Source organism: Oncorhynchus kisutch, linkage group LG5 (assembly GCF_002021735.2).
Source record: "Oncorhynchus kisutch isolate 150728-3 linkage group LG5, Okis_V2, whole genome shotgun sequence".
NCBI lineage: Eukaryota > Metazoa > Chordata > Actinopteri > Salmoniformes > Salmonidae > Oncorhynchus > Oncorhynchus kisutch.
In genome coordinates, this window is record NC_034178.2 from 12,648,347 (window position 1) to 12,720,435 (window position 72,089).

The following is a 72,089-nucleotide window of genomic DNA, read 5'->3' on the forward strand; positions in this document are numbered from 1 at the left end:
GTGCTGCTGCTCCAGTTTCAACTCTTCTGCCTGCAGCTATGGAACCCTGACCTGTTCACTGGACGTGCTATCTTGTCCCAGACCTGCTGTTTTCAACTCTCTAGAGACAGCATGTGCGATAGGATTACTCTAAATGATTGGCTATGAAAAGCCAACTGACATTTACTCCTGAGGTGCTGCCCTGTTGCACCCTCTACAACCACTGTGATTATTATTATCTGACCCTGCTGGTCAGCTATGAACATTTGAACATCTTGGCCATGTTCCGTTATAATCTCCACATGGCACAGCCAGAAGAGGACTGGCCACCACTCATTGCCTGGTTCCTCTCTAGGTTTCTTCCTAGGTTCCGGGCCTTTCTAGGGAGTTTTTCCTAGCCACCGTACTTCTACACCTGCACTGCTTACTGTTTGGGGTTTTTGGCTGGGTTTCTGTACAGCACTTTGTGACATCAGCTGATGTAAGAAGTAGTTTCGTTGGTGGAGTTTAAACACTTGGTTGATGTTTTTATCATAGAAGAGTGTAATTGTTTTAGGCCAGCTGTTTTTAGTCAAGACGTTTGTGTTTTTAATGTAAAATGTTTTTGTTATACTGTATGTGTGTTTATAGTTCTGTTTAATGTTGTGTTAGTGTATGTAAGTTGTTTTGTCTGAAACATTGTTCCCCCTGCTGCTATTGGACCAGGTCTCTCTTGGAAAAGAGATGTGATCTCAATGAGAAAAACCTGTATAAATAAAGGTAAAATTAAATTAAATAATAATAAAAAATAAGGGCTTTATAAATAAATGTTATTGATTGAATAACAAATCATCAGTCATCTGATTCAGAGCAATACAAGTTGAGTTTCCCTTAAATTTATGTATGCTGAAAGTCAGTATTTATCTTGTTCTCTGAAAAAATGAATTCTATTTGGTCAAACACCATTCTCATCATCAGCTTATTAAGAACAAGCAGCAAACTGATTGGGAGGCTGTTAGCCAGCAATGGGTGTTTCCCACACCAACTTGACCAAAATCAAAGACAGCAATCCTTCTCTTTCATTATTAGATATTTTATACAAAAATAGGATGGTTCACTATTCAATGTCGTCATTTCACTTCTGAGTTATTCCCCTTTCCAAATGAAATAGTCATTGAAATGATTGCCAATATCGGTTTTGAAAATAAATGACACAATGAACGATGAAAATTGATTGTTTTTTTTTGCCCATGATATAATTTACGGCACGCCAAAGTATTTTTCTGTTGTGTTTCATGTAATTTACCTTGGCTTGGAAAGAGGAGACAGAGGGATGTGAGACAGAGGTTTATTAATCCTTGATACATGAAATGTGTGGGTACGGGGCAGCTGAAAACGAACAGCAGAGGGGCTAAGGATCTTGGAAATGGGGAAAGGGCCGATAAAACAGGGGAGAGTTTGCGGGACCATACCCGGAGGGGCAGGTCCCGAGTAGACAGCCATACCCTCTGCCCAAGATGATAGTGGGGAGCCAGGGTCCAGTGGCTCTCTTCCAGGTATGCCGACAGCGGTGGACTAACATCTGGGCAGAGGGTATGTTGACCTCTTTCTCTTGCTCCGGGAAGAGTGGGGGCTGATAACCAATGCAACACTTGAAGGGCGAGAGCCCAGTGGCCAAGCAGGGAAGGGTGTTCCCGTGAGTACTCCACCCACGTGAGTTGCTGGCTTCAGGTGGTGGGGTTGGCCTGAAACGAGGCACCAAAGAGTCGTCTCCAGGTCCTGATTGGCACACTCCGACTGGCAGTTGGATTGGGGATGAAACCCGGAGGATAAGCTGGCCGAATGACCCAATGAGTGTGCAGAACGCCTTCCAGAACCGGGACTGAGGGCCACAGTCGGAAACCATGTCCACGGACCCGGAAGAAGACGTGCTACACCATGAGCTGGGCCATCTCCTTGGCTGAAGGTAGCTTGGGGATGGGTGGCTTTGGGATGTCCACCACCATGAGGATAGTGGTGTTGCCATCAGACGGAGGGAGACCCGTGACGAAGTCCAGAGATATATGTGATCAGGGATGGTGAGGGACAGGAAGAGGTTGAAGGAGGCCAGCCAGAGCTTGCCAAAGAGTCTTGTTCTGAGCACAGACAATGCAGGCGGCGACGAACGCTGAGACGTTCGGGAACCATGGTGGCCAGGGTCCGACGGGAGCCAGGGTGGCAGGCAAGCCTGGAGGAATGAACCCATTCCAGGACCTGGGAGCGGGCAGCGGAGAGGTCCGAGGCTTCTTCCGAGCCCACAGGAAGACATCCCGGGGCAGGCTGTGCCGACTTCAGGCAATGGGCCTGGCAGAACAGGCTCCAGCCCACAATAGTACCAGCAGTGCAGTTGATAAGGGGATTGTGGCGCTGGAGCCAAGAAAACCCCAATACCACGGGAACCTGAGGAGACTTGATGAGCATAAACTGTATAGACTCACTGTGGTTACCGGACACATGCAGGTGGATAGGAGTTGTATTGTGGGTAACCCTGCCTATAGAGAGCCCATCCAGTGCTCTAACTCTCCATATGGCCCACCAGAGTAGTCGTACCTACTGATGAGCCTGGTCTATTTAAAGAACAGGTAGACACATAATGACGGGCAGTTCTGCAATACAGACACCTCTGGGTGTTAACTTTGGGAAAGGCGTGCCGCTAGCGGGACAAGTCGACAACATCCGGTGAAATTGCAGAGCGCGAAATTCAAACTACAGTATTATAAATATTTAACTTTCATAAAATCACAAGTGTAATACATCAAAATAAAGCCTTCTTTTTAATCCAATGTCAGATTTCAAAAAGGCTTTACGGCGAAATCAAACCATGCGATTATCTGAGGACAGCGCCCCGCATACAAAACCATTGAAAACATATTTCAACCAGGCAGGTGCAACACGAAAGTCAGAAATAGAGATATAATAAAAGCCTTACCTTTGATGATCTTCTTCTGTTGGCACTCCAAAAGGTCCCAGTTACATCACAAATGGTCCTTTTGTTCGATAATGTCCTTCTTTATATCCAAAACTCAGGTTAGCTGGCACGCTTCAGTCAATAATCCACCCAGTTTCCCTCCATCAAAATGCATACAAAATGAATCCCAGATGTTACGAATAAACTTTTCCAAACAAGTCAAACAACGTTTATAATCAAACCTTAGGTACCCTAATATGTAAATAAATGATCAAATTTAAGAGGGAGAATCGTTATTATCTTTACCGGAGAAAATTACCAAAGAACGCATTCTCTTCCACGCGCTTGAAAACACTACAGCCAAAATGGGAGCCACCTTGACAAACTACAATTTCTGGGTCATTTTTCCAAAAACCAGCCTGAAACTCTTGCTGAAGACAGTTGACATCTAGTGGAAGCCCTAGGAATTGCAATCTGGGAGGACTTCACCTTATAATAAAATTGATTGCCATTGAAAATAGTGGTAAGCTGAATTTCTTTTTTGGGGGGGATGGTTTGTCCTCTGGGTTTCGCCTGCCATATCAGTTCTGTTATACTCACAGACATGATTTTAACAGTTTTAGAAACGTTAGAGTGTATTCTATCCAAATCTACCAATTATATGCATATCCTAGCTTCTGGCCCTGAGTAACAGGCAGTTTACTTTGGGCCCGCTTTTCATCCGGACGTCAAAATACTGCCCCCTATCCCAAACAAAAATTACTTTATGCCCAACCTTGACACTCTGACTTTCCTTGTTATTGCCACAATGTTATGGTCACTACAGCCAGTGGGACCTGATATTGCTTTGGAGTAAAGCTCTTCAGCATTAGTGAAGACATGATAAATACACTATAGGTATGCACTCTAGTTGGTTGAGGGATAACCTGGGTCATATTACAGTCATTAGTCACAGTTAGAAGCTTCCTCTTGAGAGGACAGCTAGTTGCTAACCAGTCAATGTTTAGGTCACCCAGAAAATAGACCTCTCTGTTAACATCCTCACACATTATCAAGCATTGCACATATACAGTAGTATCCAAATACTGACTGTTAGCACTTGGTGGCCTATAGCAGCACCCCAAAAATAGGCTTTAGATGAGGCAGGTGAACTTGAAACCACAACCCTTCAAAAACATTTGACATGATATCCTCTCTAAGCTTTACAGGAATATGGCTCTGAACATATAAACAGCAACACCTCCCCCCATATCTCTTGTCAGCAAGTTATTGCTTTCATGAACTTTATTACTAAGGCTACATATATTAATATGGGTTATTCTTAGCCCTTTCCTGGGTAGATTATTGGACAACAAATCAATAAAATTAAAATAACGACATTGTTTGGCTAATAGAGTTAGTCAATCAGATACTTGTCAGTTGGTGTGTGTGTGATGTTGGATTGAAGATACTGACCTGGAGGCTTGGCTCTCTCACTCATCCCAGGCTTTTGGGAGGGAGGGTGGACAATGAGCTTGTCATAGCAGATGTAAGCAATGTCGCTGTGTTCTTTGGCATCTTTTATAGCTGTTATTTCTGCCGACGGCACACAGCTTCAGAGAAGTCCTTGTTGAGGAAGATGTTGGTTCCTCTCAAGTTCTTGGCACTCTCCAGAACAGCCATCTCTTCCAATGGGATGACTGAAATATTCTGCTTTTACAAAAATGTTACGCTGTTTTCAAATGAAACACAGTCCCTTGCTCTTGTCAAAGCTTTAGACCGTTTAACCAGTGGTCATATGTCATAGTGCTTGGCTCTCAGAGTCAAGGTGACAGCAAAAAGCAAAGTACAGCCTCAATATCGGAGTATTACATTGGCTCTATCACCTGGAGACAATACGGTTTGGAGTCTACCGTTGCTATGGAGTTCTGCATGGAGATCCATCATACAGTAGATGGCCTTCTGACAGGGAGATGAAACGGTAGGAGAAAGCAGTTACGATGAATTTTAGATTTTATTTTTTTTATCCTCTGGCTCTGTGAAAAGTACACGTTACTTGTACCTTCCATATCTAAGTTATGCTCCCTACAGTCAACTGACTTGACAGATGCTTTCTTTCTTGTTCAGCAATTTTTCAACTCCAGCCTGCGAGGAAGGAAAGCCATCGTTTGTAGCTGCTGCGACTGTAACAGCTAAGGGGATCCAAATAACAAATACATGGTCTTGCTCTCCTCTGCTTTTTATAAAGTTGTTTGGCTTAATTTATCCTGATATCTAAGTTCTGTTGTCTGCTATTGTGTATTTGTTTCCCAGTGAGTAACCTACCCAACGCTGTCTACAACTCTTTCCAGAAGACAACAACCAAAAACTTGACACCCTCTAACAAAGTGCCAGATATGGTAGTGAATGTACAACCAAGTAGAGTCTGAGTCAATGCTGCTCACATTCCACATTCCAGGGAGCTGAAGTTAGGTGACTTGGGCATAACTTCTGTTAGCTGGAGGAAGGCCTAAACCTCAGACATTTACGGTAGGCTGTACTAAAAGACATGCTCTAGGACTTTGGTGAGTAGTACAGTAAGTATTTTTTAAACCTCCCGCTTTGGGCTGGATGTTTCAATGTGTGGTTCATACATCCCTAATCTATGAACACAAGTACTGTTTTTTCTCAATTAGCCACAAAATCCCTAGTTTGAAAGCAATGATTTTCTGGAAGCTGTGCCGCGCCATTTTCAGTACATTTTAACCCCAAGTGGGCCAGCCCGTAGCAATTCGAGATAAACCAATGAGCTTCAGCCCCTCGCCATATGAATGACAGTTAGCAAGATGCACATGATGCACCCACAGCAGAGGGAGAGAGGAAGCAATAACATGGTGGACATATCTGCACATACAGAGCCTTCAGAAAGTTTTCACACCCCTTGACTTTTTCTACATTTTTGTTGTGTTACAGCCTGGATTTAAAATGGATTAAACTGAGATGTTGTGTCACTGGCCTACACAAAATACTCCCTAATGTCAAAGTTTAAAAAAAAAGAATGTATTGAAAATGAAAAGCTGAAATGTCTTGAGTCAATAAGTATTCAACCACTTTGTTATGGCAAGCCTAAATAAGTTCAGGAGTAAAAAATGTGCTTCACAAGTCACATAATAAGTTGCATAGACTCACTTTGTGCAATAATAATAGTGCTTAATATGATTACCTCACTACCTCATCTCTGTACCCCACTCATAAAATTATATGTAAGGTCCCTCAGTCGAGCAGTGAATTTCAAACACAGATTCAACCACAAACACCAGAAAGGTTTTTCCAATGCCTCAAAAAGAAGGGCACCTATTGGTAGATGGGTGAAAAAAAATAAGAAAAAAGACATTGAATATCCCTTTGAGCATGCTGAAGTTATTAATTACACATTGGATGGTGTATAAATATACCCAGTCACCTCAAAGATAGTATTAACTCAGTTACCGGAGAGGAAGGAAACTACTCAGGGATTTCACCATGAGGCCAATGGTGACTTTAAAACTGTTACACAGTTTAATGGCTGTGATAGGAGAAAACTGAGGATGGATCAACAACATTGTAGTTACTCTACAATACTAATCAGAATTACAGAGTGAAAGGAAGGAAGCTTGTACAGAATAAAAAATATTCCAAAACGTGCATCCTGTTTTCAACAAGGGACAGAAGTAATACTGCAAAATATGTGTCAAAGAAATTCACTTTTTTTCCTGAATACAAAGCGTTACGTTTGTGGCAAATACAACACATCACTGAGTACCACTCTTTATATTTTCAAGCGTGGTGGTGGCTGCATCATGTTATGTTTATGCTTGTCATCGGCAAGGACTAGGGATAAAAAATTAATGGAATAGAGCTAAGCACAGGCAAAATACTAGAGGAAAACCTTATTTAGTCTGCTTTCCAACAGTCACTGGGAGACAAGTGTTCCTTTCAGCAGGACAATAACCTAAAACACAAGGCCCAATATACACTGGAATTGCTTACCAAGATGGCATTGAATGTTCCTGAGTGGCCTAGTTACAGTTTTGACTTAAATTGGCTTGAAAATCTATGCCAAGATTTGAAAATGGCTGTCTAGCAGTGATCAACAATCAACTTGACAGAGCTAGAAGAATTTCTGAAATAATAATGGGAAACATATTGTATAATCCAGGTGTGCAAAGCTCTTATAGACTCACAGCTGTAATCGTTGCAAAAGGTGCTTCTTACATGTATCTGAATCATGGGTGTGAGTACTTATGTAAATAAAAACAAGTTTTCTTTTTGACATTATTTGGTATTGTGACTTAATCCATTTTAAATTCAGGCTGCAACACAACAACATGTTGAATAAGCCAAGGGATGTGAGTACTTTCTGAAGGCACTGTATGTGATGTAGCAGGCAATTTAAAGGGGACAGCTTTTTGCTTGTGAGCGCTACTTTCACTACTTACACTAAAAGGTACACAAATCTACCGCCGAATCCCTATAAATGAATTGAAATTAATAGGGATTATCAACCACCAAAACCACACAAGATTCCAAAGAGAAAATTATATTAGCCTCTATCTCTCTCTTCTCTCTTGTAGCCTCATAGGAACAATGAGTTTTTATAAAGTTGATACACAAAAACAATTACACAGCATTAACGATATTAGGATCAATGATGACATTGAACATAACATTGTAACGTATTTATAGCTCTAATCATCGTCATTACAGACTGAGGCTGTACAATTAAATGTTGATTCATTCGTTTAGCCTCCGTTTCCAGTCTCCTCCCCTTCTTGATGACGTCACCAATCTCTTAGAGCAGAGCGCTTTTTACAGAACGAGCACTCATCCCAGGGAGCTGTAAAAGACCAACGTCCGAAGCCCTTTCCCGAAGTTTCCGATACGTTTTGGAACCCGGTCAACATTTTGATTAGGTGTTCAACATTTTGATTTAGTGTTTACAAACCCTGGTAAGGTATGTCAAGCTTCTAAACTATTTTACATTTCGTTAAACGAGAGAGGTGTCAAGATACAGTAGGCCTATTTATGATAACCAACCGATTAAATGATGAAGCACCCAAGTCATCGTATTGGGTTTCCAAGACTTTCTGAAGTCATACAAGCCTTACTTGTCGTATCCGTTACATAATGTATAAATTGTTGTATTAATGAGCAATGAATTTAAAAGTCTTCACTATGCCCCTGAATAGTCTTTTATGAAACTCTCTTTGTTGAATGTGGCAAATAGCGGTAACTGACACTTCATACCACACCGTTGACCATGTGTAGCCTACTACCACAAGAGCTGTTGCTATGAAACAATATGGGGTTCCCTGTAATGTTTGCAGTGTTGCCAAATAATACATTTTCACCAGCAGCATCACGCGGAGTGGCGCAGTGGTCTAAGGAACTGCATCTCAGTGCTAGAGGCGTCGCTACAGAGCCTGGTTCGATTCCAGGCTGTATCGCAACTGGCTAACTCCCATAGGGTAGTTGCACAATTGGCTCAGCTTGGCCGGGGTAGGCCGTCACTGTAAATAAGAATTTGTTATTAACTGACTTGCCTAGTTAAATAAATGAAATAAGAAAATCAACATCACCTTAATGCTATAACATAGTATAAAAATATAGAACTATAGAAACCATCATCATCATACTCTTCTTTCTCTTGTTACCTATTCTCCTCTTCCTCCATTCTTTATTAGCAAATCATATATCATGTCTGTTGTCATAATGAAGGGATATGCTCCTAAATATCACACATTCAATTCAAGGAGAAATAGAAAGTAATGAATGACGCGATTTTCCATGTTGTAACATTCATTAACCTTTTACTGCAGTGGGCTAAATCAGGGTCTTCGTAGTCTTAAACAAATCTACTTTGAAACAAAAGTATACACCTCACACACATGGTTATTGTTTGCATCCCAATATTACACTTTATATACATCACAGAAGACGGAAATATAACAAAACGGTTTGACAGATTTCCGGGTGTTTAAAAAAAGTCTGTTTATTAATTATGGAATTCTGAAAAATATGAGTAACACTAGTCATTTGACTGAGGAAAAGGGTTACGCTATTGGAGTCTTTCAAATTAGATTTTTTTTAAATTCCAAAATGATTTTGAAGCCAGACCATTTATCCTCAGTATTATTTTGGTAATTACATATTCATAGTGTGTGTGTGTGTTATTGTATGTTATTGTGTGTGTGTGTTTGTGTGTGTGTGTGTGTGTGTGTTGTGTGTGTGGCAGCAGAACAGCATTGTTGTTGGTATTGGGAGGCCCTTATTGCCTTTCTCTCAGACTGCATTAGAAGTGGATCAGGGCTTGGGACTGAGACGGGGGCGTGGGTAGCTGCCTGCCTGGGTAGTGAGGGGATTTTAGGCTTATCAAATGACCTTATCCACCAGGGTGCACCCCAAATAGCACCCTATCCCCTATACAGTGCACTACTTTTGACTGTGCACTTTATAGGGAATAGGGTGTCGTTTGGGACACAAACCAAAGGCTCAGGACGTGTTGGAGAACATGCAGCTCTCACTCACATCTGACATGCCCCTCACGCCTACCCTTTACTGTTGTCACTCAACATTGTGGGCCTTTGACTTGAATGAATTTATCAGACTCTGTCATAGGCCGGTCCTTCCCAAGCACAGTTATGATTCATTAAAGGAAATATCTTGCACCCCATGATTTCAAAGCGATCCAGAATCTATGTTGTTAAACCTGTGACGGGTGAAAAAAGAAATGATCACAATAACATAGTAACTGCACCTTTCATGACTCTCATGACTTTATTAAAGGCTGTTGAATGCAGCTTAGCTCTGCCGTCTCGCTGTGTGACATCAGACACCATCCCATTTCCTGGCTGAGATGATTTAAACCAGAGGGTTTGGGGGATTCTAAGATACAGCAGGAATGTGGGCTGAGAGGTGCTCTACTGTAGTAGGCCGGAGACCTGCCTGTAGTGGGCTGTTTCCCATCAGAGAAGCATCTCCTCTTGTCTTGCTCTCGTCTTGTCCTCCTCTCTTCTTCTCTCCTTTACTGCATCTCCTCCTTCCTGTTTTCTTTTCTTCTTCTCGTCCTCTTCTTAATTAATGGAGGGGGGGGGGGGTTATAGGAAAAAGAGGGCTTTGGTTTCAGAAGTAAGACAGAAAAAGCGTAATATCATTTTTCTACTGGTACAGGGCATATTGCTGTATTTGATCAAATAAAGGAAACTTCACGACAGTGTGACCAGGATAGGAGGGGTGTATACTTTTGGGAGGGGACTGGAACTGTACTGTGGATTTCACCGTTGTTCACACTGGTGAGGAGGAGCCATAACCTACAGTCAGTCACCTGTCTGTCTAGTCTACTAACTGAGTTTAAGCTGTCTGATGTGTGGAGGGTCAAACACACAAAAGTTAGGCAGTACACATGGGTTAAGGACAGTGATGGTAAGGTCAGTGTAGCAAGGTTCGCCGTGCTGTATGTATCTGACCACTACAGTGGTAGAATTATGCAGTGTGCCATTACTCCTATGGGTTTTACAGATCAGCATTTTGTCACTTTGAGACATTAAAGGTCAGATGCAGCCTTTTTAAAAATCTCAATATCAAATCATTTCTGGATAACAATTAAGTACCTTACTGTGATTGTTTAAATTAAAATGGTCAGATAGAAACTCTTACACTAAAAGGGCATTTTCACAATTTCACATTATTATTCTAACCTCATAGTGTGGACATACAGTATATATATATATATATATATATATATATATATATATATATATATATATATATATATATATATATATATATATATATATATATATATATCGTTATTTTTGACTGCTATGGGCCTTTAAGACAATGGTTGGAGAAAAGCCCAAATATGTGTCTTTTGACAACAGTACAGTGCATTTGGAAAGTATTCAGACTCATTGACTTTTTCCACATTTTGTTACGTCACAGCCTTATTCTAAAATGGATAAAATGTTTATTTGTTGTCCTCAATCTACGCACATTTTCTCATAATGACATAGCAAAAACAAGTTTTTAGACATTTTTGCAAAAAATATAAACTGAAATATCACATTTACATAAGTATTCAGATCCTTTACTTAGTACTTTGCTGAAACACCTTTGGCAGCGATTACAGCCTTGAGTCTTCTTGAGTATGACGCGAAAAGCTTGGCACACCTGTATTTGGGGAGGTTCTCCCATTCTTCTCTGCAGATCCTCTTCATCTCTGTGAAGTTGGATGTAGAGTGTCACTGCACAGCTAATTTCACGTCTGTCCAGAGATGTTCGATTGTGTTCAAGTCCTGGCTCTGGCTGAGCCATTCAAGGACATTCAGAGACATGTACCGAAGCCACTCTTTTGGTGCCTTGGCACGTGCTTAGGGTTGTTGTCCTGTTGGAAGGTGAACTTTCACTCCAGTCTGATGTCCTAAGCTCTCTGGAGCAGGTTTTCATCAAGTATCTCTCTGTACTTTGCGCCGTTCATCTTTCCCTCGATCCTTACTGGTCTCCCAGTCGGGCTGTCATACCTTTTTACTAAGGAGTGGCTTCTGTCTGGCCACTCTACCATAATGGCCTGATTGGTGGAGTGCTGTAGAGATGGTTGTCCTTCTAGAAGGTTCTTCCATCTCCACAGAGGATCTCTGGAGCTCTGTCAGACTGACCATCGGGTTCTTGGTCACCTCCCTGACCAAGGCCCTTCTCCCCAGATTTCTCAGTTTAGCTGTGTGGCCAGCTCTTCTTTCATTTAAGAATCATGGAGGCCACTGTGTTCTTGGGGACCTTCATTGCTGCAGAAACGTTTTGGTACCCTTCCCCAGATATGTGCCTCGACACAATCCTGTCTCGAAGCTCTACGGACAATCCTTCAACCTCTTGGCTTGGTTTTTGCTCTGACATGCACTGTCAACTGTGGGAACTTTTATAGACAGGTGTGGGCCTTTCCAAATCATGTTTAATCAATTGAATTTACCACAGGTGGACTCCAATCAAGTTGGAGAAACATCTCAAGGATGATCAATAGAAACAGGATGCACCTGAATTTCGAGTCTCGTAGAAAAGGATCTGAATACTTGTTTGTTTCTAATACATTTGCAAAATACAAAATACATTTGCTAAAATTTCACTTTGTCATTATATTATTTTATATTTATTTTGTGTAGATTGATGAGGATTTTTAAAAATGAAATTCATTTTAGAATAAGGCTGTAACGTAATTTTGGGGGGGGAAAAGTCAAGGGGTCTGAATACTTCCGAATGCACTGTATATATCTCTTTATACCATGGCAGTGTTGGATACTTGTTTCTGATTGGCTTGAAGGCAAGAGCATTCTAGAGAGTGCATTATTTCCCTGTAACAAACTGTATGTCATAACGGGAGAATTCAATGGCTATAGTTCATTTTTAAATGTTCTATGTTTACGCTGCTTTTGAAAGCAAAAGTGGGCATTGTTTCATTTGATTTCCATGTTAGCAAGGTAGTTGGGTTAGCAAAACTAGCAAGGTAGTTGGGTTAGCAAAACTAGCAAGGTAGTTGGGTTAGCAAAACTAGCAAGTCTATTTGTTTTGTTACCAAAACAAATACTGCAGCTATCTGGTAAACTTGCTAGCTATTTCAGTGGATGTCGAATACATTTGTACCTGCAAATTAACACATTTTTAGCATTCATTGGAAAATAATGCAACTCCCTAGCACATCGTGGAAAATACCTTCCACGTCGGTTGTTATTTTCCATATAGCGCATAGCCCCTCGTTGATTTACCCTTACGTGTGTATGTAAACAGGAACAGAGAACTTGAGCAGGATATAAACTCTATTGACATAAAACTGCTCACACAGAATGACCCTGGTCTGGACAGAATTTTGCCAGACAAAATACATAAAGTGGGGTTCCTATATGAGAGGGTGAAAGGGGCCTTGGTCAGGTCTCCTTTAATACTCTCAGGGACATGGTATGACAAAATATCCTAGCTCGTAAAAATAAATCAATTGGAACAGTCGGTAGGGAGTTTGACCTCCTAATAAAGGTGATTTTAACATTCAAATGATCTTCCTCTTCTCCTCTTCACTCTCTCTCCTGCCATCTCAGAGCTGTGAAGAGCAAACGGTGTCATAGTCCTCAAAAGCCTCAATCCAGCCTCCCCATTAATCACTGCAGGTAGCCTAGCGGTTAGAGCGTTTGGCTGGTAACTGAAAGGTAGCTATTTTGAATGCCCAATGTGAAAAATCTGTTGACGTGCCCTTGAGCAATGCACCTAATCCTAATTTCTTCAGTGGCTCTGTTGATAATGGCTGACCCTGGCTGTGACCCCACTTTCAGGGGGAGTTGAGATATGCACATTTCCATTTTACATGTGTATAATACACACTTGTACATGTGTGAAACAGGACCAATATGTATGAGTATTATTAGGTCTGGGAATCGCTAGGGACCTCACAATATGATATTAGCACAATACTTTTGTGCTGACAAGATATGTATTGCGACTCTATATGTATTGTGATTCAATTCCATAATTTTATTGTGATTCGATGTTCCAAACATATGTCTGCTGCAGAGGGACAAGAGAGAGCCATGAGAAAACAAGTTTTGATCTGTCATGGAAATAAAAGTGCTGGAAACAAATGGTCTTCCTGTTTAAAAATAAGATGGAGAACAAGCTATGAATTAAATATTTTTTGGTGCAGGACCGGTACAGCCAACTAGCGCAAACAATTGTCCAAACAATACCACACGACATAAATAATATCCCCATATGTAACTGCATAGATTTTATCCCCCATCACAAATTATTAGTTACCAAGCTATAGCCAAATAACCTCTAAATATCCCAGATATTTACCTGTTTTAGGTGAACAATTGTCAAGACAATGTCTACTGTACATGATTTTCAATGTTTGGTACAATGTTTGGTACACAGAGTGGAATATAACGGAGGGAGATGCTTGGAAGGGGAAAGGGCACAAACAGCCATTCATTTCTATTACCCGTTACTGTCGCATTGGAGTTTCCTAGGAAGCTTGTCTCCCTTCTCTGCTAGCTTGTCTGGTGCAGTACAGTACAGAAGTTGACCGATTAAATCAAATCAAATCAAATTTAATTTGTCACATACACATGGTTAGCAGATGTTAGTGCGAGTGTAGCGAAATGCTTGTGCTTCTAGTAATAACCAACAAGTAATCTAGCTAACAATTCCAAAACTACTACCTTATAGACACAAGTGTAAGGGGATAAAGAATATGTACATAAAGATATATGAATGAGTGATGGTACAGAGCGGCATAGGCAAGATACAGTAGATGGTATTGAGTGCAGTATATACATATGAGATGAGTATGTAAACAAAGTGGCATAGTTAAAGTGGCTAGTGATACATGTATTACATAAGGATGCAGTAGATGATATAGAGTACAGTATATACGTATACATATGAGATGAATAATGTAGGGTATGTAAACATTATATTAGATAGCATTGTTTAAAGTGGCTAGTGATATATTTTACATCATTTCCCAACAATTCCCATTATTAAAGTGGCTGGAGTTGAGTCAGTGTGTTGGCAGCAGCCACTCAATGTTAGTGGTGGCTGTTTAACAGTCTGATGGCCTTGAGATAGAAGCTGTTTTTCAGTCTCTCGGTCCCAGCTTTGATGCACCTGTACTGACCTCGCCTTCTGGATGATAGCGGGGTGAACAGGCAGTGGCTCGGGTGGTTGTTGTCCTTGATGATCTTTATGGCCTTCCTGTGACATCGGGTGGTGTAGGTGTCCTGGAGGGCAGGTAGTTTGCCCCCGGTGATCCGTTGTGCAGACCTCACTACCCTCTGGAGAGCCTTACGGTTGTGGGCGGAGCAGTTGCCATACCAGGCGGTGATACAGCCCGACAGGATGCTCTCGATTGTGCATCTGTAGAAGTTTGTGAGTGCTTTTGGTGACAAGCCGAATTTCTTCAGCCTCCTGAGGTTGAAGAGGCGCTGCTGCGCCTTCTTCACGATGCTGTCTGTGTGGGTGGACCAATTCAGTTTGTCTGTGATGTGTACGCCGAGGAACTTAAAACTTACTACCCTCTCCGCTACTGTTCCATCGATGTGGATAGGGGGGTGTTCCCTCTGCTGTTTCCTGAAGTCCACAATCATCTCCTTAGTTTTGTTGACGTTGAGTGTGAGGTTATTTTCCTGACACCACACTGCGAGGGCCCTCACCTCCTCCCTGTAGGCCGTCTCGTCGTTGTTGGTAATCAAGCCTACCACTGTTGTGTCGTCCGCAAAATTGATGATTGAGTTGGAGGCGTGCGTGGCCACGCAGTCATCGGAAAGGCCGATTAATTAGGGCCAATTTCAAGTTTTCATAACAATCGGTAATCGGCATTTCTGGACACCGATTGTGGCCGATTACATTGCACTCCACGAGGAGACTGCGTGGCAGGTTGACAACCTGCTATGCGAGTGCAGCAAGGAGCCAAGGTAAGGCGCTAGCTAGCATTAAACTTATCTTATAAAAAAACAATCAATCTTAACATAATCACTAGTTAACTACACATGGTTGATGATATTACTAGTTTATCTAGCTTGTCCTGCGTTACATATAATCGATGTGGTGCCTGTTAATTTATCATCGAATCACAGCCTACTTTGCCAAACGGGTGAAGCGCATTCGCGAAAAAAGCACTGTCGTTGCACCAATGTGTACCTAACCATAAACATCAACGCCTTTCTTAAAATCAATACACAAGAATAGATGCTAACCATGTGTATGTGACAAATACAATTTGATTGGATTTGATTTGATATATTTTTAAACCTGCATATTTAATTAATATTGCCTGCTAACATGAACTTCTTTTAACTAGGGAAATTGTGTCACTTCTCTTGCATTCTGTGTCACTTCTCTTGCGTTCTGTGCAACAGAGTCAAGGTATGTGCAGCAGTTTGGGCCACCTGGCTCGTTGCGAACTGTGTGAAGACTATTTATTCCTAACAAAAACAGCCAACTTCGCCAAACGGGGGATGATTTAACAAAAGCGCATTTGAGAAAAAAGCACAATTGTTGTACGACTGTACCTAACCATAAACATCAATGCCTTTCTTAAAATCAATACACAGAAGTATATTTGATTAAATCTGCATATTTAGTTAAAAGAAATCCAGGTTAGCAGGCAATATTAAACTGGGGAAATTGTATCACTTCTCTTGAGTTCATTGCACACAGAGTCAGGGTATATGCAACAGTTTGGGCCGCCTGGCTCATTGCGTACTAAATTTTACGTAATTATGACATAACATTGAAGGTTGTGCAATGTAACAGGAATATTTAGACTTATGGATGCCACCCGTTAGATAAAATACGTAACGGTTCCGTATTTCACTGAAAGAATAAACGTTTTGTTTTTGAAATGATAGTTTCCACATCTGACCATATTAATGACCTTAAGGCTCATATTTCTGTGTGTTATTATGTTATAATTAAGTATATGATTTGATATTTGATAGAGCAGTCTGACTGAGCGGTGGTAGGCAGCAACAGGCTCGTAAGCATTAAATCAAACAGCACTTTCGTGTGTTAGCCAGCAGCTCTTCGCTGTGCTTCAAACATTGAGCAGTTTATGACTTCAAGCCTATCAACTCCCGAGCTAGTTAGCGGGATGCGTGCTAATAGCGTTTCAATCGGGAATGTCACTCGCTCTGAGACCTTGAAGTATTTGTTCCCCTTGCTCTGCAAGGGCCGCGGCTTTTGTGGAGCGATGGGTAACGATGCTTCGAGGGTAGCTGTTGTCGATGTGATCCTGGTTCGAGCCCATGTAGGAGCGAGGAGAGGGACGGAAGCTATACTGTTACACTGGCAATACTAAAGTGCCTATAAGAACATCCAATAGTCAAAGGTATATGAAATACAAATGGTATAAAGAGAAATAGTCCTATAATTCCTATAATAACAACAACCTAAAACTTATTTCCTGGGAATATTGAAGACTCATGTTAAAAGGAACCACCAGCTTTCATATGTTCTCATGTTCTGAGCAAGGAACTTATAAACGTTAGCTTTTTTACATGGCACATATTGCATTTTTACTTTCTTCTCCAACACTTTGTTTTTGCATTATTTAAACCAAATTGAACATGTTTGATTATTTATTTGAGGCTAAATTTATTTTATTGATGTATTATATTAAGTTAAACTAAAAGTGTTCATTCAGTATTGTTGTAATTGTCATTATTACAAATAAATACATACATTTTAAAAAGTTGCCGACTAATCGGTATTGGCTTTTTTTGGTCCTCCAATAATCTGTATCGGTGTTGAAAAATCATAATCGGTCGACCTCTAGTACAGTATAATGATGAGGTTTCAGTCTCTGTCATGCTGGCTGGGTCACTCACCAGTCAACCTCTCTTTAACCCTGCTCCCGTTCAGAGGCTGGCATCATATTAACGAGGCCTGGCTGTGCCAGAGGACTGGACTCAAATATGGAGGAACAAGGGCAATGAGAGTATGTGATCAATCATAGTGGGGGCCATTTCCACACACACGAAGCATACACACACATTGTGGTTCACATCAAGTTTAGAAGTCACATACCCGACAGGAGGAGAATATTGGGCTATCAACCATACACATCTCAAAATATTGGAACAAATGTACCTCCAAAATTGGTTTTGTTCATCTGGTGGTTTTGGTGGAAGCCTTTTTCCATCAGGGGGTGTAGAGCTAGCTAAGCTAAGGCTGAAAAATAACATTGTTTTCCAACTTTCCACTTCATAATTAATGGTTGGGCTAAACACAAGTACCTTGCTTACTAATCCTTTTGATAAAACACCCGAGCACCTCTGTTATGAGGAGAGACATTAAATGCAGAGGCATTAAATGAGTTAGGGAAGAATTCATTTCTATTTATTTCATGTATTCTCGTGAGATATAGGCCTAGCCTTAGCTATTACAGCCTGCATACACACACATGTTCTCTCTCACGCACGCACACACACACGCGCACACACACACACACACACACACACACACACACACACACACACACACACACACACACACACACACAGTGAAACAGGCTGAAGCCCATTAGTGTCAGAAAGCTCCACTTAGTTCCATTAGCTGAGAAATAACTTTAGCTCAATTATGATGTTGTGTCACTGTGTTGGAAATTAATTTAATAATCAACGTTTGAGCTTCCTGGAAGGCTGCTTTCTTTAAGAGCTAATTTATCCTTCCCTCGTGTAAGGCATGACTTCAATATCAGGCTCCTATAGTTCTCTTGTTAGTTGTTTCCAGGGAGATAATGGATGCTTTAGCACCAATTCATTAATGAACTAATGCTAATGAATGCAAATGATTTCGCGGTTGACTACCATACCCATGTCTTCTTGTGCAGAGATCTTCTCTACACCAAAGTGGACACCAATAATATAGTACTGTTGGTAATAACATTAGAACAATAGTTCTATGCTGACTAAGGTCTAATGGTCTATGTTGAATGAAGTATAAGTCCTTACTGTTTTACTGCAGTATACTCTCATCCCTCGGCTAGGAACTAAACCCAGTTTTGATTTACTTCAACAATTATCTTTCTGTGGTCTCAAATGAAAGGAACCTACAGACTATCGTCTAAGAGTCTCATCAAATAATTAGTGTATTTTGTTACTTTGTTTGTATGGGGTTGAACAGCCTTGCTTTTGACAAAGTAATTAGCTTGTCAGTGAAGCAGGACAGAATGATGACATTGACATGAATCAGTCAACATAGTGTAAGAAAATCAGGTACATTAAGGTGAAGATATGCAAAAATAATACTAAGCGAGGTTATAAATAGTTTAGAAACTGTTCATGTTAGTTTATAGATGAGTTATAAACAGTTGTTACACATCAGTTGAAATTGTGCGTCCTGTAACTGTTATTGAGAAGGCCTGCCATGAATGGTTGTTTTTTACATAGACTGTGTCTTTTTGACAGGCTTCTCATTCCTACAATGACCACAGATATTTCTAGGAGCCAAAGCGGTAGGCATACGCTTAATGATATTGCAATAAAAACGAGGGAAAGACAATCTATGAGAACATACTTGGAAAATAAGTAATTAAAGTAGAAAGTCAATCGGGGATTAGAGAATATTGCTGTGGAGTTAATTAAGCGTGTTAAAGTCTCAGCTCCCTCGCGTGTGTTTAAGGAACGGTTTGCTGAAACAATATACCCTTTCCACTTTGTCGGCAGGATTAGATGAGGCCTTTCAGAATGTATTGACGGAAATGTGGCCTTTCGGGATGTATTGAAGGGAAAACTCTGAGTCTCATAAATAATTTGGACATTTTATTACATTTTACATCGTGATTAACATCCTTACGTTTGACAACGTAATTAGCCTGATTGGGAAAGGTTGGATTATGCTGCACCCACAGGCATGAACTGAAATGAAGATTGATAGCATCTAGAGAGACTCTCAATCTAGCATCTTCAGAGACTCGGTGACAAGGAGAAGTGGCTTCCGGTTCCAATTCATCACGTCTGGCTGTGGTATCTGTGGATTCATCTCAGAAAAGGATCTGCTATTTAGCTTGGTGTGCAGGACATCGACAGCAATCTGACCCTGCTGTAGCGTCGAAGTGAATGACAGTCTTTTTGTCAGTCGAGCTTCATTGATCTTCACATCGATGGACTGTCACTGTCCCCCGAGCCTACCTAGCTCCCTGGCAAGTGGAAGGAGAAACTAACAGGTTACATTGAGCCACATATTTTCCTCGAGGATTGAGAGTGGGTGTGAAATCTCTCCCTGACATCTCTGGGGGACTTTAGTGTCTCTGAACAAAACCTTTTAGCTTTTAGGCCAGGGCTGTATGGTTCACTGCATTGAGGTGTAGTGTAGATCGCTACCCCCTCCTGCTTCTTGTGTGAGAGAAAATGCTGGAATCAAGAATATGGTCTCACTCATATAAAAGTACTCTCCTCCTGACATCGACTGGCAGTGTGTTTTGAATTATGGATTAGCTAAAGGTGAAATCATGAGCGAGGTCTTTGAGCTAGTTTGTTGTAAGTAGAGGAGGCTGTGTGACATGGTACTCAGCTGTGCGATATTTGCTTGCACTATACACATTACATACATTTGAAATGTTACATGTGAAATCAAGTCAAATTACACAAAGTCATGTCCAAATTCTTGTCAAGACAATAGCTATGTCAAGGAACCTATCTGACCTACAATGGCTTGCGAAAGTAATCACCTCCCTTGGCATTTTTCCTATTTTGTTGCCTTACACCCTGGAATTAAAATATATTTTGGGGGGCTTGTGTCATTTGATTTACACCTGCCTACCACTTTGAAGATGCAAAATATTTTTTTATTGTGAAACAAACAAGAAATAAGACAAAAAAACTGAAAACCTGAGCGTGCATAACTATTCACTCCCTCAAAGGCAATACTTTGTAGAGCCACCTTTTGCAGCAATTACAGCTGCAAGTCTCTTGGGGTATGTCTCTATAAGCTTGGCACATCTAGCCACTGGGATTTTTGCCCATTCTTCAAGGCAAACTGCTCCAGCTCCTTCAAGTTGGATGGGTTCCGCTGGTGTACAGCGAACTTTAAGTCATACCACAGATTCTCAATTGGATTGAGGTCTGGGCTTTGACTAGGTCATTCCAAGAGATTTCAATGTTTTCCCTTAATCAACTCAAGTGTTGCTTTAGCAGTTTGCTTAGGGTCATTGTCCTGCTGCAAGGTGAACCTCCGTCCCAGTCTCAAATCTCTGGAAGCCTGAAACAGGTTTCCCACAAGAATTCCCATGTATTTAGCACCATCAATCATTCCTTCAATTCTGACCAGTTTCCCATTCCGTGCCGATGGGAAACTGCCACATGGTGTTCCTGGGGTGATGAGAGTTGTTGGGTTTGCGCCAGACATAGCGTTTTCCTTGATGGCCAAAAAGCTCAATTTGAGTCTCATCTGACCAGAGTACCTTCTTCCATATGTTTAGGGAGTCTCCCACATTTCTTTTGGCGAACACCAAACATGTTTGATTATTTTTTTTCTGGCAGTCTTTTTCTGGCAGCCCAGCTATGTGGAATGTACGGCTTAAAGTGGTCCTATGGACAGATACTACAATCTCTGCTGTGGAGTTTTGCAGCTCCTTCAAGGTTATTTTTGGTCTCTTTATTGTCTCTCTGATTAATGCCCTCCTTGCCTGGTTCGTGAGTTTTGGTGGGCGGCCCTCTCTTGGCAGGTTTTTGCGGTGCCATATTCATTCCATTTTTTTTATTATGGATTTAATGGTGCTCTGTGGAATGATCAAAGTTTCAGATATTTTTTTATAACCCAAACCTGATCTGTACTTCTCCACAACTTTGTCCCTGACCTGTTTGGAGAGCTCCTTGGTCTTCATAGTGTCGCTTGCTTGGTGATGCCCTTTGCTTAGTGGTGTTGCAGACTCTGGGGCCTTTCAGAACAGGTGTATATATACTGAGATCAGGTGACAGATCATGTGACACATAGAGTGCACACAGGTGGACTTTCTTTAACTAATTATGTGACTTCGAAAGGCAATTGGTTGCACCAGATCTTATTTAGGGGCTTCATAGCATTTTTTTATTTTTTTATCATTAAAAAAAATGTTATTTCACTTCACCAATTTTGACTATTTTGTGTATGTCCATTACATGAAATCCAAATAAAAATTACAGGTTGTAATGCAACAAAATAGGAAAAATGCCAAGGGGGTGAATACTTTTGCAAGGCACTGTATCTAGCCTGCACTTAGGTTTTTACTGAATATTGTACATCTGAGAGGGTTTAAGAAGGGAATGGTCCATGATTTCCTGTTTATCCTCCATGTGATTCAGTGTCCCTCCCTGAGGATTTATGCTTCGCAAAGCAACAGAATGAGATGGAAAATATGCAATTGTCATCCTCAACTGCACACTGAGATACTGAACTCAGAATTAGCCAATTCAGGCATATTGAGGACACCAATGACTGTAAAGTAATTGGAAAGGTGTTAAAATAGCAGAAGACCGACTGGGCACAGATGTCAATTCAACGTCTATTCCACATTGGTTCAATGTAATTTTGTCAAAATGACTTTGAAATAATGTTGATTCAACCAGTTTGTGAACAGTGGATTATGAGTGTCATAAGATGATAAACTGTTCCAAGGCAGGGTTCACTGCTCAGAAGGTTTATTCTCTTCATTGGATATTATTTGTCATCTACTGGAATCCCATTCATTTTAGTCCTTAGCCAAGACTGTCCCCGCTTCTTACTGAATCAAACCATGTTGTAAACTGTGATGATTTGATCATTTATGGCTCTTTACAAGAATGGATCAGTCACAGCTAATGAAGATGTTCTCATTTTTGTTTCCTTTCGTATAGATACAATGGAGAGCTGCCAAAGACTGAATATCATAATTGGAGAAATGGAAGAGTAGTAGTGCGACTGCAACTCGGGCAATTCACACCAAGATGGCGGCCCACCGGATCATCAGAGGGACCAACAGTAACCATGTTCTCCCTCGCTGCAAATCGGAGGGCACGCTCATTGACCTCAACGAAGGGCTCTCTGAGGCTAGCCTCACAGATGTCAAAGGTCAGGATTCAATACTGACTAATGTACCAGACAGTTATTCAGCATTTAAAGATATACTGATTTAAATGTAAATTGAGGATGAATTGAGAATGTTTATGTGAATTTTTGATCTTCTTTTTCATTTCATCCAGTGCCTTCTTCCAGTGCCTTACGGCTGGACAATTCAGCCTCCCTCGTAACTGCTCGTGAAGTCGTCGCCATCAAAGATTACTGCCCGTCTAGCTTTACCACGTTAAAGTTTTCCAAAGGTGACCGGCTTTATGTGATGGACACGTCGGGTGGAGAGTGGTGGTATGCCCACAACAACACAGAGATGGGCTACATCCCCTCAGCATACGTCCAGCCCATCAACTGTAGAAACTCGTCGCTCAGTGATAGTGGCATGATAGACAATCTAGGGGAGTGTACAGACGAAGTGGCTAAGGAGCTGGATCTCCTAGGGGAGTGGACAGGGGTGTCCGTTAAGACCACTCCTTATTCGCCTTATTTTAACAGCAACCCCTTCTCCCTCCATACCTCCTCCACCAACCCCTTCATCAACAGTGCTCATCTACGTGGTTCCTTGGACCAGAACTGTAATGAGAGGGGAAGGTCCACGGACCTGCTCAACTTTGACTCCCTGGAATCGTCAGTCTCGCCCTCGGTACCTAACTCTACCTCCAGCAACACCATGATCAATGGCTTCAGTAACTGCAACATCTTTGATATGACGACATCCACCAGCCCCAACCAGGACCTACATGTTTTACAGACACTGCGAAGGGATAACCCATTCCTCAGGAGCAAGCGATCGTACAGTTTATCAGAGTTGTCTGTCCTACAGACGCAATCCAACCCCCCTTTGCCTTCTTCCGGGTTCTTCACTGGCCTCAAGGCTCCCTCGCCAGAGCAGTTTCAGAGCAGGGAGGATTTCAGGACTGCGTGGCTAAACCATCGGAAGCTGGCCAGATCTTGCCATGACCTGGACTCTCTGGGGCAGAGCCCTGGTTGGGGACAGACTCAGCCGGTGGAGACCAACATTGTCTGTAAACTAGACAGTCGTGGAGGGGCTGTTCAGCTCCCAGAAACCCAGATCAGCGTCCATGTCCCTGAGGGACACGTGGGTCCTGAAGACACCCAGCAGATCTCCATGAAGGCCCTACTGGACCCTCCACTGGAGCTGAACAATGACCACTGCTCCACGGTCAGCCCAGTGGTGGAAATCAAACTGTCCAACATGGATACCAAGTCCTTCATCACTCTGGAGATGACTGTGTCCGTGACGGTGAAGAAAGACAGCGGTCAGGTAGCCGAGGTGCTCTGCGTCCGGAGTGACTGCAAGGAGGGACCCTATATAATCATCCCACATGCCTACCTATACAAGGACACAGTACAAGTCCAGTTGGATAACTTGGAGCCGTGTATGTACGTGGTGGTAGTGGTGCAGGCCCAGCACGTCAACCTTAATACAACTGTATGGGACAATGTGTTGAAGAAAGTCACCCTGGGTGTCTATGGGCCCAAGCACATCCATCCTTCTTTCAAGACGGTCGTGGCCCTATTTGGGCATGACTGTGCCCCTAACACCCTACTGGTGAGTGAGGTGGGGAAGCAGGCCCACTCCGCCCCTCCAGTGGCGCTCACGCTGTGGGGGAAGCATCAGTTTTTTCTGGGACGGCCCCAGGACCTCCAGGTTGGTCTATACTCCAACATGTCTAACTATATGATCAAGGCTAATGAGCAAGCCAGGATTATTCGGGGCTTCCAGGTCAAACTGGGGAAGGTTAGCCGACTCATTTACATGATCACATCCAACAACCCTGAAGACATCTCAGACTTCACCTTGCAGGTCCAGGTCAAAGATTGCCTGGACTGTATCCTGGCTCAGTTCTGCGTCCAAACACCGCAACCGCCTCCAAAGAGTGGAGCGCGGAACTCCGGCCAAAGGAGGTTCCTGAAGAAGAAAGAGGTGGTGGGTAAGATTCTTCTGTCACCTCTGGCCATCACTGCCAAATATCCACAGTTTCAGGAGCGCTGCATCACCAACCTGAAGTTTGGCAAGTTGCTCAAAACTGTGATCAGGCAAAACAAGAGCACATACCTGTTGGAATACAAGAAGGGAGACGTGATCGCCTTGCTGAGTGAGGAGAAAATCAAACTACGAGGACAACTGTGGACCAAAGAGTGGTATATTGGATATTATCAGGGAAAGACCGGTCTTGTTCACGCAAAAAACGTTCTGGTTTTGGGGAAAGTCAAGCCTATTTATTTCTGTGGTCCGGACCTCACGACTACCGTACTAGTGGAGGAGATTCTGAAGCCTTGCAAATTTCTCACATACATCTACGCCTCTGTGAGGACGGTACTCATGGAGAATATAGGGAATTGGAAGGCCTTTGCAGACGCGCTGGGATATGGGAACTTACCTTTGTCTTATTTCTGTCGGACTGAACCGGACAACGAGCCTGAGAAGGTTGCGTCGGTTCTGGAGAAGCTCAAGGAGGACTGCACTAACATGGACATCAAGGAGAGAAAGACCTTCCAGAAGGAACTCATGACAGTACGTTTGTATGTGTGTGTGTTTGTCTCTCTGTCTCTCTCTCGTGTGTGTGTGTGTGTGTGTGTGTGTGTGTGTGTGTGTGTGTGTGTGTGTGTGTGTGTGTGTGTGTGTGTGTGTGTGTGTGTGTGTGTGTGTGTGTGTGTGTGTGTGTGTGTGTTCAAGCTATTCAAATGTATGGTTCAATACAGAAACCTTATCAAAAGCAAAAAAAAAATATCCACTTTCACCTGGAAATGTATAGTGCTTCTGTGTTTATTTCCTATTTTCCACCAGTAGCAGATGTTGACATGGTGTTCCCATTCTGTCAGAGGCAATGGGCTGTGATGTACTGTGAGATGGGGGGCTGATATGTTACTGTACTCAGCTTGTTCAGTCACCTGTGGTAAGCAGTTGTCCTTATCGCCTCGGGGTGCCTTAAGAGTCGGCCTACTTGTTGGGAGAATACGTGTGGTGTGACTTACAATGCACAAAAACACAGCTACTTCACCTCCTTCAGTGCAACTCCGAGACTGAGACACAAACAGAGACGACAATGTCCTGAGAGAATCTCCACAAAGCAGGCACGGTTGCTGTTGTGACAGAAAGTGTTGACTCAACATGCCTCCCACTCCCTCTCGAGAGAGTCTCCAGTCACCCTTGTCCTTTTTAAGTTTTTAGACAGAAGTGCTTGGTAATGTAACTATACCCCACATTGCATCTATCTCAAACAGGCAACAGTTGCTTGAATTTGGATCTGTGGAGAAATTGGATCTCTCTGTGAAAGTGAGGTTGATGTCTTTTTCACAATGCTTGCTTTTGTAAACATCTTATCAGTCAGAGCTAGCATATATCAGTTTATTTGGGCATGAAATATAACAGTTGTCTATGCCTTTCAATGGTAATCTGATCAAAGGAAGGCTAGAATTCAAACAAGCAACCATTTTTCTGCCATCAGGCATGATAAGCTGAGTAGACAAAGGGATGACGATGGATTGGTCCCAGAAAGCAATGAACCATGCCCAAAGCCCTCATACTACCCTTCCTCTCTCACACACACACACACACACACACACACACACACACACACACACACACACACACACACACACACACACACACACACACACACACACACACACACACACACACATTATTTATGGTGGACACACAGATCTGTTTAATATGCCCACTAGCCTGGGAGTAACCTAACATAGCAAGCGTAAAAGAAAACACATGAGTGGATTTCCCACATCCGGTTTTCAGTAGAACTAGGTTGAATTAGCTGTATCCCTGAAACCTGGAGGCATCTGGTTGTTGGCAACTCTGCTAATGGTGGTCTGGAAGCGGTCTTTGAATTAGATCCATGTCTTATCTTTTCATTCCAGCCAGTCCTGATAGCCTTCTAGCCACTGTAGAAACAGAGTGTTGTTGCCTATCCTGATCAGGCCAAGACACAACAGATATAACATCAGTGACACAGCTGTTGGTCCATACTGATCCCTGAACTACTGTACATTAGAGGAGGATCTTGAGGACCAATGATATTGCTGTGCTGTAGTCTACAGATGCCGTGTCATACTTTGATCCTCCTGTTGTTGCAGGAATTTTCCTGCACCGCAAGAAGAAATGCAAAACGTGTAATGTAGTCGAGGTTTAAAAAGGCTTCTAAAGTTAGTCATTTCCTTGATTTGCCCTAATGAAAAAATGTATCAACCCCTATACATTTCTTTCATTAATTATATTCCACATAAGAATTCACATTTCCTGTTGCTACAGGATTATTTATCTGCGGTGTGAAACTGGCTCAAATTAAGATACGGGATCTGTATAAAGGTTTGTGTGGGGGAGATGGTTGTCCAAAGGTTTGACAATATTGCAGCACATTATGTCATTATAGTGAGAGTCTATGGTGAGAGTCTAGTGAGAGTTATGTGTTTTTCTGTTGTTCTGTGGTCATTCTGTGGTTCTGTGGCCTTTCCTCAAGTTTAGTCATTTGCCCTTTTGGTGACCTTAATCTCACACAGTAGTAATTACTTCTCTGGACTGAAAGTGTTAATCAAAAAGTGTGTGCAAGAACTAAACTAAGAAGCTTTAAAGCTCAGTTAGTAGGCATTGTTAGACAGAACAGAACCATGGTTAGGTCATATGCTTGTCTGAATTAACACAACAACAAAAAATACACTACATAACCAAAGGTATGTGGACACCTGCTCGTCAAACATCTCATTCCAAAGTCATGGGCATTAATATGGAGTTGATCCCCCCCCCCCTTTGTTGCTATAACAGCCTCCACTCTTCTGGGAAGGCTTTCCACTAGATGTTGGAATATTGCTGCGGGGACTTGCTTCCATTCAGCCACAAGAACATTATTGAGGTCGGGCACTGATGTTTGAACTCAACGTTCCAATTCATCCCAAAAGTGTTCGATGAGAATGAGGTCAGGGCTCTGTGCAGGCTAGTCAATTTCTTCCAGACCAATCTCAACAAACCATTTCTGCGGACTTCGCTTTGTGCACAGGGGCATTGCTATGCTGCAACAGGAAAGGGCCTTCTCCAAACTGTTGGCACAAAGTTGGAAGCACAGAATCATCTAGAATGTCAATGTATGCTGTAGCATTAAGATTTCCCTTCACTGGAACTAAGTGGCCTAGCCTGAACCATGAAAACCAGCCCCAGAACATTATTCCTCCTCCACTAAACTTTACAGTTGGCAAATGGTGATCTTAGGCTTGTTTAAGGCTGCTCAGCCATGGAAACCCATTTCATGAAGCTCCCGACGAACAGCTCTTGTGCTGACGTTGCTTCCAGAGGCAGTTTGGAACCCGGTAGTGAGTGTTTTAACTGAGGACAGATGATTTTTACACGCTATGTGCTTCAGCACTCAGAGGTCCCGTTCTGTGAGCTTGTGTGGCCTACCTCTTTGTGGCTGAGCCATTGTTGCTCCTAGACCTATCCACTTCACAATAACAGCATTTACAGTTGACCAGGATAGCTCTAGCAGGGCAGAAATTTGACAAACTGACTTGTTGGAAAGGTGATATCCTATGACGGGGCCACTTTGAAAGTCACTGAGCTCTTCAGTACGGGCCATTCTACTGACAATGTTTGTGTATGGAGATTGCATGGCTGTGTGCTCAATTTTATACACCCGTCAGCAACAGGTGTGGCTGAAATAGCCGAATTCACAAATATGAAATTGTGTCCACATACTTTTGTATATATAGTGCAGCTGATTATTATATAAAAGTCTCTTAATAGAAGATAACCGAGATGATCATTTATCAGCCAAGTGGCCTATGATTCAAATTCCTCACAAAGCGTTCATTCACAGGTGTGACCACCATATCCATAGCTCTGTTGAGCCTAAACAACGCTGTGCTCTATGGGATTTACTAGCCTGCCTTCCCTTTTTTCTGAGTCGCTAGCATGGTCTGACAGGTGTTTGTCAGTTGAAATGTGAGGAGAGGAAAGGAGACATTGGTCAGGCCAGATCGCAGACCAGGGGGGGGTTGAGCGACCAACGCAAACTGACACCGCTAAGAATTCTCAATGTGAAGGATGGCGTTGCTCAGGTAGTAGACAATTGAAATGTCATCCTACTGCTCATCACTGAAATAGATCCCAACGGCCAACCAGAAAGACAGAGAGAGACACCTGCAGACTCCACAGAGTAGCTAGACATTAGGCTATACAAGTGGACTGCTTTTCTCTCATCAATGAATATCACATGAGGATCTCAGCAGAAAGACACCTCCAGATTCTTTCTTTCTTTAACCTTTATTTACACGGGGTGTCGTATTGAGACCCAGATCTCTTTGACAAAGGATCCCTGTAATACTACAGTACACATATAAAAGACCCAGTATAGTCAAAAACATGATATCCCTGTGTTTTATATACAGTCGAAGTCAGAAGTTTACAGACACCTTAGCCAAATACATTTAAACTTCGTTTTTCACAATTCCTGACATTTAATCCAAGTAGAAATTGCCAGTTTTAGGTCAATTAGGATCACCACCTTATTTTAAGAATGTGAAATGTCAGAATAATAGTAGAGAGAAAGATTTATTTCAGCTTTTATTTATTTCATCACATTCCCAGTGGGTCAGAATTTTACATATAGTAAATTAGTATTTGGTAGCATTGCCTTTAAAGTGTTTAACTTGGGTCAAACATTTCAGGTAGACTTCCACAAGCTTCCCACAATAAGTTGGGTGAATTTTGGCCCATTCCTCCTGACAGAGCTGGTGTAACTGAGTCAGGTTTGTAGGCCTCCTTGCTCGCACACGCTTTTCCAGTTCTGCCCACATATTGTCTATAGGATTGAGGTCAGGGCTTTGTGATGGCCACTCCAATACCTTGACTTTGTTGTCCTTTGCCACAACTTTGGAAGTATGCTTGGGGTCATTGACCATTTGGAAGACCCATTTGTGACCAAGCTTTAACTTTAACTTTAACCTGACTGATGTCTTGAGATGTTGCTTCAATATATCCACATAATTTTCCCCCCTCATGATGCCATCTATTTTGTGAAGTGCACCAGTCCCTCCTGCAGCAAAGCACCCCCACAACATGATGCTGTCACCCCCGTGCCTCATGGTTGGGATGGTGTACTTCGGCTTGCAAGCCTCCCCCTTTTTCCTCCAAACATAACAATGGTCATTATGGCCAAACAGTTCTATTTTTGTTTAATCAGACCAGAGGACATTTCTCCAAAAAGTATGAGCTTTTTTTATGGTGGTTTTGAAGCAGCGGCTTCTTCCTTGCTGAGCGGCCTTTCAGGTTATGTCGATATGACTCGTTTTACTGTGCATATAGATACTTTTGTACCTGTTTCCTCCAGCGTCTTCACAAGGTCCTTTGCTGTTGTTCTGGGATTGATTTGCACTTTTCGCACCAAAGCATGTTCAACTCTAGGAGACAGAATGCATCTCCTTCCTAAGCAGTATGATGGCTGCGTGGTACCATGGTGTTTATACTTGCATACTATTGTTTGTACAGATGAACGTGGTACCTTCCGGCGTTTGGAAATAGCTCCCAAGGATGACCAGACTTGTGGAGGTCTACAATATTTTTTGAGGTCTTGGCTGATTTCTTTTTATTTTCCCATTATGTCAAGCAAAGAGGCACTGAGTTTGAAGGTAGGCCTTGAAATACATCCACAGGTACACCTCCAATTGACTCAAATGATGTCAATTAGCCTATCAGTAGCTTCTAAAGCCATGACATAAAATTTTAGAATTTTCCAAGCTGTTTAAATACACAGTCAACTTAGTGTATGTAAACTTCTGGCCCACTTGAATAGTTATACAGTGAATGATAAGTGAAATAATCTGTCTGTAAACAATTGTTGGAAAAATTACTTGTGCCATGCACAAAGTAGATGTCCTAACCGACTTGCCAGAACTATAGTTTGTTAACAAGAAATTTGTGGAGTGGTTGAAAAACGAGGTTTAATGACTCCAACCTAAGTGTATGTAAACTTCAGACTTCAACTGTATATATCCACACTATCAGGTTGGAATAATACTGTGAAATTGTGAAAATGACCAAAATGGAGTTTGAAAAGCCCGCCTGAAATTTCAGCCTATTTTGGTGGGAAGGAGCTCCAAACCTCTCTGCCATTAACAGCTAGTTTTCTGTTTTCCCCTCCTTACTCAGGCCACTCCCAGACAGTCCTAGCAAAATTATTGCTTCATAAATGGCTTTTTACCAAGAATCTATTTTTATATATTTTTTGACCATTTTAATTAAAAATAATCTGTAAATATGAAATGTAATCAATCTTTAAATATGAATTGTGATAAAATGAATACAAATTTAAACAATAAATACATATAATACATTTTGTGTGTAGTAAGACACTACAAGTTGAGAATGACTTTGCACAGACACTTTTGACAAATAGATATGGCAATGATTTCAGTCACCACTGCCATCATCCTAGGTACTGTACACACCATTAAATGAAATGACTGAAAGTCACCGTTGGGCCTGCTTTCGCTATTTCAAACTACAGAGAAGTTTATAGACTGCTGATGTAGAAACTTTTCCCTCACCTATAAAGTCCCTGGTTGACTTTAATGAGCAGGTTGAGTCCTTGTTACTGTTCCCCCCTCCTGTCTCTCCTCTCCCCTGCTGTTAGTGTGTGTGTGTGTGTGTGTGTGTGTGTGTGTGTGTGTGTGTGTGTGTGTGTGTGTGTGTGTGTGTGTGTGTGTGTGTGTGTGTGTGTGTGTGTGTGTGTGTGTGTGTGTGTGTGTGTGTGTGTGTGTGTGTGTGTGCTCATTTCCCTGCCTTTTAAATGCAGGGAGAAGAGCCAGACAGGCTCATTTGGAATGGAGCTTAGAGAGATAACTGCCTCTGAGAGCTCTGGTGCACAGGGTAAATTTGAGATGTCAGTCATGTCTGTCAGGGCTTTCCCCCAGTGGACATGTGGATCAAGTCAAAGAGATGGAGTAATCCACACACACACACACACACACACACACACACACACACACACACACACACACGCACGCACGAACGCACACACACACACACACAGAGAGAGACATTTTGAAGGATGTCACTACAGCTTCCTCATTTTCATCAGCCTGCTTACCACTGGCTTTCTGAACGAATGGGAAACTGTCTGAGTGTGCGTGTGCGCAGGCGCACACACACATATAGGATGCGCTTCAGAAAATGTCAGCGAGTTACGTAGTTTTATCATAGGTTTAGATTAAGAGTTGAAACGAGAGGTAAACGTGAATGGCATAAGGCCTTTTGGATATGGAAGTTTTTATAAGGCTCCAATGCACTCTGGAATGTTTGAAAAATAAATGAGATCACTCAGTGAACTGTGCAGGAGGTTATTCAAAAGAGATGGATTCCTTTTTATACAGTACCTCTCTGAAGATAAAGATAATGGAGTATGACATTACTAGCTATTGGTTTCATAAAAGAGTTCTGCATGAACCATAGTACATAATCACAAAGTTTTTGGTTTTACTCATGTTATGGGATATAACTTAAGCAGCATTCAAGCATTGTTTATCTGCTGCCATGGAATAAATTACCCAACTCCTCAGTTGTATGGGAAAAAGACATGAAGAGTGACAGGAAGTGATTGAAGGATTATGAAGATAGATGTTGAGTTAAGAGGTTTAAAGAGACAGTGATTCAACTAATCTTCCTGCTGGTTGAAGGCTATATGACACAACTGTGACATGGTAACTAGAGTTGTGTTCCAAAGGGCGCTCCATAAGGGTCTGGTCAAAAGTAGTACACTATATTAGGGCCCTCAAACTCAACTCTGGACCTCGAAGCCAGTTTCACATCATTTTTTTTCATTGTTCCCCTCTAGTCAGGAACTGATTTAGATCTGGGACACCAGGTGTGTACAATTCGTTATCAGGTAGAACAGAAAACCAGTAGGCTTCGAACCTCGTAGGATAAGAGTTGAATACCCCTGATATATTGTATAGGGTGCCATTTGGGACTCACCCTAGTGACTACGCTACCATGTTGACTCCTTGGCCCTGCCAGACCAGTGTCAGATGATGTGAATGACACAGCATTAGGTCTGTGATTGAACTGAGTCACTCCCCACTGTGTCATTCACAGTTCACTCAGTTGCCAGTGTTGGCAGATGGCGGAAAAAGCCGGGCCCAGTAGCCAGACAGGTGGTGGTGATGGAGGACGTTATGCTGCAGTTCTATTTGAGTAACTTTGACAGAAATGTGAGTTCTGATTCAGCAGTCAGTGCAGAACAGAGGCCAGCTCATTAAAACATTGCTGTTCAGAGTCAGGCCAGGTGGCCGAGGTGACTGGAGGAGCACTGGAATGCTTTGAAGACAGTGTATGTGTCCCAGTAGCACCCTATTCCCTATTTAGTGCCCTACTTTTGACCACGGCCCATAGGGGACTTGCCTAGTTAAACAAAGGTTAAATCAAAAATGTTATAAATATAGGGCAGTGTTTCCCAACTCCAGTCCTCGAGTACCCCAACATAACCCTGGATGAGCACACCTGATTCAACTACTCATCAATCCCTAAATGAGTTGAAGGAGGTGTGTTTGTCCGGGGCTACAACATAAATATATGCTGTTGGGGGTACTGGAGGACTGGAGTTGAGAAACACCGATGTAGGGAATAGGGTGCCATTTGGGATGCAAATAGGCACTCAGCTCCCAGTATGCCTCATTCTCTTTCTGCAAAGCAAACAAATGCTGGTTCTTCTGTTTAGATACAGTACTGTGCAAAATATAGATAGTGTACCTGTCTCAGTAGATCCTGTCAAGTCGCAGGCAAACTCTCCAGAGAGACTTTAAAGTTGAAAAAACGCTTATGTATTAACTGCTTTGTAAGATATAGTGGTGAAAAATATGCGGCCTCTTATTGGCAGGCTTAACTGGTTGGCTCCGACTTGAAAACATGACTTCCTGTACATTAAAACATCTTGTTTTTTTATTGGGTTGTACTTTCCATTATCCTTTGATATTATATAGCCCTCCTGGGTTGTAGCCTACACAGTGTAGACATGCTGTGTGTCAGCCCACCTCCTCGTGGGGTCCTGATAGACTTGATTTACTGTCTCTCTGTTTCTTTCACCCCCTGTTCGTCTGTGGTGTTTCTGGCGGAGAGAGGAGGGGATTACTAGTGTATTTTCTCTGGCCTCCTGGTTTTATTCTCGTTCAACACATATGTGTGTCTGTGTGGTAAGACCTAGAGAGGCTCTTGTGAATCATGCTCTAATTCACCCTCGAGAGTTCACAGCAGGCTTTATAGAGAGTCGGGAGGGATAGTGTAGCCGTAGTTAGAGACGCAAATGTATTGTATCAAGACAATACCCTGGCCCCCTAATGCTGTTCTTCCCCACTCCTTTCACTATGTCTCGAGAGTCATGTCTTCACACCCCTTTAATGGTGAACACTATGTGACACAATGGTGTGTCATTGCTGATCTTTGGGCTGTGTTTTTTGAACTGTTGTGTCGTAGCTAAATGTTGTCTTCTGTTGTCGACGACTTATGCTCCAGCAGGAATTCAAAGCCTGAATTAGTAAATCAAGTGGTCTTTGTGTGGCCTTTCTTCTAGGCCCTGTTGAAGATGGACTGCCAGGGTCTGGTGGCCAGGCTGATCATGGACTTTGTCCTGCTGACCACGGCCGTGGAGGTGGCCCCGCGCTGGAGGGAGCTGGCTGAGAAGCTGGCCCGGGTAAACAAGCAGCAGATGGAGCAATACGAGGCTCCGCACAGGGACAAGAACGGCCTGGTGGACAATGAGGTGAGATTATCAGCCCATTGCTTCTAGGTACTGTAACATTTACTGGGTTTGACTGGTGTTGGCTGCCTCAGACCGGTAATCAAAATGGACGTGAGAAAATGCTAACCCTGCCATCTGGTTCTTGTGTGCAGTGTTCTTTCATATCAGCCAGTCAGACTTGACCTTAGACGCGCATTTGGAATAATTTCTGTCCCCTCTGTTGCTCTTAAAGTGTTTTATAAGTACATTGGATTGATTGATTGATCGTTTGTTCTATGACAGTCAATTGATTGATTCTATGTTGACAGTCAATGTGGAAGCCAGCCTATGACTTCCTGCTGACCTGGGCGGCCCAAATTGGGGACAGCTACCGGGACGTGATCCAGGAGCTGCACCTGGGCCTGGACCGGATGAAGAATCCCATAACCAAGCGCTGGAAGCACCTCACCGGAACCCTCATTCTGGTCAACAGCCTAGATACGTTACGCAGCTCTGCCTTCAGCCCTTTAGGACAGGGGGACTATGCCATTTGATCTGAAACCAGCTACGTCTGAAATGGCATCCTATTCCCTTAAATAGGCTGTGTTTTCCACTAATTGGTCATTTGGCCAGTCACATCAAATCTTTTCACATCCAATCTTTTTCAGAGCTGATCTGATTGGTCAAAAGACCAATTAGTGAACAAAAGATCAGAATTGGGCTACCTGTGTAGATGCATACATAGTAGGCCATCTGAGGGGTGATTCCTAACTCCCACTGACGTGAAATGTTAACTTAGTCATGCATTGACGTCAGTGGGAGAATAGGTGAGCGTTTGGATTAACTTGAAGTTAGAGTTCACACCCAGAGATTTTTGAAGCTATGTCAGAAATGGTACCCTATTCCCTACATAGTAGTGCACTAATTTTTGCAAGAACCTGGTCAAAAGTAGTGCGATATATAGGGAAAAGGTTGCCATTTAGGATGCACACTGAGTCTCTGGAGCTTGGCACTATGGATCCAGCAGGACTACTACTGGTATCCTCCAGCCCTCAGGATGACCAATCACCAATCGGACCTTGACCGTAGCTGTTATTCCTTGAACTTTCAACTCTTGACCCTGCTCCCATCCTGTTGCACAGGACTACAATGCTTTGTAACCAGTAACCACCACTTCACACAGAGCACATGTTACTGTAGGTCTGTTTCTCTAGCGGGTTAAACACTCAACACTCTCATTGGAATTTACAGTAGATTATTATTAAGACACAATACTGACGTGATTTCTAAAGGGTGGTTTTTAATCTGTATTGTCTTTTGCTACACCTTTTTTTCTACAGAAAGCGGCATAGCACTCGTTTTTATTGCTTTCTTTCCCACTAAATATATAGATATATTTCGAATGAAAAATGTACAGAAACTTGATTTTTGAAGTGCATTATATTATACGCCACCTCTTTGGATTTCTATTTCTATCCCCCTTAAGTGTTCCTGTGCTTCAAATCTCTTTTTGACTGCTTTTTGTACTTTCTGCTTGCCAAAACAGTTAGGTGCTAGCCTAGATCACAGTTTATTGTTCTATACAAAAGACTCATCATTTCAGAATAAACCCCCTTTGGTTAGTTTCCTCTACGTTCACTTTAGGACAAAATGCGTGCCACAAAAAGCTGAATAATAATTACATCATGTATCCAACAAGGATCTTTTCTCTTTGTTTCCTGAAAGTTTAAAAGCAGAATTACCTCACAACATCGTTTCTTCTTTTCATTTGTTTAACCGGCAGTAACGGAATGAACAATTCTTTTGAGGAAATAAATTGGCTGAGATGGTTTCAATTGCTTGGTACGCCATTTTAAAGCTTGTGAACTAGTGAAGCCTTTTTGTCCTTGATTTGCTCAGAAATATATTTTGGTTGCTGTGTTTTGCAGTTTCAATGATACCCTTTATCAATCAAAAGCTCAAACTCTGGAGCTTTGAAACTTTTATACAGTCTTTCTCTTTGTGTAACGCTACTGTGTGTTTTCAGTGCAAGAGCTGTGTTTTGTATGTTTTGTGAATGCAGATGAAATGTCAATAGTATTATTTGCGTAGTTAAATGGTCACACTGGTCTGTGACGGTACCGATTGACAAGTTCTGCACATCGATGCCTCCATTAGTTGTTGTCTTTACCTGTTGGTTCATATTGACTCAATAAAATGACTGACAATTCTAAAGTGCCTCTGTCAGGCAGTGTGCAGGTTCATGGTCGGAATTTGTGTTCCGTGATTCTACATTCACAGACATTATTCAACATGATTTGTTTCAGTATGGCCCTACACAAAGGAGCACAGTGAAAGAATAGCCTAGGATACAGTGTTTTCTGGTGAGGAGTTATTGGACTCTTGGGCTAGTGGCCAGTTGGCTTGTTTGCTAATTTAAGGCATTCCTAAGCACTTGCATCAGGCTGATTCAGGAGAACAATCTCATACTGAATTTAAATAACACAATTAATTGTAGACTTGCAAAAGCTTTTTTGGTATTCCTATAAAAAAGGTACTTTTAATGAGGTAAATGATTAATGAATTAAGCTAAAACAATTCTGGAATTCATGAAAACACAAAGATATTATAATGAACAACAAATCACAGTAATATATGGATGGATTAAATACTGTATGCAACAGGATCTCACACACAAATTTCCAGTCTTGACGTTCGTCAAGTCAAACGGCAAATTATGCCATCAAAAAGTGAGATTGGGTTGCAGCGACTGTCTGTTAGTTACATTTGACATTTGAGTCATTTAGCAGACGCTCTTATCCAGAGCGACTTACAGTTGGTGCGTTCATCTTAAGATAGCTAGGTGAGACGACCACATCTCAGTCGTAGTAAGTCAATTCTTCCTCAATAAAGAAGCTAGCAGCAAAGTCCGTCCTAGCAAGACAAGTGCAACTTTTATTTGAAGGTTGAAAAACAGATGGGCTGCGGCATTCTGGATAAGTTGTAGGGGTTTGATGGCAAAAGCGGGGAGTCCAGCCAACAGATAGTTGCAGTAGTCCAGACGGGATATGACTAGTGCCCGGATTAGGCCCTGCGTCACTAGTTGTTTGAGTTCGTGGGAGGCCTTGGTTGATCTGAGTTCAAGCAATATGAGAGTGGCTTTCCCAAGCCGAGGCATTACACATAGTTCAGTAGAAGGATGTTTAAATGTATGAAACTTTCTCTGTGCCCAATATTGAAGGTAGAGCTCTCATTGGAAGGGCACTGCAGCAGTTGAATCAATGTGATTTCCATAGGTCTGATCGAAATGTACCACCCCCTCACCTCTCCACAGTCTGGACAGAGAGAGGACAGGCTCGACGTGCATCTATCAAAAGAGAGGAGGATGAAAGTGAAAGAGGGGGAGCAAAAAAGAGGAGATGGAGAAGAGTGGCCAGACACCAATGCATTCCTAAACGTATAGATCACATCTAGTATTGTGTTGCTGTCTGTCCTGTCGCACCTTTATATAATAATAATGGGGTTAATTAATTAAACTCAATCTATGGTAATTATTCCTCCATAACGGAGACAGACTCCCCATGGCGACGGAGGGGCACCTGCAGTTCCCTTCCTCCTGCTTCCATATGAGTCACCACGGCGATAAACATTCTTCCCTGCCCGTCGCCTGGTTACAGCTCAATGGCCTTCACCGTGCGTGCTCAGAGAGAGGGTCACACCATTGTCTGGGTTTCGACCCTCTGCTTGTGAATCATGCATAAACCAATGAATGCCCATGAGACATTAAGACCAGTCCAGACCATACACAGTGTATTGGGACATTGAGGATGGCTGTGAAAGAAATCCTCACGCAAATACAAAGTACAAATGCAAAGCAGGCCTACAATCATCACTTTCTCAGATAAGCTGAGGAATTGAAGCTTGGGACAGGGCAGGGGCTTAGTTTCCCAGGCCCATGTTTCACCTCATGTCTTATTTTATTTCTCAAATTGTAAATGAACTGTTATAGTCAAAAGAGGTGCCTAGGCTAGTGGGTTTTATAATGGAGGAAGCTTTTGAGGTAATGATGATGTGATCATTAGTCTACAGATGGAAGATGTTGTGAGCTGAGGGCGAGGCTTGTCCCATTTACTAAATGTGGTTTGATTTCATATCCTGTCTCCCTGGGATCATGAATAATCACCTCTGTCCCTGACTCCGTGTGTGTGTGTGCGCGTCCGTGCACGTGTGTATGTGACTCCATGGTGTGTGTGCCAGTGTGTCCATGTGCCAGTGTGTGTGTGTGTGTGTGTGTGTGTGTGTGTTCACTCAAAGTACTGTAATTTATAGGGAGGGAGAACATATTGGCTGAATGTGCTGCTTTGATGATTTGCTGTCTCCATGGTAACCTCTCCATATAAACACTTGCCAAGGGAGTGAGCTTGCCTCTGTCTGAGAAGAGGGGGAAAGCACTTGAGTTTCTACTGCCAACAGCCTGACACTGAGGGAGAGAGGGGGGGAGGGCCTAGTCACTCTACAACACTACACACAGTGATCATCGTAAATCTTGTTGATTTCAATTCAATGCTTCTACAATATTCAAAAATATTTTACCTGTGAAAAATAAATAACCTAACCAGGCAACAAAATGCTGCAAACCTAGTTTCCGGTGAAACCAGTGTAGGCTAGTTACAGTTGTCTTACTCTCTAGGCCTGGCCATATAAAAATGCTGTCCTAAGCAGTATACCAAATGGCCTTGTTGCTACTTTTCCTGTTCACTTTCTCACTAATGTCCCATGGAGTCTTGCAGAGTTCTGTAAATTATACTGTCAGCACATGAGAGTAAGAGTATAGTCAGGTGGGCGGGAGGAGGACAGGACAGGAGGGAATGGCCAGGACACCCATGGCACAAAGGAGACACTTTAATTAACAGCAGCGAAGGGAGACTGGTACTCTCTCTCACCCTCTATGTCTGTCTCTCTCTCGTTCTCTATCCAATCCAGGCTGCATCACTGCACAATTGGCCCAGAGTCGTCCGGGTTTGGCCCGGGGTAGGCCGCTATGGTAAATAACAATTTGTTCTTAACTGACTTGCCTAGTTAAATAAGGGTTTACATTTAAACATGTAAAAATAATCAATAGGAGGTTATTAGACCATCCCCTCTTCTAACTATACTAGGACATGACTGGAGTTTCATTTAACCCACAGTAGATTTCTGCCACACAGTCGTTCTAAATAAGTTGACCTATTTGCTTATGGTTTTGCCTACACCTAGTGACCTGCTTCTTAAATGATATGAGCAAAAAATATTAAATTTAATTTGGAATGGCAAGCCAGATAAAAATTAAAAGGGCCTATTTATATAACGAATGTGAATTCGGAGGGCAGAAATGATTAAATATTAAAGCATTAGACCTCTCACTAAAGGCATCAGTCATACAAAAGTTATACTTAAATCCAAAATGGTTCTCCAGTAATGTCTCACCCCATGTTCAAGAATGGCCTTTTCCCCTTTATTCAGATTACAACTGCTCTCTTTCGGTTGTTTGAAAACAAAATCGTCTCCAAAATATAGTTATTTTTTAAACAAACCTTAGAAAGTTAGTTGCAATTTCAGTTTAATCCACCTGAAAAGAAAGAACAAATAATACAACAAATATAGTGTGGTTAAACTTAAATATACTAATTGATTAAAAAAATAAAATAAAAAAATTGAAGGGAAGAAAAGAAAAAAGGTATGACTTTTGTAAATTATATCATAAATAGGACTGGTGGTGTGATGTCACACATGCAGCTAACACAGACATATGGAAATGTCTGTTCTACCCAAAATTACAACCAACTAATTGCAGCATTACCACAAAAAATGGAAGAGGCAAGTAGAAGGGGAAAAAAGAAAGGAAGATAAATTGCAAAATAGTTGGGAAGAGATTTTCGATGTACCTATTCCATTGCACGTGGTTTATGTATTGACATGCAAAACAACCCCGGACGCAAAACGTAGAATTTTTCTATTTAAATGATTTGACAAAATTCTTGCAACCAATAGAATGTTATATATTTGGGGGATACAATCTTCCCAGCTCTGCAGATTCTACTGTGAGGAGGCAGAGTCATTAGATCATTTATTTTGGTACTGTCCATATTTTAGCTAGTTTTTCGTCACAGGTCCAGGAATGGTTGAAGAATTGCAACATTTGCCTAGAACTAACGCTGCAGACAGCAATACTGGGTGATTTGAAAAGTCCTAGTCAATAAATCAATAATATAATAATTATTTTAGCAAAAATGTTTCTCTTTAATTTACAATCTGTAGAAGCTATGAGAATAGAAAGGTTCAGTACTTTTGTGAAGCATCACAGCACAGTTGAAAAATATATGGCAAATAGAAATCCAAAATGGATGGTGTTCAGAGATAGATGGGAGGGGTTGAACGGAGATGAAGGGTGGGACTAATAACAACAAGATAACCAATGTAAAACATACGGAGTCTGTAAAATGTATATATGTTCAGAAATCTTGTGAAATAGCACAGTTCCAAATAGAAATTGAACTGAATGGACATCAGAAATAGAGGAAGGACTAAAAACAAATAAAAAATAGAACTATTGTAAAATAGACTGTCTGTAAAATGTGTATAAACTGATGGTAGAAGCCTAAGTGTTATTGTTTATTAGTTTACTCCAATTGGAGGAAGGGTGGTAGGGTTTGTGGGGAATAATAAAGGTATATTCTAAAAAAAAAAGTATGTACTGTATATGTATGTATGTATATATATATATATATATATATGAATGTTTATGTCATATATGGGAGATTGGAAATGATGCAGACAATTACATTGATGGAAGCAACAATCTTTCTGCAATATTAAAGCTGATCCACCCCTTAAATTTTTTTTATGAAATTCAATTAAACTTAAAAATAGGCTGTTCTGTGTTTTAGCCACAGAATGGAATTGCATTGTATCTCTCTGGTTTGAACCTTTATCGTTGCTTAAGTCTGAGCTCAAAACTAAGTCTACTGGGTGTTGCTATTCTCCATTGAATGCATCCTTGTGTCTATACCTTGACACGTTTCCTTTCGTCTCAGGAACACTTCCAAGGCTCTTGAAATTGCCAGTGCCTAGCAACAGAATGGGTCCCATGTGTTCGGATGTGTTGAGTGTTCTGCTTTCCATTTCAATATGTATATTATTCTAATCCACACATCATTTCAAGCTCCTCTAAGAAATTGCGTGTAGGTGACAGGCTGCCACGTTTGATTTAATCTATAAACAAATATCATTTAATAGAATAAAGTACATTTTTTCCCTGTTAACTACATTTTTGGTTAAAGACAATATGCAAATCCTGCTTCAAAACAGCTTGCGTGTGTGTGTTTCTGTGCATGCGGGTGTGCTTGTGTGTGTGTGTGTGTGTGTGTGTGTGTGTGGTCTCCATTTTACTCCGATTTCCCTACTGAAAATAGCAGCAGTGTTTCTCCCTCCACCTGTAGTGTACCCTCTCCTCTGCAGGCAGGCTGTGTCCACTGGACCATAGTAGAGGCAGTACCAGGTACACTGGAGATGGAGTGGAAGACAAAAGTGAAGGGACTTCCGAGTGTGTGGGGGTCGATTTCAGGAAAGGAGAAATGTCAAACCTTGCTGAATGCCGAACTAGATAGAGCAGAAGTTAGAACATGAAATGTATCCTCATTTAGCTGTTAATCAGGCTTTCACGGGTAATATACAGAAACCGTAGGCTACTAAAATGACTGTTTGGCACCAAATGTTCTTTTAAAACTAACAATGTACAACATGAATTAAAAGAAAGTTCTGGAACCTTGAAAGTTAAACCAAAAATGCTACATTACTTAGTAAGATAAAATGTTGGGCTACAAAGTGATGATTGCAGTATTGGGAGAAACGCTTCAAGCCTCCAAGAACGCCAAGCACACTTCTACTAAAGATCCATGATTTGGCCTGTGTCATTATTTACCCCATCAAAACGAGTCAAATCTGCGTCCCAAATGGCACCCTGTTCCCTACACAGTGCCCTACTTTTGACCACATCCAATGGGGCTCTGGTAAAAAGTTGTCACTCTATAGGGAAAAGACGGCCAGTTGAGACTCGAACTGAGAGAACTGGAAGGAAATCAATGTTGCTGGTGTCTCTTTATGCCACTGAAGCACTTTACATCAGAGCTACTTTGAAATGCATGAGCTGGCATGGCTGGAAGGGTGGCTCAGGTGTCAGGCAGTAGGACTGGTTAAACACCAATAAAGAAGTGACATTTCACATGGAGAGAGAGAGAGAAAGAGAGAGAGAGAGAGAGAGGGAGAGCGATAAAGAGAATCATTTTGTCTTCCTATAGGGAGCTGGATAGGGCAACATTATTTGCATTGTGTTGAGTTGTGATGAGCCTCAGCTTTCTTTCTTCATTTTATTGATCCCAGCTCCCACCACATGCTGCATCAAAAAGCCATTTGTGGGGAACACGGCCCTGTTGAGTCAGGTTGCACAGTTAGATATGTAGAAAGGCTATAGGCCTCCCTTGACTGGATCCTAGTAGGAGCATCATTCTTTACTCTCTCTCTCTCTCTCTCTCTTTCTCCCTCTCTCCTTGAGTTGAGCTGTATAATTAGTTTGCTTCTTTGGGAATAAAACGTTTTTGTATGAAGAAACAAAATATATAGCCTATTAGCCAACAAGTCTATATGTTGCACTGTGTGTATTTATGCATAAACTATTTAGTTACAAAGCATAGGCATACACTAATAGACCTACCCTAAATAGTCTCATATACGATTAAGAAAGGCTGACCTGAAGATAAAATGCAGCCCTGGCTGAACTGTGATAAATGGAGAATATTAATTAGGTGCTTAGTTAATAACCCCTGAGGCAGGCTGTACAGTACAGGCCCACACAATAAAACGGCAGCCCTGCCACTTGGTTTGCTATGGAAGTCTGCTGAGGAGTTGTCCTGACATCTAGTGGTGTATCTTTGCAACACATGCATGGTTTGTAATGTGATGTAAATGCAACTTGCCATGGGTCATTATAAAAAAAAAAGGCAATAGGCCTACCTGGCCCCCCCCCCAAAAAAGAAGTGAAAAACACCTGGCAAAAATGTGTCTAAACTTCAACCTCCTCAATTATGGTGCAGTATTCATGTCATAGGCCTACATATTTTTTATTTCTATCTTTATTCGTATGTGTATGTCATAGCTTACATGGGTGCCAAGAATGTATTTTAATTAATAAATAAATATAACACTGTACAAAGTTTTGGAACCTTGACGTTTCGTTTCACTATTGACCCTTAGTGCAGTTTGCTTGCCGCTATGCACATGTGGCACGGGTAATGTGAAGTTTCTCCCCTCCATACTGAGGTCTATAAGCATTCATGATTTGTCTGCTACGCGAAGGCGGAGTCTCCTAGTGTAGTAGACTCATTTGTGTGCGCAACGCTGAATGGTAACCACTGTGGCAACCTTGTGAACCAACAGTCTCTCCACAGCGCTGGGCTTCAGGATGTTATTTCTTTCGCTGATAACAGAAATGTTCTGAATTTAGGCTACCTGGCCTCTTCAGAGAAGGTCGGCATTTGCATATTAATTCATTTCAAGATGAGATGTTAATACAACAACCCGTGGTGGATTGTTAGGCAGCATCTGATTATTGAATAGCATTTGTTGGCTGCAGCTGTATGCGACGGGAGACAACGTGCCAGAGGTGACTGCATCTCATCGCAGCATTTATTGATAGAGAAAGGGGGACTGATGACAATAACAATTTCAGATAGTATTTAATTGTGCTCTTCTACAATACATACAGGTTATCTACCTCGAGAAATGCGTGCTTGCAGAACGCATTAGCAGAAGATGGAACAATGACTTTTTTCATATAGATCTCAGAAAGCTATAGTCCATGTGTATGCCTAGCTTAAAGCAGGTCCCTCTTATTGGACTTCTCATTCACTAGTGCGTAAAATGGGCAACAGTTTTTCTAACATAGCTGCTTTTCAGTCCCTGCATATTGTAATGCTGGGTTTAGATTCTGCCGGTAAAACGACTGTCTTGTACCGCCTGAAATTCAACGAATTTGTGAACACTGTTCCCACAATCGGATTTAACACAGAGAGGATAAAACTGAGTAACGGTACCGCCAAAGGGATTAGTTGTCATTTTTGGGACGTCGGGGGACAGGAGAAGCTGAGACCGTTATGGAAATCCTACAGTCGGTGCACGGATGGCATTATTTACGTAGTGGACTCAGTGGACGTGGACAGACTAGAGGAAGCCAAAACAGAACTGCATAAAGTTACCAAATTCGCAGAAAACCAGGGGACTCCATTACTGGTGATAGCCAACAAGCAGGACTTGCCCAAGTCTCTACCGGTCCATGAGATTGAGAAGCAACTGGCACTGCATGAGCTCAGCCCTTCTACCACTTACCATGTCCAGCCTGCATGTGCCATCATAGGTGAAGGGCTCCATGAAGGCATGGATAAACTGTATGAAATGATTGTGAAACGAAGGAAATCATTGAAACAAAAGAAGAAGAGATAAAAACTCATTACTGTGAAGTTGACCGCTATCTTCTGAGCTGCCTGCTACTGTACCGTGACTTTTGCTATAGTAGGCATGTCAGGTGATTCTTGTTATGATACACTGTATAGCTTTGGGGTTATTGGTGAAGCTAGTCACTTTTAGCTGTGCTGTTACATTCAATTACACAGAGGGAGGAAAATAAAAACTTGCCTCTTGCTATCAGAACTGTCCTTGACAGGCTGGTACCTGTTTGTTGCTGCGTCACAGTATTTTCTTGTCAATACTTTTTTTCTCCTAGCCCACATTATTTCCTGATTGGAATGAACGTCATTAATCAATATCAATGTGCTTATAATTTTATTTTCCCACTTTGCACGCTCTGTTTATGTTATTAACACATTGAGAGAGACCGTCCATTTCTTTCTAATATTTCCTCTGCTCATTTGATAACTGGGCAAACAGTGCTGTTTTATAGTAGAATACAATAGTCTATATTGGGGTTAAGGTGTCTTTCGAATATAGAAGGCTATTCATATATTGCACGTTTCATCACAATATTATTTGGAACGTTTGTTTTATGACTGATGCGCATTCTACTTAATGCAGTGCCGATGAAGATTTAGTCTGAAGTGCATTACTGTGACTTGGAAACACGATTATATTCCGAAAGGAGGCTAATAATTAGTAGGACAAGCTTTTGTCATTGTTATGTCGCCAGATTGACTTTAGATGCAGTATAACTTTAGCTAGCTAAGATTGAGGGGAGTGCAACATTTTTGCTAGCTAACATTAGCATTGGTACCTATTTCTGACAAACTTTGCTATCTCATGGCAACATTGTCATCTCTCTCAAGTAAACTTGACGCCATCATAATGATGGCAAAGTTGTTTTCTACTAATTATGTGTCTTCTTCAGCAATATCATCGGATTTCCAGGCCACTATAGTGTAATTTTAATGAAACAGTAATTAGCCCCCACTCAGAAAGTCTGAGACTGCAGTCCAAACACTTAAAAGACACACCCTCATTCACTTACTTTCGCCTTACAGGCTGACTACACCGCTCGCGTCGCGTTGCAAAAATACATTTAAAATCTATATTATTAAATGATTACGCCAACGAGCATCTGCGTTGCCAAGGGCTAAAATAGTTATATTTGTGACGCAGATCGTGCTGCAAGTCCTGCCTCTCCCATCTCCTCATTGGTTTATAGAAGCAGGTACCCACGTGCCATCTCCTCATTGGTTATACCCATATGGGTGACTGAAAGACGAACTAGGTCAGTGGCGGTAATACACCTAATTTATGAAAGTTGCCAATCTCAATATAAAGTCCATAGAAGAAAAAGCTTAGAAGAATGAGAGATGACTAGAAATGATTCGGTTGACCGGTTTATGTGTGGATTAATTGTCAGAGTAGAGGACCTTGTGCATTTCAGGTAAAATAACAACTCAATGTTTATATCCCAGGACAAATTAGCTAGCGACAGCAAGCTAGCTAAATTGGACAAATTAGCTAGCAAGCTAGCTAGCAAAATTGCCATAAATGTTTAGTGCTTTGCACCTGTCCCAAAACTAATGTAATTTGTTCAGAGTTTGTTTTGATATTTTAACCTGTGTGTCGTGATCGTGTTTGGTGTGGGGGGAAATTTATGCACGATGGCGCATGCGCACAGTCGGATTGGGTTCCGTGTTACATGCTGACCACATGACTCTCGTTGCGTGCGCAAGAGTTGCAAGATAAATTTAAACATACAGTTGAAGTCGGAAGTAAAAAATACCTTAGTCAAATACATTTAAACTCAGTTTATCACAATTCCTGACATTTAATCCTAGTAAAAATTCCCTGTTTTAGGTCAGTTAGGATCACCACTTTATCTTAATAGAATGTGAAATATCAGAATAATAGTAGAGAGAATGATTTATTTCAGCTTTTATTTCTTTCATCACATTCCCAGTGGGTCAGAACTTTCCATACACTCAATTAGTATTTGGTAGCATTGCCTTTAAATAGTTTAACCTGGGTCAAACATTTTGGGTAGCCTTCCACAAGCTTCCCACAATAAGTTGGGTGAATTTTGGCCCATTCCTCTTGACAGAGCTAGTGTTACTGAGTCAGGTTTGTAGGCCTCCTAGCTCGCACACACTTTTTCAGTTCTGCCCACAAATGTTCTGTAGAATTGAGGTCAGGGCTTTGTGATGGCCACTCCAGTACCTTGACTTTGTTGTTAAGCCATTATGTCACAACTTTGAAAGTATGCTTGGGGTCATTGTCCATTTGGAAGACCCATTTGCGACCAAGCTTTAACTTCCTGACTGATGTCTTGAGATGTTGCTTCAATATATACACATCATTTTCCTGCCTTATGATGCCATCTATTTTGTGAAGTGCACCAGTCCCTCCTGCAGCAAAGCACCCCCACAACATGATGCTGCCACCCCTGTGCTCACGGTTGGGATGGTCTTCTTCGGCTTGCAAGCCTCCCCCTTTTTCCTCCAAACATAACGATGGTCATTATGGCCAAACAGTTCTATTTTTGTTTCATCAGACCAGAGGACAATTCTCCAAAAAGTATGATCTTTGTCCCCATGTGCAGTTGCAAACCGTAGTCTGGCTTTTTTATGGCTGTTTTTGAGCAGTGGCTTCTTCCTTGCTGAGCGGCCTTTCAGGTTATGTCGATATAGGACTCCTTTTACTGTGGATATAGATAATTTTGTACCTGTTTCCTACAGCATCTTCACAAGTGTTTTCATGTGTTTTCATGTATGCCCTACAGTCAATTTTGAGTGCATGTCTACTTATATTAAATATATAATTAATAATTCAAATTTAATATACGCCTACCACTTGTAGCTAGCAAATGAATTAGCTAACTAATGTTAGCCTGACTGCTGTAGCGTGAACTTCTGAAGAAGCAAAATGTTTTATTTCTACAATTTCTAGAAGATGACCAAACAAAACATATTTACTTTTTACGAGACGTGCTTGGTGCCGTCATGTGCATTAGTATCACAATTTCAAACTTATTTGCATTAGTTTTTACTTACACTTGTATGTTGACTTCTCCATTGATGTTGTTTTTAAGTTTTCGCTGACTTTTCTTAGCAGATGTGCAATCGTCGCAAAATTGAATTATGGGGAGTTTCAGGCCCCGGAGTGAACATAATTCTACACTCTCAAAGCCGACTAAAAACGAGGGCTGAGGGGCTTACGTTGCAAACTTCCCTTGGCTAATCATTTGAACCGTCCTCCAAGATGGCGACGGGGATTCCCCCAAGGGCATAAGGCGAAGGCAAGTGGACGAGGGTGTGTCTTTTAAGTGTTGGGACCGCAACTTATGTGTTCTCACTTCAATAGCATGATACTCACCCGTGTTCTAGTTGCTACTTCCTCGTTTACATTGGTAGTAGTTAAATAAAGGTTAAAACAAATATATATATATATATATATACAGAATAATAGAATAATTATTGATAGAATAATAACTAGCCAACGATAGAAAAACCAAACTGTATGTACAGTAAGACACATTCATATTTTTTTCGAAATTAAAATGTTTGTTAAAAAAACTTGTACACTTTTATTTACTTTCCTGAGAGGTTTTGACACTTAATGGTATGCTAGTAAGTGTGTGGAGGTCATTTGATTTTACTGAGTAATTTAAATGTGGAGATTGTTGGCTGATTGTCCAATGCAGATAGATTTGCATTGAAACAGTTCTTTTTCTGAGTAAATCTATACAACTGTGTCGTGGCAGGATGTTTTTTTAGTAGTAGGTAGAATATTTAAAAAGTGAAGAGGTATACAAAATACATAATTAATTCTTACATTTTAAAACTGCTTATACAGTGTGACAAAATGTGTGCGCACAGTTACATCTCAGGTACAGAGGCTAATGGACTTTGGATTTTTAAAATTTATTTTACCTTTATTTAACTAGGCAAGTCAGTTAAGAACAAAGTCTTATTTACAATGACGTCCAAATCCGGACGACGCTGGGCCAATTGTACACTGCCCTATGGGACTCCCAATCACGTCCGGTTGTGATACAGCCTGGATTCATACCAGGGTGTCTGTAGTGATGCCTCTAGCACTCTAGCACTGAGAAGCCGTGCCTTAGACCGCTGTGCCACTCATGACCTGGTGATGATGGGATGTCCCAGACCAGTTCATGCTAACCAACCACACACTTTACCTTTCAAAGAAAGGGCCGTTTAAAAGGAGGGACACAAAAATATATCACACCGTGATTTTAGTATTTATTATTTTCAGTATTATACAATAAACCGATTAGTAAAGTATTAATAGATTGCAATGGACTCTGGTTTTAGGCATAACTGGTAAATTATCCAATAAATGCCAAAGAACAGTGGTAGTTTAACAGTAAATTACTGTAAAGACTTGCTGTATTTTGAATGGTCCTGTAATTTCACTCCACAGAATACAGTACCCTACTGTATTTTTGGAGCACCTAAAACCTTTTGTCTCATTAACATATTTTGAGGTGTGCCTTGTAAGAGGGCGCATGTATTGCACCCGTTAGTGAGAGTGATGTACCCATTTCATTGATATGTGGTACTGTAGTAGTTTACCAACAATTACATGTGTATAGGGGACAGATTGGAGTGTCAGTAAGTAATGATTGAGTATTTGCCATGTCCATTCTAGTTTGGAAGCCTTTGATAAGGCCTCTAAAAATGCAAGTGATATACAACTTTGAGCATGGTATGATCATCGGTGCGCCTGAGTGTACTAAACTGTCACCAAGGCAAATGATGGCTACTTTGAAGAATCTATCAAATAAAATATATTTTGATTTGTTTAGCACTTTTTTGGTTACTACATGATACCATATGTGTTATTTCATAGTTTTGATGTCTTCACTATTATTCTAAAATGTAGACAATAGTAAAAAATAAAGAAGAACCCTTGAATGAGTAGGTGTGTCCAAACTTTTGACTGGTACTGTATATTTAAGCAATAAGGCACGAGGGGGTGTGTATATGGCCAATATACCACGGCTAAGGGATTTTCTTAGGCACAACGCATCATGGAGATCCTGGATACAGCCCTTCGCTGTGGTATATTAGCCATATACCACAACCCCCCGAGGTGTCTTATTGCTATTATAAACGTTTTACCAACGTAATTAGAGCAGTAAAAATAAAGTCAATCAACATTCAGGGCTCGAACCACCCAGTTTCTAAATATATATATTAATATCATTATCTGTCATTCCTGCACCCGCTCCCCCTCTCTGGCCCTCGAGGGCGCCAGGCTGCCCATCATACCGCACACCTGTCACCATCATTACGCGCATCAGCGCTTCATTGGACTCACCTGGACTCCTTCACTTTGTTGATTGCCCCCTCTGTATCTGTCTGCTCCTCAGTTTGTTGCCCATGCTAGCATTAATGTCATTTTGTTTCCCCTGGCAAGACGCTGTCTGTGTTCTGTTTCATGTCCGTTATTTATTAAATGTTCACTCCCTGTACTTGCTTCTCATCTCCAAGTGTCTGTCCTCACAATTATCAGTACCATTATCCTCACAAGGTGAGGTATTGAAAGGTATTGAAAACAGGGTTGTCAATAAATTGAACCCTTATGAAATAAACAATACAAATACTGAATGCTTAAAAAAAGGGGGAAATTATGTTTTTTTATACTAATTATTTTATTGCTGAGAGAAAGAGATTTTTTGAACAGGTAATTTTTTTTTTATCTTGAAAGATAATGGTTATATTTACTGGCGCCTCTGTTTTCAATATCTTTCAATACCTCACCTTGTGAGGATAATGGAGCCTTTTTAATAAAATGTTTTATTTGAAGACATTGGGAGGGATCTTAAGACCATTCCTCCATACGTAATCTTTCCAGATTCTTGATATCCTTCATCGTTGCTGTCTGATGAAAACCTTGTAACTCAATTTGTGCAGAATGTTGCATGTATTGAAAGTAGTAACTCCTCAATGTACTCTGATCATTTCATGATTCTAGGACCAAGACAATGTATGCAAAATAGCTTTTGCGGTATGGTCATTTTAGGTTTGTTAATGGTCAAATGTGTCCATTTTTTTTATTTCCTGAAAAGTTTCTGTTTTGGAGATGAGGTTTTCATCAGACAGAGACGATATTTTATATCTTTCGACTCCCAACCCACCACTGGTGTGCGTGGCCGAAGAGCTCTATTTTCATGTAATCTAATTTAAATGCCTGGAGTTTGCTAAACGACACTGGCACTTGGATTGGAACCTATGCTATGGTCAGATTACATGAACATAGAGCTCTTTGGCCATGAACACCAGTGGTGGGTTTAGCATTGAAATAAATAGGCATATGCAGAAAATAACCCTATCCCTACTGTAAAATATGGTGGTGGATCTTTGATGTTATAGGGCTGTTTTGCTTCCACTGGTCCTGGTGCCTTCGTTAAGGTCAATGACATCATGAACTTTACCAGTACCATGACATTTTAGCTAAAAACCTGGTTTCCTCTGCCAGGAGGCTGACACTTGGAGCTTCCAGCAAGACAATAACCCCAAACACACATCAAAATCTACAAAGAAATGGTTAATGGACCACAAAATCAACATTTTGCAATGGCCATCTCAGTCTGCAGACTTGAACCCCATGTGGTTTGTATTGATGAGGGCAGTCCATAAGAGCAGACGAAGGATATCAAGGATCTGGAAAGATTCTGTATGGCGGACTGGTCTAAGAAAAACAAGGGATCCAATCATTTCGACCCCCATTCTTCTAAAGATTTTTTTAATACTTGTTATACAAAATCTCTTTCTCTGAGCAATTGTATTAATATAGTAAAAATAAAAATGAGCATACAATAAAGCTGAGTATTTGTTTTATTTATTTTATACAGTCTTTTTTTGCTCATCTTTATCAAGGGATCCAATAAGTCCGTATATACAGTGCATTCGGAAAGTATTTAGACCCCTTGACCTTTTCCACATTTTGTTACATTACAGCCTTATTCTACATTACAGCCTTATTCAAGGTTCCACAGTTGATAGTCTATGTCAGAGTGAAAACCAAGCCAAGAGATCAAAGGAATTGTCTGTAGAGCTCCTAGACAGGAATGTGTTGAGACACAGATCTGGGGAAGGGTAACAAAACATGTCTGCAGCATTGAAGGTCCCCAAGAACACAGTGGCCTCCATCATTCTTAAATGGAAGAAGTTTGGAACCACCAAGACCCTTCCTGGAGCTGGTCGCCCGACCAAACTGAGCAATCAGGGGAGAAGGGCCTTGGTCAGGGAGGTGACCAAGAACCCGATGTTCACTCTGACAAAGCTCCAGAGTTCCTCTGTGGAGATGGGAGAACCTTCCAGAAGGACAACCATCTCTGCAGCACTCTACCAATCAGGCCGTAATTGTAGAGTGGTCAGACGGAAGCCACTCACTCTTCAGTAAAATGCACTTGACAGCACGCTTGGAGTTTGCCAAATGGCACCTTAAGGACTCTCAGACCATGAGAAACAAGATTCTATGGTCTGTTTAAACCATTATTGAACACTTTGGCCTAAATGCCAAGCGTCAAGTCTGGATGAAACCTGGCACCATCCCTACAGTGAAGCATGATGGTGGCAGCATCATGTTGTGGGGATGTTTTTCAGCGGCAGGAACTCTGAGACTAGTCCTGATCCAGGGAAAGATTAACGGAGCAAAGTACAGAGAGATCCTTGATTCAAAACCTGCTCCAGAGCGCTCAGCACCTCAGACTGGGTCGAAGGTTCACCTTCCAACAGGACAACAACCCTAAGCACACAGCCAAGAAAATGCAGGAGTGGCTTCAGGACAAATCTCTGAATGTACTTGAGTGGCTCAGCCAGAGCCAGGACTTGAACGCAATCGAACATCTCTGGACAGATGTGAAAATAGCTGTGCAGTGACACTCCCCATCCAACCTGACAGAGCTTGACGGGATCTGCAGAGAAGAATGGGAGAAACTTCCCAAATACAGGTGTCAAGCTTGTAGTGTCATATCCTTGAAGACCCGAGGCTGTAATCACTGCCAAAGGAGCTTCAACAAAGTACTGAGTAAAGGGTCTAAATACTTATGTAAATGTGATATTTTATATATATATTTTATTCTTCTAAATTTACAAACAAAAATAAAAACCTCTTTTTGCTTTTGTCATTATGGGATTTTGTGTTTAGATTGATCAGGGGGAAAAACTATTTCACAGGTTAGAGAAGCTTTGCGACAATTGAGACATGCATTGTATAAGTGTGCCATTCAGAGTGTGAATGGGCAAGACTACATTTTGAAGTGTCTTTGAACCGGGTATGGTAGTATGTGCCAGGCGCACCGGTTTGAGTGTTTCAACAACTGCAACGCTGCTGGGTTTTTCATGCTCAACCGTTTCCCACGTGTATCAAGAATGGTCTACCACCCATTGGAGTAAAAGCTCTGACGAAGGCCTTGAGGCCGATACGTAAAGCTTAATAAAGAGCAGTGATACAAGCAGGAGCAGTGTGCAGGTTTCTTCTTTTTTCTTGAGCATTGGCGTTAGCATGGGTCAGCATCCCTGTGGAATGCTTTCGACACCTTGTAAAGTGCCTGCCCCAACAAATTGAGGCTGTTGTGAGGGCAAAAAGAGTGCAACTCAAAATTAGGAAGGTGTCCCTAATGTTTTGTACACTCAGTGTATATAAAATAAGAGTACTTTATTAATTTGACTGCACCAGCCAATACATAGAGTACATCACCAATAAACACACAATTAAAACACAACAAGGACACACAGACACCAATAGCAGCACATCATCAATGAATATAAAAACAAAGAATTCATGTTAAAAAGTCTCATAACATAATGTAAAAAGGGAGGGACAATTCAAACAGTCTTGGTAGCCATTTGATTAGATGTTCAGTATTCTTATGGCTTCGGGGTAGAAGCTGTTTAGAAGCCGTGCGGTAGCAGAGAGAACACTCTATGACTAGGGTGGCTGGAGTCTTTGACAATTTTTCGGGCCTTCCTCTGACACCGCCAGGTTTTGAGGTCCTGGATGACAGGAAGCTTGGCCCCAGTGATGTATGCACTAGCCTCTGTAGTGCCTTGTGGTCGGAGGCTGAGCAGATGCCATACCAGGCAGTGATGCAAACAGTCAAGATGCTCTTGATGGTGCAGCTGTAGAACCTTTTGAGGATCTGAGGACCCATGCCAAATCTTTTCAGTCTCCTGAGGGGGAATAGGTTTTGTCGTGCCCTCTTCACGACTGTCTTGATGTGCTTGGACCATGTTAGTTTGTTGATGATATGGACACCAAGGAACTTGAAGCTCTCAACCTGCTCCACTACAGCTCCGTCGATGAGAATGGGGACATGCTAGGTCCTCCTTGTCCTGTAATCCACAATCATCTCCTTGGTCTTGATCACATTGAGGGAGAGGTTGTTGTCCTGGCTCCACATGCCCTCCCTATATGCTGTCTTGTCATTGTTGGTGATCAGGCTTACCACTGTTGTGTCATCGGCAAACATATCGATTGTGCTACCAGGGCTGGCAAAACCCTAGATCATTGTTATTCTAACTTCCGCGACGCATATATAGCCCTTCCCCCCCCTCGCTTCGGAAAAGCTGACCACGACTCCATTTTGTTGCTCCCAGCCTATAGACAGAAACTAAAACAGGAAGCAGGTCTGTTCAACGCTGGTCCGACCAATCGGATTCCACGCTTCAAGATTGCTTCGATCACGTGGACCTTGATATGTTCCGCATAACGTCGAACAACAAAATTGCACGCTGATTCGGTGAGCGAGTTTATTAGCAAGTGCATCGGTGATGTTGTACCCACAGCATCTATTAAAACATTCCCCAACCAGAAACCGTGGATTGATGGCAGCATTCGGGCAAAACTGAAAGCCGAACCACGGCTTTTAATCAGGGCAAGGTGACCGTAAACATGACCGAATACAAACAGTGTAGCTATTCCCTCCGCAAGGCAATCAAACAAGCTAAGCGTCAGTATAGAGACAAAGTGGAGTCACAATTCAATGGCTCAGACACGAGAGGTATGTGGCAGGGTCTACAGTCAATCATGGACTACAAAAGAAAAACCATCCCCGTCGCGCACCACGATGTCTTGCTCCCAGACAGACTAAACAACTTTTTTGCTCGCTTTGAGGACAATACAGTGCCACTGACACGGCCCACTACCAAAACCTGCGGGCTCTCCTTCACTGTAGCCAATGTGAGTAAAACATTTAAACGTGTTAACCCTCGCAAGGCTGCAGACCCAGGCGGCATCCCCAGCCGCGTCCTCAGAGCATGATCAGACCACCTGGCTGGTGTGTTTGCAGACATTCAATCAATCCTTATCCCAGTCTGCTGTTCCCATATGCTTCAAGAGGGCCACCATTGTTCCTGTTCCCAAGAAAGCTAGGGTAACTGATCTAAATGACTTCCGTCATAATGAAGTGCTTTGAGAGACAAGTCAAGCACCATATCACCTCCACCCTACCTGACACCCTAGACCCACTCCAATTTGCTTACCGCCCCAATAGGTCCACAGACGATGCATTCGCCATCACACTCACACTGCCCTAACCCATCTGGACAAGAGGAATACCTATTGTAAGAATGCTGTTCATCGATTACAGCTAAATATTTAACACCATAGTACCCTCCAAACTCATCATTAAGCTTGAGACCCTGGGTCTCGAACCCACCCTGTGCAACTGGGTCCTGGACTTCCTGAGGGGGCCGCCCCCAGGTGGTGAGGGTAGGTAACAACATCTCCACCCCGCTGATCGTCAACACTGGGTCCCAACAAGGGTGCGTTCTTAAGGGTGCCCTCTCCTGTACTCCCTGTTCACCCACGACTGCTTGGCCATAAACGCCTCCAACTCAATCATCAAGTTTGCAGACGACACTACAGTGGTAGCCTTGATTACCAACAACGACGAGACGGCCTACATGGAGGAGGTGAGGGCCCTCGGAGTGTGGTGTCAGGAAAATAACCTCACACTCAATGTCAACAACACAAAGGAGATGATCGTGGACTTCAGGAAACAGCAGAGGGAGCAGCCCCCTATCTACATTGACGGGACAGTAGTGGAGAAGGTGGAAAGTTTTAAGTTCCTCAGCGTACACATCACAGACAAACTGAAATGGTCCACCCACACAGACAATGTGGTGAAAAAGGCGCAGCAGCGCCTCTTCAACCTCAGGAGGCTGAAGAAATCTGGCTTGTCACCATAAACACTCACAAACTTTTACAGATGTACAATCGAGAGCATCCTGTCGGGCTGTATCACCGCCTGGTACGGCAGCTGCTCCGCCCATAACCGTAAGGCTCTCCAGAGGGTGGTGAGGTCTGCACAACTCATGACCGGGTGCAAACTACCTGCCCTCCAGGACACCTACACCACACGATGTCACAAGAAGGCCAAAAATATCATCAAGGACAACAACCACCCGAGCCACTGCCTATTCACCCCGCTATCATCCAGAAGACGAGGTCAGTACAGGTGCATCAAAGCGGGGACCTAGAGACTGAAAAACAGCTTCTATCTCAAGGCTATTAGACTGTTAAACCGCCATCACTAACATTGAGTGGCTGCTGCCAACATACTGACTCAACTCTAGCCACTTTAATAATGGAAAAATCGATGTCATTAACCATGTCATTAATCACGAGCCACTTTATATAATGCTTACCTACCCTACATTAGTCATCTCATATGTGTATACTCTACGCTATACCATCTACTGCATCTTGTCATCTTGATGTAATTAAATGTATCACTAGCAACTTTAAACAAAGCCACTTTATATAATGTTTTCATACCCTACATTACTCATCTCATATGTATATACTGTACTCTATACCATCTACTGCATCTTGCCATCTTGATGTAATGTATCACTAGCCACTTTAAACGATGCCACTTCATATAATGTTTTCATACCCTACATTACTCATCTCATATGTATATACAGTGGGGCAAAAAAGTATTTAGTCAGCCACCAATTGTGCAAGGTCTCCCACGTAAAAAGATGAGAGAGGCCTGTAATTTTCATCATAGGTACACTTCAACTATGACAGACAAAATGAGAAAAAAAATCCAGAAAATCACATTGTAGGATTTTTAATGAATTTATTTGCAAATTATGGTGGAAAATAAGTATTTGGTCACCTACAAACAAGCAAGATGTCTGGCTCTCACAGACCTGTAACTTCTTCTTTAAGAGGCTCCTCTGTCCTCCACTCGTTACCTGTATTAATGGCACCTGTTTGAACTTGTTATCAGTATAAAAGACACCTGTCCACAACCTCAAACAGTCACACTCCAAACTCCACTATGGCCAAGACCAATGAGCTGTCAAAGGACACCAGAAACAAAATTGTAGACCTGCACCAGGCTTGGAAGACTGAATTTGCAATAGGTAAGCAGCTTGGTTTGAAGAAATCAACTGAGGGAGCAATTATTAGGAAATGGAAGACATACAAGACCACTGATAATCTCCCTCGATCTGGGGCTCCACACAAGATCTCACCCCGTGGGGTCAAAATGATCACAAGAACAGTGGGCAAAAATCCCAGAACCACACGGGGGGACCTAGTGAATGACTTGCAGAGAGCTGGGACCAAACAAACAAAGCCTACCATCAGTAACACACTACGCCGCCAGGGACTCTAATCCTGCAGTGCCAGACGTGTCCCCCTGCTTAAGCCAGTACATGTCCAGGCCCGTCTGAAGTTTGCTAGAGAGCATATGGTCAGATGAAACCAAAATATAACTTTTTGGTAAAAACTCAACTCGTCGTGTTTGGAGGACAAAGAATGCTGAGTTGCATCCAAAGAACACCATACCTACTGCGAAGCATGGGGGTGGAAACATCATGCTTTGGGGCTGTTTTTCTGCAAAGGACCAGGACGACTGATCCGTTTAAAGGAAAGAATGAATGGGGCCATGTATCGTGAGATTTTGAGTGAAAACCTCCTTCCATCAGCAAGGGCATTGAAGATTAAACATGGCTGGGTCTTTCAGCATGACAATGATCTCAAACACACCGCCCGGGCAACGAAGGAGTGGCTTCGTAAGAAGCATTTCAAGGTCCTGGAGTGGCCTAGCCAGTCTCCAGATCTCAACCCCATAGAAAATCTTTGGAGGGAGTTGAAAGTCCGTGTTGCCCAGCAACAGCCCCAAAACATCACTGCTCTAGAGGAGATCTGCATGGAGGAATGGCCCAAAATACCAGCAACAGTGTGTGAAAACCTCGTGAAGACTTACAGAAAACGTTTGACCTCTGTCATTGCCAACAAAGGGTATATAACAAAGTATTGAGATAAACTTTTGTTATTGACCAAATACTTATTTTTCACCATAATTTGCAAATAAATTCATAAAAAATTCTGCAATGTGATTTTCTGGATTTTTTTTCCTCATTTTGTCTGTCATAGTTGAAGTGTACCTATTATGAAAGTTACAGGCCTCTCTCATCTTTTTAAGTGGGAGAACATGCACAATTGGTGGCTGACTAAATACTTTTTTGCCCCACTGTACTGTACTCTATACCATCAAATGTATAGTGCCTATGCCGTTCGGGCATCACTCATTCATATATTTGTATGTACATATACGTATTCATTCCTTTACACTTGTGTGTGTATAAGGTAGTTGTTGTGAAATTGTTAGGTTATATTACTTGTCAGATATAACTTCATGGTCGGATCTAGAAGCACAAGCATTTTGCTACACTCTCATTAACATCTGCTAACCATGTGTATGTGACAAATACATTTGATTTGATTTTGATTTGGTGTTGGAGTCATGCCTGGCCATGCAGTCATGAGTGAACAGGGATTACAGGAGGAGACTGAGCATGCACCCCCCCTGAGGTGCCCCCGTGTTGAGGATCAGCGTGGCGGATGTGTTGTTACCTACCCTTACCACCTGGGGGTGGCCCATTAGGAAGTCCAGGATCCAGTTACAGAGGGAGGTGTTTAGTCCCAGGGTCCTTAGCTTAGTGTTGAGCTTTGAGGGCACTATGGTGTTGAACCCTGAGCTGTATTCAATGAATTGCATTCTCACATAGATGTTCCTTTTGTCCAGGTGTGAAAGGGCAGTGTGGAGTGCAATAGAGATTGCATCGACTGTGGATCTGTTGGGGCGGTATGCAAATTGGAGTAGGTCTAGGGTTTCTGGGATAATGGTTTTGATGTGAGCCATGACCAGCCTTTCAAAGCACTTCATGGCTACCGACTTGAGTGCTACGGGTCAGTAGTCATTTAGGCAGGTTACCTTCGTGTTCTTGGGCACAGGGACTATGGTGGTCTGTTTGAAATGTGTTGGTATTACAGACTCTGACAGAGAGAGGTTGATAATGTCAGTAAAGACACTTTCCAGTTTGTCAGCGCATGCTCGGAGAACATGTCCTGGTAATCCATCTGGCCCTGCGGCCTTGTGAGTGTTGACCTGTTTAAAGGTCTTACATCGGCTGCGGAGAGTGTCATCGCACAGTCGTCCGGAACAGCTGATCCTCTCATGCATGTTTCAGTGTTTCTCGAAGCGAGCATAGATGTAATTTAGCTTGTCTGGTAGGCTCGTGTCACTGGGCAGCTCTTGGCTGTGCTTCCCTTTCTAGTATGTAATAGTTTGCAAGCCCTGCCACATCCGACGATCGTCAGAGCCGGTGTAGTACGATTCGATCTTAGTGCTGGATTGACGCTTTGCCTGAGCTTCTTGAGGATCCGATGCTTGCACCAATCCCAAGTAATTACTGTACAATACTGTAAAATACAAGTCTGACCTCCCCTCAATTAATTTAATTCATCCATTCATTCATTACAATTAAAGTAGAATTTAAGTTTTTACAGTATAATACAGTACATTTTACAGTAATGTACTGTGTACTGTGTGTTGTTGTGCAGATTTTACAGTAACTCTCTGGCACATAAAGTAAAACAACGGTACCAAAGATTACCATAACAGTATTAGTTACTGTAAAGCGACTACAACAACAATTACAGAAACTGTATGGATAGCGTAAAATATGGTATGGTAACATACATACGGTAACATTATGGTAACTTACAGGCAACTGGCTGGCAGTAAGTTACCGTAAAAAGAACAGGACATTTTTGTACTGTGCAGGTTGCAAAGGGAGGTAATATAGCTTTCTTAACCTGACTTAGTCGACGCTATTATGTGTTCTTTTGAAAACCAAAGAGATATTGTTTCGATTGCCATTATATACTACAAGATTATAGTCACAGTGATATCCAGTATTATTGTGGTGGTAATGCAATGTCTTGCACAAACAGCATTTAAACTCCTATTGTCATCTTTCAATTTCATATATACATTTGGGTTGCGAAGCTGTTGTTTACAATGGGTTATTAAGTTTCTAGATTGAAATAGCAATGTAATAACATGTTTCCCTTCATAATCATGCATGCCAATTGAAAAACACAATGCTTGTCATTTGGCATAGCAATCGCAATAAATCTATTTAAAACTATGTACAACCATAACATTAGTGTACTAAATGCATATTCCTCCTGGACTGTAGCTATTGAGTTACAGTCTAAAGTAAGACACCACAGCCAATTAAATACAACATGAAAGGGAATTCTGGATCTCTAAAGGAGTGGTTCCTCTAGGATAAACTACTGTAGGATACCGGGCTGAGTCCCAAATAGCACCCTATTGCCTATTTAGTGCACTACTTTTGACCAGGACCTATAGGGCTCTGGTTAGAAGTAGTGCACTATATAGGGAATAGGGTGCCATTTGGGACACCACCCAGCTAGGGATTGGACTCAGGCACTCATTCTCACTTCCTGAAATATTCAGGAGCTATCTCCTCCCTCACATTCCATCACACAACTTTGCTACACTCCTACCTGAGTGAGAGTGGTGTGAAAGCAGCCGTCTAGTGCACATCTAGTGCACATTTTTGATACACTTTTTCTCTCTCTCTCTTGCTCTCATTCTCTCCTCTCTCTCCTCTCTCTCTCCCAGAAACTCGTCCTGAAGTGCACACACTCTGCTCCTGTCTCCTCTCACATCCTTTCACCTGTCATCCATACTCCCTTCACTGCCTCTCACAGAGGCTTTTAACTCTCATCTCCTAACACACACACAGACTCCATCCTCCATCCCGGCCGTGCCATTTCCCCTTGGTGGGCTTGCCTTGCCTTGCTCTTACAGCAGGGCAAAGCAAGGGGATGTCAGTGAACACATGTATCTATGGGGGCATGTAGAGGAGATGCACTCACTTTCAGGAATGAGGAGTGAAAGGCCCTGGAGGTATGTCTGCAGAGAGAGTGTTGTTATTCTGCTATAAGGAGCCCATTAGAAGTTGGAGTTGAGTACTAGTTTCTGCCCTCCATGCCCCTTTTCTCTTCTTCTACTTCTTCAACTGAATTTCCTAGTCGATTTAAATAGCCTGATTTCTCTAATAGGTCTACTTCAGGTGGTAAGTATTACTAGTGACTCCATAGGCGTATAATTGCATATACTTTATGTTTCTCTATATAGTCAAGTACATGGCTGGTAAAAAAGTGGCCATTTATTAAACGGCCTCCTCAGGCAGCTTCAGTGAGAGTCCCAAAAACTCATGTTAAAACATTTCCTCACCTATTTGTCTCTGACTCAAGCAGAGACAGACAGGGGAGCTACAGATAAAGATATTTCCAATTGACTGTGTTATTTTGTTGCCCTAGTTTTCCCTGCGTCATTTCCCACCCACTCACACATAAAACTCTCGCTGTTTTGATGTTTCTCTCTCTCACTCATTCATTCCTAACCTACTGTAAAAAATACAGACCTACTTATCCACATTTATATACTGTACTCTCTCTTTTGTTTATCCATCCAGGTTTTAAATACTGAATAATCTTGCTTTTTCAGCCCCCTCTCCTTATGGATTATGTCGGTGGTCATGAATGAATGTGGGGGATATTTAAATCTCTCTGTTTTTTTTTTCTTCTTCAGTAGATTAATCCATTGACTTTCATCTCCAGCGACATCAGCTGAGCTCCTTCCCGAAAGGAGAAGAGAGACTGTGCTTTTTTTTCTCCCACTGAGCTCGAGGCTGCTTTATTCTCCGCAAACAGGGATGATGGGGATGGGAATGTGCTTACGCCTTCTCCTTTCCATGTGGCTCAGCGATTAGGAAGGCATCATAATGGTATAGAGTAACGAGCAGATTGCACACATTCTGTCAGGCCCTCATTCAGTGACCGTGTGCAAGCTTCATAGTCACTCGGAGAACACGATGGCTGTTTTGACATGCGGGCTGTACATGTTTAGTCAGGACATGTGTTTTTTTTTCATGTGAACATGTGCTAGCTTCATAGTCACTTGGACTACACGTGTGTTGTCCTCATTCCGTTATTCCTCTATTCAAATAGAACACTACTCTCTTCCCCTCGTTCCTCTCCTCTTTTATCTCTCAAACCGTACGTCTTAATCTTCACATTAGCCATTAACCATTTGCTGATCAAAGTGTAAGGAAAAGAGCCAGAGGAGACACTTGGACTCTGTCAAAGAACTTGGGTGACTTGTTATAACCCTTTATAGACTATGTACTAATTAAGGGCCCTAAAGCTCGTAACTATTCAGACCCTCGTTCTTTTGAGAGTTTGAATAAAATAATGTAAAGGTCCTTTCAATATGTTTTATTGTGTATTTTTCCATGTTATGTAAGTTCCATTACCGGTCTGGGATTTTCCCATGTTTGCCAGAGGGTTTCAGACTGATACGCCATTGAGAGATGAGGAAAGTATAGCCTGAAATCCAGTTTTCCATTTAGTCAGGATAGAAATCAACTGCAGTGTTATGTAAGCAAAGTACAGTTTGAGTAACTGCCTTGTGACAAACCCTAAGGGTGTGACATATCAACAAACAGGGTCTTTAAGGACAGTTGGTATGAACCAAGAGTTCATAGGGAGACATAAAAGGTTATACCGGTTAATAGAGGGTCATAGAGGTGAGCATTGATGGGCAAACAATAACTGAGACTTCGTCCTTCATAGACAATTACATGACATTAGACAGCCATTTGATGAAGCATGTTTCGAAGGGGGACCGAAGCGTGCTATAATTATATTCCAAAACACTATTACGAGTTTTAACATAGTAAACAAGCTGTAACAACTCAAGTCTGAAAGAAGGAGTATGATCTATGGCCAGTTCTCTGTCGAATTCCCCACAACAGCTCAACAGATTATAGAGAAGAGAGGGAGAGGGGGGGGGGGGGGGGGGAGAGAGAGACTTAATAGCATCTGTCTGTGGAGGCTCAGTCAGACTGAATCCAAACCCTGGCTGTCTCTCTCTGGCGTGTGGGTTAACACAAGAGAAGAAAGACCACTTTTATGTGGAGCTACTTACTTTCTGCTTTGACAGCCACGGTAGGTTACATATGCAAGAGAAGTGAGGAAAGACAAAGACTCTCACGGCTTTCTGATAAAGCCCGGTCTTGCCCATGCACTTCAGAGCATACTACGGCATAACAGTGTTCCACGTGCAGAAACAAAACATTCACTAGAGAGGTCACAGTCATGTTTATTTCTTTTATTTTGATTTAACTAGGCAAGTCAGTTAAGAACAAATTCTTATTTTACAATGACGGCCTACCACGGCCAAACCCTCCCCTAACCAAGAAGACTCTGGGCCAATTGTGTGCCGCCCTATGGGACTTCCGATCATGGTCGATTGAGATACAGCCCGGGATCGAACCAGGGTCTGTTGAACATCACAGTAGGCTCTGGTGGCAATCACTCTGATTAATATTCTCATCTATAATTCTGTTGAAGACAAGATGAATCAGAGTTCAGACGCAGGGTAACTCGCTGCTGGTGTATTTCTCGTTTCTCTGTTGATCCTCTCTGAAAAGCAGCAGTTGTGGGGAGTTTAGTTTGCTGGGGAGATGGAGTAGCATCGTTTGCGTCAGAGAGAGAGACAGAGAGAGAGTGCAAGAGAGAGAGAGAGCGAGACAGAGAGAGAGAGAGAGAGAGAGGGCCTCATTTGCATGCTATCCGGAGCTATAAAAATGTCTCATTATCATTTTAATTATTAGCGTAGCAGCGACAGAGATGGGAATGGAGACGGAGACGATCCTTCACAGAGCCTTTAATTAGGTGGTAGTGGTGAAGGCTGCAAATCCTCTTCTCAGAGGCAGCGAATAAAGACGTGAGACGGGAGAGCGAGAAAAACAAGTTAAAAGTGACAGAAGAATCAGGGATGAAGTCCATGTGATCTCAAAGTCAATGTGTACTTTTCTCTGTTGTGACAGTTCTGTCTTGTGATGTATCAGATATACAATTGCACATGCTGTACTGACCTGACCCAACAAGTATCTTAGCATGAGTTCTATTGATTTATCATCTAAGCCGCAGGGGTGTCAAAATCAATTCCAGGAAGGCTGGTATGCTGGTTTTTATTATTTACTTTCAATTTGGGTCAAATTAAGACCTACACAACCAGGTGAGGGGAGTTCCTAATTAATCAATTACCTTAGTTAATCAGTCACATACAAGGAAGGAGCAAAAACCAGCAGACACACAGTCCTTGAGTTTGACATGTGTTCTAGGCCAATGTCATCTGGTTGAAATGTGCTGATACCACATGTTGGTTATCTCCCTGTTTTTCTTAGTATGGCCCCTTTAGCCATATGTGACTGGTGCATTTTAGAGGTTTTAGTTATGCAGGATCTGCCGTTTACAGAAAACGGAGACAAGAGAGACCTCGTTTGAGTACCAAATGGCACCCTATTCCCTATATAGTGAGACCGTGCCCCATTGGGCTCTGGACAAAAGTGGGAATAGGGTGCCATATGGGACTCAGTCCTCTGCAGCTGTTATTCTCTGACATCTAGGTATTCCCTGCTTAGTGTCAGTTCAGGTTATCATTTTCCTATGTAGCCGTTACATTTAAACAGTATGAGCAGCACCAAGGACTAATAGCATAAGGCAACATTTGTGAATCTGACTCAAACTGATGCCATGCGGCCTCAAGACACTCATTTTGTGCACACACGTATCGTGATATGCATAGCAGTTTCTGATCTTTGATTCACTGCCACAAATTCACCCATCAATCTGCATATGGGAGTGAATGCCGCAAGTGTCCCGAGGAGAGGAGAGTCTCCTAACTCTCCTTCACGAGATGCTATCAATCTTACTCACAGCACAGGCATTACTAAGTCATTTCAGGACCCATTCTGTAAAGGGCAGGCTGAGTTAAATAAGGTAAGAAAGAGAGAGAGAGATCCGTTGTCAACACTTTCTCTCTCCCACCCCCCAACAGTCCTGTCACGCCATGAGTGTTTTTGATATGATCAGATGATTGTTTGGAATTGGGTTGATTTTTTCCCTGAGCTCAGCTGAAATCATCCAGAAAAACTCTAATTCAACCTCCTAGTTTGTTTTATGCTCGATGAGTTACAGAACACGGTAGTAGAGTATCATAATTGCTTTGGTGTACAAGATATGTGGTCCAAATGGTATCCAATATCAAGGCACAAGGCGAGACCCAAATGCAGACACATGAGGCAGATGGTTGGAGTATTACAATGTTTATTAATCCAAAGGGGTAGGCAAGAGAATGGTCGTGGACAGATCAAAACTAGATCAGAGTCCAGGAGGTACAGAGTGGCAGACAGGCTCGTGGTCAAGGCAGGCAGAATGGTCAGGCAGGCAGGTACAAAGTCCAGAAACAGGCAAGGGACAAAACCAGGAGGACTAGAAAAAGGAGAATGCAAAAAGCAGGAGTACGGGAAAAACACTGGTTGACTTGGAAACATAAAAGACAAACTGGCACAGAGAGACAGGAAACACAGGGATAAATACAGTGGGGAAAACAAGCGACACCTGGAGGGGGTGGAGACAACAACGAGGACAGGTGAAACTGATCAGGATGTGACAATCCAACATCTGTCTCGGTCAGCTGTTGGGTGAGTGTATTGTAAATGGAATGGGCCAGAGGAAAGCCTTCGCTCAGAACGTCCCCCGGTCATGAAAGTTCATACCCTAAAAAGCTCTCTTTATCTCCTCTAACAGATATCATGTTTAGAGGCAGGTGGATCAGACTTCGCAATGAGAGCAGGAAGGCGTCAGTACAATGCCCCCTCTCAGTGTTCCCAGCATTAACTAGTCATTTTGGCAGGAATGTGAGACGGGAGCGCAGAGCAGAGCTACCTCCTTGGCTCCCTGTCAACAGTAGGATAGACCAATCCCACCACACACACACACACACACGCCAGGTGGAGCCTGGTGAAAGCACTGTCTGTTCTGTACTCTCCAGAGGAATTCACTGCATGGGTAAAAGAGATAAAAAGAGAGACCCTGTGATCCTACAGCGGTTTACTGGGCTTTGTACTTCATCAAAGGGGTATACCACAAAGCAGGATCAATGAGGAATAATCAGGAATAACTATATATTTTCTGGTTCATTATTAATTAAGAAAGCTAAGCTTAGATATGTTGTTGAGTCAATTAGACCAGGCCCATTTCAAGCTTATTGTTCTAAAAAATGCAAAGTTATTTCAGGATATTTAGTTCATTGATCCTGCATTGGTGTATACCCCACCGGTTGTTTCACTTCATCCACCGCAGACATATTGTAATATTGCAATGATCTGACACTTGAGGTAGTTATACCTCAGGTGTTTAAGTATTCAACTCTTCCCAGTTTAGACAATACATTGTTTGAGCTGTTTTGGTTCTGCACACTCTAAGGAATGGTTGAGCTTATCTCTTTAATATTTGATTTCACATAATGATAGAGCAGTTTGTTCATCTAGGTCTAGGTCAGCTGTTGGGTGAGTGCATTGTAAATGGAATGGGCCGGAGGAAAGCTTTCTCTCAGAACGTCCCCGGACATGAAAGTTCATATCATAGACCTTGATCCATGCCCACCATAACGCAGCTGCACTTCCAAAAGCTTTCTACTGTCACAAGTGTAGAGAGGAGTAGGCAGGAAGCAGTCGCAGGTTTAGAACTACTGCATTTATTAAAGCACTGTATGTATATATATATATATATATATATATATATATATATATATATATATATATATATATAAATATATATATATATATATATATATAAATATATATATATATATATATATATATATATATATTTATATTTATATATATATATATATATATATATATATATATATATTTATATATATATATATATTTATATATATATTATATATACATATATATTATATATACACTGCTCAAAAAACATAAAGGGATAAAGGGAACACTTAAACAACACAATGTAACTCCAAGTCAATCACACTTCTGTGAAATCAAACTGTCCACTTAGGAAGCAACACTTCCGGCGCCGACAGAGATGGCCGCCTCGCTTTCGCGTTCCTAGGAAACTATGCAGTTTTTTGTTTTTTTTTACGTGTTATTTCTTACATTAGTACCCCAGGTCATCTTAGGTTTCATTACATACAGTCGAGAAGAACTACTGAATATAAGAGCAGCGTCAACTCACCATCAGTACGACCAAGAATATGACTTTCGCGAAGCGGATCCTGTATTCTGCCTTTCACCCAGGACAACGGAATGGATCCCAGCCGGCGACCCCAAAAAACGACTTCGTAAAAGAGGGAAACGTAGCGGTCTTCTGGTCAGACTCCGGAGACGGGCACATCGTGCACCACTCCCCAGTATACTTCTCGCCAATGTCCAGTCTCTTGACAACAAGGTTGATGAAATACGAGCAAGGGTAGCATTCCAGAGGGACATCAGAGACTGTAACGTTCTTTGCTTCACGGAAACATGGCTCACTGGAGAGACGCTATCGGAGTCGGTGCAGCCAGCTGGTTTCTCCACGCATCGCGCCGACAGAAACAAACATCTTTCTGGTAAGAAGAGGGGCGGGGGCGTATGCCTTATGGCTAACGAGACGTGGTGTGGTCACAAAAGCATACAGGAACTCAAGTCCTTCTGTTCACCTGATTTAGAATTCCTCACAATCAAATGTCGACCGCATTATCTACCAAGGGAAATCTCTTCGATTATAATCACAGCCGTATATATTCCCCCCCAAGCAGACACATCGATGGCTCTGAATGAACTTTATTTGACTCTTTGCAAACTAGAATCCATACATCCTGAGGCTGCATTCATTGTAGCTGGGGATTTTAACAAGGCTAATCTGAAAACAAGACTCCCTAAATTGTATCAGCATATCGATTGCGCAACCAGGGCTGGCAAAACCTTATTCTAACTTCCGCGACGCATATAAGGCCCTGCCCCGCCCTCCTTTCGGAAAAGCTGACCACGACTCCATTTTGTTGATCCCTGCCTACAGACAGAAACTAAAACAAGAAGCTCCCACGCTGAGGTCTGTTCAACGCTGGTCCGACCAATCTGATTCCACACTCCAAGACTGCTTCCATCACGTGGACTGGGATATGTTTCGTATTGCGTCAGACAACAACATTGACGATTACGCTGATTCGGTGTGCGAGTACATTAGAATGTGCGTTGAAGATGTCGTTCCCATAGCAACGATTAAAACATTCCCAAACCAGAAACCGTGGATTGATGGCAGCATTCGAGTGAAACTGAAAGCTCGAACCACTGCTTTTAATCAGGGCAAGGTGACCGGAAACATGACTGAATACAAACAGTGTAGCTATTCCCTCCGCAAGGCAATCAAACAAGCTAAGCGTCAGTATAGAGACAAAGTAGAATCTCAATTCAACGGCTCAGACACAAGAGGTATATGGCAGGGTCTACAGTCAATCACGGATTACAAAAAGAAAACCAGCCCCGTCACGGACCAGGATGTCTTGCTCCCAGGCAGACTAAATAACTTTTTTGCCCGCTTTGAGGACAATACAGTGCCACTGACACGGCCTGCAACCAAAACATGCGGCCTCTCCTTCACTGCAGCCGAGGTGAGTAAAACATTTAAACGTGTTAACCCTCGCAAGGCTGCAGTCCCAGACGGCATCCCCAGCCGCGCCCTCAGAGCATGCGCAGACCAACTGGCTGGTGTGTTTCCGGACATATTCAATCAATCCCTATCCCAGTCTGCTGTTCCCACATGCTTCAAGAGGGCCACCATTGTTCCTGTTCCCAAGAAAGCTAAGGTAACTGAGCTAAACGACTACTCAGTTACCGTAGCACTCACTTCCATCATCATGAAGTGCTTTGAGAGACTAGTCAAGGACCATATCACCTCCACCCTACCTGACACCCTAGACCCACTCCAATTTGCTTACCGCCCAAATAGGTCCACAGACGATGCGATCTCAACCACACTGCACACTGCCCTAACCCATCTGGACAAGAGGAATACCTATGTGAGAATGCTGTTCATCGACTACAGCTCGGCATTTAACACCATAGTACCCTCCAAGCTCGTCATCAAGCTCGAGACCCTGGGTCTCGACCCCGCCCTGTGCAACTGGGTACTGCACTTCCTGACGGGCAGCCCCCAGGTGGTGAGGGTAGGCAACAACATCTCCACCCCGCTGATCCTCAACACTGGGGCCCCACAAGGGTGGGTTCTGAGCCCTCTCCTGTACTCCCTGTTCACCCACGACTGCGTGGCCACGCACGCCTCCAACTCAATCATCAAGTTTGCGGACGACACAACAGTGGTAGGCTTGATTACCAACAACGACGAGACGGCCTACAGGGAGGAGGTGAGGGCCCTTGGAGTGTGGTGTCAGGAAAATAACCTCACACTCAACGTCAACAAAACTAAGGAGATGATTGTGGACTTCAGGAAACAGCAGAGGGAACACCCCCCTATCCACATCGATGGAACAGTAGTGGAGAGGGCAGCAAGTTTTAAGTTCCTCGGCATACACATCACAGACAAACTGAATTGGTCCACCCACACAGACAGCATCGTGAAGAAGGCGCAGCAGCGCCTCTTCAACCTCAGGAGGCTGAAGAAATTCGGCTTGTCACCGAAGCACTCACAAACTTCAACAGATGCACAATCGAGAGCATCCTGGCGGGCTGTATCACCGCCTGGTACGGCATCTGCTCCGCCCACAACTGTAAGGCTCTCCAGAGGGTAGTGTGGTCTGAACAATGCATCACCGGGGGCAAACTACCTGCCTTCCAGGACACCTACACCACCCGATGTTACAGGAAGGCCATAAAGATCATCAAGGACAACAACCACCCGAGCCACTGCCTGTTCACCCCGCTATCATCCAGAAGGCGAGGTCAGTACAGGTGCATCAAAGCTGGGACCGAGAGACTGAAAAACAGCTTCTATCTCAAGGCCATCAGACTGTTAAACAGCCACCACTAACATTGAGTGGCTGCTGCCAACACACTGACTCAACTCCAGCCACTTTAATAATGGGAAATGATGTAAAATATATCACGAGCCACTTTAAACAATGCTACTTAATATAATGTTTACATAGCCTACATTACTCATCTCATTGGTATATGTATATACTGTACTCTTTCATCTACTGCATCTTTATGTAATACATGTATCACTAGCCACTTTAACTATGCCACTTTGTTTACATACTCATCTCATATGTATATACTGTACTCGATACCATCTACTGTATCTTGCCTATGCAGCTCTGTACCATCACTCATTCATATATCTTTATGTACATATTCTTTATCCCCTTACACTTGTGTGTATAAGACAGTAGTTTTGGAATTGTTAGTTAGATTACTTGTTGGTTATTACTGCATTGTCGGAACTAGAAGCACAAGCATTTCGCTACACTCGCATTAACATCTGCTAACCATGTGTATGTGGCAAATAAAATTTGATTTGATTTGATTGACAATACATTTCACATGCTGTTGTGCAAATGGAATAGACAACAGGTGGAAATTATAGGCTATTAGCAAGACACCCCCAATAAAGCAGTGGTTCTGCAGGTGGTAACCACAGACCACTTCTCAGTTCCTATGCTTCCTGGCTGATGTTTTGGTCCCTTTTGAATGCTGGTGGTGCTTTCACTCTAGTGGTAGCATGAGACGGAGTCTACAACCCACACAAGTGGCTCAGGTAGTGCAGCTCATCCAGGATGGCACATCAATGCGAGCTGTGGCAAGAAGGTTTGCTGTGTCTGTCAGCGTAGTGTCCAGAGCATGGAGGCGCTACCAGGAGACAGGCCAGTACATCAGGAGACGTGGAGGAGGCCGTAGGAGGGCAACAACCCAGCAGCAGGACCGCTACCTCCACCTTTGTGCAAGGAGGAGCACTGCCAGAGCCCTGCAAAATTACCTCCAGCAGGCCACAAATGTGCATGTGTCTGCTCAAACGGTCAGAAACAGACTCCACGAGGGTGGTATGAGGGCCCAACGTCCACAGGTGGGGGTTGTGCTTACAGCCCAACACCGTGCAGGACGTTTGGCATTTGCCAGAGAACAAATTCGCCACTGGCGCCCTGTGCTCTTCACAGATGAAAGCAGGTTCACACTGAGCACATGTGACGGACGTGACAGAGTCTGGAGACGCCGTGGAGAACGTTCTGCTGCCTGCAACATCCTCCAACATGACCGGTTTGGCGGTGGGTCAGTCATGGTGTGGGGTGGCAGTTCTTTGGGGGGCCGCACAGCCCTCCATGTGCTCGCCAGAGGTATCCTGACTGCCATTAGATACCGAGATGAGATCCTCAGACCCCTTGTGAGACCATATGCTGGTGCGGTTGGCCCTGGGTTCCTTCTAATGCAAGACAATGCTAGACCTCATGTGGCTGGAGTGTGTCAGCAGTTCCTGCAAGAGGAAGGCATTGATGCTATGGACTGGCCTGCCACGTTTCCCAGACCTGAATCCAATTGAGCACATCTGGGACATCATGTCTCGCTCCATCCACCAAAACCACGTTGCACCACAGACTGTCCAGGAGTTGGCGGATGCTTTAGTCCAGGTCTGGGAGGATATCCCTCAGGAGACCATCTGCCACCTCATCAGGAGCATGCCCAGGCGTTGTGGGGAGGTCATACAAGCATGTGGAGGCAACACACACTACTGAGCCTCATTTTGACTTGTTTTAAGGACATTACATCAAAGTTGGATCAGCCTGTAGTGTGGTTTTCCACTTTAATTTTGAGTCTCACTCCAAATCCAGACCTCCATGGGTTGATCAATTTGATTTCCACTGATAATTTTTGTGTGATTTTGTTGTCAGCACATTGAACTATGTAAAGAAAAAAATATTTAATAAGAATATTTCATTCATTCAGATCTAGGATGTGTTATTTTAGTGTTCCCTTTATTTTTTGAGCAGTGTATATAAAAGTGGGACAAAACCCAAAGTGCAAAATAACAATGTACTCAGGAAATATTAGGAGAGATTCCTCTCAGGAAAACAAGCAACATTTACAATGACCGACAACGACAAATGACAGAGGGAGTGTATATAGTGATAGAATGGGGATTGG

The 72,089-nt window shown here is 42.4% G+C and overlaps 2 protein-coding genes across 2 annotated transcripts; both read left to right on the top strand.

Annotated features, from left to right (window-relative positions):
• The first annotated feature begins 7,744 nt into the window (after positions 1-7,744).
• On the top strand, positions 7,745-36,441 carry LOC109890660 (SH3 domain-binding protein 4-A). The gene is made up of 5 exons (XM_031824507.1): positions 7,745-7,856; positions 22,255-22,468; positions 22,600-25,007; positions 34,063-34,251; positions 34,539-36,441. The coding sequence occupies exons 2-5, from the start codon at positions 22,345-22,347 to the stop codon at positions 34,761-34,763; spliced, it is 2,946 nt and encodes a 981-aa protein (XP_031680367.1). The 5' UTR covers positions 7,745-7,856; positions 22,255-22,344; the 3' UTR covers positions 34,764-36,441.
• A 7,183-nt stretch (positions 36,442-43,624) lies between these two features.
• LOC109890661 (ADP-ribosylation factor-like protein 4C) lies at positions 43,625-44,928 on the top strand. Its single transcript, XM_031824509.1, has one exon. The coding sequence runs from the start codon at positions 44,143-44,145 to the stop codon at positions 44,719-44,721; it is 579 nt and encodes a 192-aa protein (XP_031680369.1). The 5' UTR covers positions 43,625-44,142; the 3' UTR covers positions 44,722-44,928.
• The last annotated feature ends 27,161 nt before the right edge of the window (positions 44,929-72,089 follow it).

What these genes read in the sequence shown, in the direction of transcription:
- LOC109890660 (XM_031824507.1), top strand. Translation starts at nt 22,345, where the DNA reads ATGGCGGCCCACCGGATCATCAGAGGGACCAACAGTAACCATGTTCTC. An exon ending in TCCAGAAGGAACTCATGACA is followed by an intron (nt 25,008 to 34,062) that starts GTACGTTTGTAT and finishes CCTTTCTTCTAG; the next exon opens with GCCCTGTTGAAGATGGACTG. An exon ending in ACGGCCTGGTGGACAATGAG is followed by an intron (nt 34,252 to 34,538) that starts GTGAGATTATCA and finishes CTATGTTGACAG; the next exon opens with TCAATGTGGAAGCCAGCCTA.
- LOC109890661 (XM_031824509.1), top strand. Translation starts at nt 44,143, where the DNA reads ATGGGCAACAGTTTTTCTAACATAGCTGCTTTTCAGTCCCTGCATATT.